The sequence below is a fragment of the Anolis sagrei genome, chromosome 2 (genome assembly GCF_037176765.1).
Source record: "Anolis sagrei isolate rAnoSag1 chromosome 2, rAnoSag1.mat, whole genome shotgun sequence".
NCBI lineage: Eukaryota > Metazoa > Chordata > Lepidosauria > Squamata > Dactyloidae > Anolis > Anolis sagrei.
In genome coordinates this window covers 135379512-135451600 of record NC_090022.1, presented here as the reverse complement: position 1 = coordinate 135451600, position 72089 = coordinate 135379512, and the positions used below count along the sequence as shown (strand labels likewise).

The 72089-nt window shown below is 39.2% G+C and overlaps 1 long non-coding RNA gene across 1 annotated transcript; it reads right to left on the bottom strand.

Moving 5' to 3' along the window:
* Nucleotides 1-12694: 12694 nt before the first annotated feature.
* LOC132766608 (uncharacterized) lies at nucleotides 12695-58482 on the bottom strand. The gene is made up of 4 exons (XR_009630512.2): nucleotides 58386-58482; nucleotides 47605-47666; nucleotides 38994-39072; nucleotides 12695-13023 (listed from the first exon to the last, which is right to left on the bottom strand). It is a non-coding gene; the product is annotated as an uncharacterized lncRNA (long non-coding RNA).
* Nucleotides 58483-72089: the final 13607 nt, after the last annotated feature.

Below are 72089 nucleotides of genomic sequence, written 5' to 3'. Positions count from 1 at the left end.
CTCTATTTAATGCTTGAACCATTACAATATTCTTTTATTACTATCACATTTTTTTTAAAAAAAATAATTTATGAAGTACAGCTTTCACATTTCTCAGCCTGATTGTAGCCTCAGAATATTTTTTAAAATTTCTGATAATTACAATATCTTTCTGACCTCAGTATTCAATGTTGTCAGATTTTGATTTATGTTTTGATGGCAGATACTTTAAGACTAGACGCAACTTCACCCTCATTCTCATTCTATGCCTAATTAGATTTAGAAGTAGTATATTTGCATTGTACTCATACAATTTGCTTTTGCTATTGTATGACCATGTGTGATTAAAAAAACCTTCCATCTCTAACATCAAAGCAGACTTGCATGAAGATATAAGCTAGGCAGATACCTCATTTTCAATTCAAAAGCAAGTTCTTCAGTTTTAGTCATAGCTAGGGAGTGGCATGAGAAGCAATTGGAAAAACTCAGATGTATTCATTCTTGGGCTCTACTAATGGCTGTGGTTCTTAAAATGGCACATGTATTTATATTGATAGTGTGTGGAGTGTTTATTCATAGATTTGTTTACTGTATATTGAATAAAATGATTTAACATAAAAAACAGCACACCAGTACAATGTTTCCTCATTTCAGTAGTTATTGTGCCAGAACAAGGCTTTGAAGGGTAAGAAAAAAAAAGATAAAGATGAAATGCTTAACAATGAAATAACTTTGCCATAGTAGAAGCTTCATTTTTCAAGTTCCCATTCTCCATATACCAGTACTTCCCATTTCTGAATCCTCCAACCTTAGGGAATTTATTTGTGTACTACAATGACAAAAACAGTGCATCTTTTAGATTTCTTCTATGGATAATTTGCTTAGAATGATGAAAATCACAGACTACAAGAATAGATGAGGTAAGACCAGACAAGAGGGGGCCGTTATGCTCAAGGCCAAGTCCTGAGGTGTTAGAACAGAAATATCAGTTGCAGCAAGTAGCTGCAATTGAAATGCTGATAGTATGATGAAATCACAAGTCCAAGTTTAACTTTGTACCCATTTATAATGGCCTTATCAAATATACACATAACTGATTATAATAGGGAAACATCTTCCAAGCTACTGGAAGGACAAATAAATTCACATAATATTTACACCATCAACTTAGATACATCTTCTCAAGAGAAGAAGAAGAAGAAGAAGAAGAAGAAGAAGAAGAAGAAGAAAAAGAAGAAATATTTTTTATTTATATTACACTTGATCTCCCTGAGGGACTTGGAGTGGCTTACAACAAGCATCAATATACCTCTAAGAAGAAAAGGAGGAGGAAGAAGAAAGGTCACACATTGTTACCATCCTTTATTAGGCCTCATGCATTTTGATCTTATGACATCCAGGAAATGTGGGGGTTTCTAATGCAATGGCAAATGGGATAAGCAGTTTACAATGTGCTTTCACCTATTGAGTTTCCTTCCTAGGATCTAAGTAAAATGCAAGTAAAAGGACTTCATACATATTTAATAAAACAAATTGAAAAACAAGTGCAACAGTGACGTAGCTTGCACAATTAAGTGTGTTTTATAAGTGGCATCTAAATGGCAGTTGACTCTCTGAGTTCTACAGCATATCACCCAGGACATCCTGACATGAGATGTAGAAAGCAGGGTGGAGCAAATATGATTTTTTTTAAAAAAATCGCATACGTGATTTGCATGGAAAACAGCCATTTCTGTACAGAAGACAGAATTTTCTGCACATGAAGTAATATTTTGACACTGTAATAGTATACCTGGCACCTGTGCTGAAAATACTGTTTTCTATGAAAACAAGCTGTATGCAAATAGCATGAAGTCCCCAATTGAGACCTTTTTGCTCAGAAAACATGGGATTTTTTTTTCTGTGCAGAAAATATTGTTTTCTACTGTGAAACCCTAAACAAACCTGCTTACACACATTATGTCCCAAATTATGATTTTTTAAACAAAATTCTGATTTTCTGCACTAATAATCTATTGCTTGCCCACAGAAGGAACTAAGTGAAGAATTGTATCACATATTGGTAGACAAGAGGAGCAAGATTTGAAATGGCACATAGCAGCAAATAAAATTAAGAGCAATTTTACTGTGCCACATTAGCACTGACTCACACTGAAACAAACATTTTCATCAATTCCAAATGTGAAGAGCAATGCATAAGTGCAAATAATAGGAGCATTTGTAATTATAGTCAGTAACAGAATTTGAATTATCACCTTGCTATTCAGAAGTTTCAACATGGTGACATTATCATGAGAATGAAATTTTAATGAAATCATTTGACTAGTAAAGTGCATACTATTAGTTTGCTTCTTTAAAAAACCTGATATAAATTGAGCCAGCATTTAGTATATAATGAGACTTCATTATAGCATTGTCAACAAACATTTCAAAAGCAGTATATTTTATGATGGCATTGATAACATATTTGCAGATACACAAAAAGTTACAAACGGTTTGATGAGTTCCCATGTTCTTATGTTTTAACACCCATTTTGAGCCAGATACAAATCTAAAAAAATAACTCTGAAATGGAGACCATCTCATTAGCCTTATGTTGAAGGGTCACAATTTTGAAAATGACTGAGTCTAGGAGCTTTGTGTGCTGGAGAGAGATCTAGTAGTAATTATTTGAAACTCCATGCCCACCATTTCAAGGGGTTAAGGTAAATTCATGGGTGGTTTGTGTTTGCAGAGATAAAGTGATTTCAGATTGGATTCATCATTTTGAAACAACCTGTATTTCTTCAGTGTTATTTATAGCCCAGTCCAGTGAGCTGTCACTTATGCATATGGACTGATGTTAAAGATCTGTCTCTGAAGCCTAATCTCAGATTTAGGAAGCATTTGGTTCAGGAATAGCCATTCACACTAGTGTACTACTGTTTACCTTCCTCTTTATTGTTTCTCAGAAGAAAAAATGGAGAGAAGGACTTAGTGTGGTGATGAGGTGGAGCAAACATGGTTGATACAACATGCAAAATATGCTTTTAGCTGTATAGAAGAAATGCACAAAATATGGGGGGATATTGAATGGAAGGGGGCCATAAATATAAAAAATCCAACAACCTTGGTTTTAATTTATTATTATTATTTATTTACTTACTGTATTTGTATACCACCTTTCTCAGCCAATCGGTGACTCAAGGTGGTTTCCAACAAATCAGTACATATAAAAACATAATACAGATTAAAACATTAAACAATATAAAACACCACAAAACAACATCATTAGCGCCTCATTATTATCAAGCATTGTCCAGTTCCATTGTCAAATCGTTCGATTTCCTATATTAGCTACTCTGCATTTGTAAACGCTTGCTTGAACAGCCATGTTTTAACTTGCCTCCAAAACGTTAGGAGGGAGGGAGCAGATCTAATCTCCCTAGGTAGGGTGTTCCATAGCCAAGGGGCCACCACTGAGAAGGTCCTGTCTCTCGTCCTCGCCAAACGTACTTGAGACGAAGGTGGGACTGAGACTTTTAAAAAGTACTTGTATCATGTTATCCTCCGCCTGCTCCGCCATTGATGTATTTGGGTCTTCAGACTGTGCTTGGTCTGGAACCTCCCCCATGGCTACTCCTGGGAGTGCATGACTCCAGTCGTTGTGCCTGCAGGTTCATTGGAACACGCAATCCCTCTCACCACGACAAGGTGACAGTCCATCGAGGGAGGGGGGTCTATTATATGCGTTTTCTAATTATTCCTTTCCCTTTTGTAATGGTGAATCAATTACAGCAAATGCCAATGTTTCTTTCATTTGCTAGCTTTCCCCCATATTTTCAGTCATCAGTACAAACATGACAAACTACAAACTACTTTATCTAAAAATAGCATTCTGATGTTACAAACCATGTCTGTTTTTTTTTATTTAAACAAGTAAAGGATGATACAGCTGAAATGATACTTTGATGACATAACAAAGAACATTAGAGGTCAGCCTAGATTAATTTGCTGTAGGATCAGCTGGAGAATATTAAACCTCTTAGCTGTAATCCTTTGATAACCAGTCCTATAATGTAATCATCAGCGTGCATCCAATAACATCCATGTTAATTACTTTGGAATTATACGTTTGCTATTTAATCAGAGGGGCAGTTTCAAGAAACAAACAAATAATATTATACTAGAAACAAAAGGTGTCAGGGGAAAATCAAGATATGATCATAAAGTTCTGGAGAAATTAAGATAAAAATGACTTAAAATAAGCAGTGTTCAAGGAATAACTGAAATCAATTTTGAAACATATTATAATCTAATTAAAATTTTTAATTTACTTAATATTCTAGTGGAACTAACATGAAAATAAACCTTAATTGAAATAATAGAAGTAGAAATAATGTAAAACTTCAGAGTTAAAGATCACCCCTTATTTTTTTATAGAAATGTTTACTTTATGTGTGTGTATGTATATGTATACGTATATCTATATCTATATATGTCATAGTGTAAATGTCTAGAAACATGATTTTAGAAATCGCTGATGGGATTTAAAAGTAAGTTTCCACAACTTGGAAAATTACTTTTAAAAAGAAAATCATGCTTGTTTCTTGCTTTGATGTTGGAAAGTCATGATCACATCACTGATATGATGCTGGAAGTAATAAGTTGCATTGATCCTTTTTCATTACTTTGCATTGCCTTTTAAAGAGAAAACCCTTTGTTCCATTTCCACCTAGATATATTTCATTAGGTAGTCAAACCATTAGCCCTTTATGTACTCAAAACTCATACTTGTTTACTTGTAACATAATGATAACAAATACTTGTTTTCTGTGCTCACTGCTCCGGGTTACTGAAATAAGGAAACAAGATGTTTTGAGTATTTGAACTATATTGTATCTACTTAAAAAAACAACAACAGGTGGTTTTGAAGAACGGAGGATGCTCAATTAGTGATTCAGACTAATTGGCAATCAATGCAAATAATTGTTGAAGGAGTTTTGTGCCATTGGAAGAAATTTTATACAGATTTAGATATTCTCTTTATGAAGGTTTTTTTTTTTAAAAAAAAAATCTAAATTGACCCATATCTAAGGCCCCATCTACATTGCCATATAATCCAGTTTCTGCATACAGATTAATTGCATTGAACTGGATTATATAGTAGTGCAGACTCATATAATCCAGTTCAAAGAAGTCAACCTGCATTCTGAAACTGGATTATACGGCAATGTAGATCCAACCTAAGTGTCAGCACCACAGATTGAGTGAGGATGACTGGCTTCTCCCTTGGAGATCCATTTGATACCATCTGCCATCTTCTACTCCTTTCCATATCTTTTGACATCCAGTTTATAAATCTCTCAAAGTCAGTTTAATTTTGAGCTCAAGGAAGTAAAGAAAAGCAAAGCAAAGCCAAAAAAATACCATTAGGAGTGGGAAACAACAGGGAAAAAGCAAAATTCAGTGGGAAAGAAAACACAGAAGTCTAGGAAATATAGTTTGGGAAAGCAAGCAGCCCTATACCAGAGAATTCAAAAGGCCCTGCACTAAACTACCTTTCCCAGAATTCAGCCAGCCAGAATAGAAGTATGGATATTTTTGAAAGTTGAGGGGAATCATTCCCTGTTATCTTGTGTCAAGGAAATAGCACTTGTAGTTTCTTTAAAAAAATACTGTTTATAAAAACTTTGAAAATTCCCCAAAAATCTGTGCATAAGTGAAATGTTCTGAAACTTGATGGGCTAACAGTGGTAAATAAATGTGTTCTACCATTGTAGTAAGTTCTAGGCTTCTGCAATTCATCCAAAAGACATGCCGTTTTGTGGTCTGTTTTCAACTAACTTCTCATTCTGTTTACCGGGAAGTTACTCAAATTGGGTGTTGCCAGTTTCATTCATCAAAGATTTGGCCCATTGGCTACAAGAGGAAACTTTAAAGGCTCAATCCTCAGCCATTTTAAGGCCTATCTGCATGAAACCCACCTCAGGTTTAGACCCCATTTACAACTGCAGGCTAGCTAAGTTTCAGAACAATTCACCAATCTACTTATTATTGAACATTATTTTAAGTTTTTACCATAACATTTTTTAAAATAAGACTAACCATAAGAGGAGGTTCTGGGAATTGTAGTTGCCGGTTGTGTCCGTTCTCAGCCAGTCAGAGCATGAACACATCTAGGCTTTCTATTGGCTCAGAAACAGAGAGAGAGAGAAAAAACTTCAACTCCCATCATGCTCTCAGAGGAACTCAATGTCCACACCATGCAAGTGTTGAAGGGAAAGTGAGTTGCCAGCAAAGTCCTCTCTGAATAACAGCCAGACCTCCACATTTACTGGTTTCCAAGGCCACAGGACTCCTGTGAAAGTGAAAAACTGCAAATAGAGAAAAATTGTTTTACCTGAAAGAAGCCCTCTCTAGGAATTTCTGGGTCTTCCAGCATGATTCTATGATCAGTTTCTGCTAAAAACTGACCCCAAAATTGTATTGGAAGACCAAGAGATTGCAAAAGAGGTCTTTCTAGAAATCTCTGGGTTTTCCAGCATGACCAAAAGAGGTTAATTATTGAGTCATGCTAGAGGACCTAGACATTTCTAGACAAAACATTTAAATCAAATATTTGAATAATCAAATCTGCAAAAGTCAGAACTGCAAATGTAGATGGGAGACTATATATATTTCAGAGTGCTTCACAGAACCCTCAGCTATCAAACAAGTTCAGGTGAAAAGTATGTCCTTCAATGTACAAGGTGGGAAAACAGTGTGAGCTAAAGAGGCGTAGATTTTAGCATAATAAACAAACACTTTGAGGACCGTATGACCTTGGGACTTTTAAAAATATAGTAACATTCATTAGCCAACCAGTAATTTCCTGCACTAAGTGAAAACATTTAATAGACTACTACATCTGTGTATTTAGCTATGGCTACACAAATAGCATACTGCTATCAACACTCTTTGCATAATTTTCCATCCCACGGTGTTGATTTTCATCTCACTTATCCATCAGTCACTGTGTCTATATCAATATTTCTTTTTTATCATGCTTACTGGAAAATTTGCACCAGGTTTTTGAAAAAGCAACCTCATTCAAGGGCAAAGGTTTTATTTGAAATAAAGTATTGCCAGGATTTGGAAAGCTGAGGTAAATAAGTTCTTAAGTGATTAGGGCTCTTTCTTTCTAACAACAATATATAGGCTCTTGTTTATCTTATTACGGAAAATGAGAGTTAAGATATGCACAGGCATTGCTAGGAATTTGCCATCTCTTTTTCAATCAGCGAGAAAGTTATGAATTTCAAGGCCAAGGTGAGCAAAATGGCATACCAACAGAGTGAGGGCACTTCCACACAGTCATATAACCCAGTCTATCAAGGCAGATCATCCACAATATCTGCTTTTAACCGGGTAATCTGAATCCACACTGCAATATAATCCAGTTCAATGTGGATTATATACAGTTGTATGGAAGGGGGCAGAGTGTCATTTCATAACTGCAATAGCTTTTAACTATTGCTTGATTTTGTGAGTGTTAAGTCATACATATAGGAGCGAGGGTGGGGGAGAGAAAGTCTGAATTTGATCCATTTGACAAGTCTTTGGAAAATGTTAGAAATTGAAAATTAGGCTATAAATACAGATAGCACTTTGCATTTACTGGAATTAGGGATACAGAAACACCATAAAAGTGAATATTTTGAATAAAACAATTCCTTTTTTAACCTGAGAGAATATATTTCTAGGAATTTCTAGACCCTCCAGCATGACTATATGCTCAACATCTGCTGTGGCAAGGCACAATGAGGGAAGCAGTTGTGGCTGGATCCCAAAGGGTCTCTTAGCTTCCTCAACATGCCCCACAAGAGAAATGGTGCTACAGTTGGAGGTTGACCATAGAATCTTGTGAGTGGCTCCCCAAGTCAGTGGATAATAGATTAAAGCTTCCAAACAATGCAATTTGAATTGCATTATATGGTCAGCGTAGACCAATATAATGCAGTTAGAACTGCATTGAACTGCATTGTATAGGTCTACACTGGTCATATAATGCAGTTCAAACTGCATTATTTGAAAGTGTAGATCCAGTGCAATTCTAAGTTTTACTCTAAGCTGTAAAGGTGCTTGATCCTAAGTTGTGTTCAATATGCTGAAAATTATTTCACAGAAATGTGGAAAAAGTGAAGTGAATAGAATTCAAAAGATGAACATATGTGTGTAAATCCACTGATGGCTGCCAAGTAACATAGCCAATATATTCTGAGTGGAGGAGTATGGGATTCTATTAACAGGGATCAAAAGTATAACCAGAGATTTCTTATCATATTTGGTCCCTTTTGATTGGAGTTATTTTATCCGGATTTATTTTGTTTCATTGTTTCTTGTGCTCAGTCCTCTTTCAAACAATTGCAAGCAGCTTTGGTTGTGATACTAAGAATGACAACACTTTAAAGAACAAGCTCAGGGGGAATGGAAGTGAACAGTGAGGAAATAAAATTCATGGATTGTGTAGAGCCATCTTATTGGGAAACATATGAAGGTGCCTTGCAGCATTTGTCTACCCAAACCATAGTTGCTTACTCCAATCCCTCATAGATGAAAATAATGAAATGTCTGGCTGAACAACATTAGGGAGTGATCAAGATGGCAAGAGTTATTAATTAAGGAGACTTCAGAAACTAAAAGCAGATGCAACAGTTTGCTTTTGTCTAAACCGATTGGGAAGTCCACAATTATATCCCTCCTCTCTCTCTTCCTACATTTCTACTTTGAACACTGTTAGTCACAGTTGAATTAAACTGAGGCCAGAAGGAAAAAATGGAGAGAAAAGCTAGGGTATTTTTAAAAAATCAGCTGGAAAAAAATGAGGCAATAAAGAGAGTATGTTATTCTCAGAGAGTATGTTATTCTAAGATTATGTTATTCTGGCAATGATTTTTTAGGATGTCTTTCATGCAACCTGACAGAAAATGCAACAGTGACAGAAAATCAGCCTGATCCATTCGAGCCATGTCCCCTTGGAATGTAATGATCATGGCGACTCAAAGAAGGCCAGTCTTAAATATCAATAGAAGGGAATGTAGACTCCCTTTCACACTGATGAGAGGGCACTTCTGCTCAAAGGACTTCATTAGAATTCTCATTTAATCATACCTTCCACGTTTGGAATAAAGTGTTAGATTGATCAGCTGATTTGCAGATGGTGGAAAACATTTATTCTGTTCTTCATCATAGGATCCTTCCAATAACTCACAAACTGTCCAAATGATGCCTCAGGTAGACCCGAATTAATCCAGAGTAAACTGGGATTTCCTGAGCCTGTAGCCAGCCCCCCCCCCCCAGGTAGGTTTAGGGGATAAATGGAAGGCTGGGAGCTAGCCCCATTCCCTCCTGAGTCCACCTCTGGTTGACCTTGAAGGGCATGGAGACACCCCACCCTCAAGGAAAGCCCAGAGTTTGAGGTGGGTGCAGAGACTGAATCCCGGGAGAAATCAAGATTTAATATCCCAGTTACTCCCAAGATTTGGTAATATCTGGAAAGGCCCATTCAGGCCCCTTCCATACAGCTCTATAAATTCCACATTGAATTGGATTATATGGCATGTGGACTCAGATAATCCAGGTCAAAGCAGATCTTGATATTCTGGGTTATATGGCTTTATGGAAGGGCCCAGAGAACTTGCAATCCAGACTTTGAAAATGACCAAAATTCCTTTTGATTTCTATGAATCCTTTTTGAGAGGAATGAGGGGAAGGAGGACTGCAAACACCAGAATGTGATTTTCCAAATAATCATGTTCCCCAGTCGCATTGAACCAGGCCTTTCTGTTTCAGTGCATTGAAGCAGCCTTTAAAGCTTGAAAGAAAAGGTCAGAAGTATCCCATGAGTTTTGCTGATCTCAACTTAATTGTTATTTGCCAACATGAAGCATTTACAATCTGGAAATTCTGCAGGCATAGTAAGGCAAGGGGCTTCCATCTGCAGACACAGTAAAGGTTATGTCAAAGTATAGCACAAGACGAATGTATGCCCAGATGTGGGTCTGATTCTAGCAATCCTTTCAACTTAAATTAAGGGTGCAAAGAGACTCCCTTCCTCACATATTTAGTTTTTATAAAATATAAAAGATTCAACAAATAAACAGTCTACACAATTTCATTAATAATAATTGTGATAGTTGAACTTCTTTTAAGAATAGTAGGGAAGTATTCTCTAATCCTGGGCTTCAACTTTTTACACTCACAACCCCTTTCTGCCTGAGAATTTTTTAAGTGGAAAGAGGTATATAAAATAGGTTTAAAATCAAATATATACTACTTATAATCAGCAATTGTGAGGCTTGCTAAACTGGATGATTTCACTGATTTGCTTTTTTTTTTGGGGGGGGGGGGAGTACAGCTGAAACATTTCTGCAGCAGAGTCCACTGTAAACATGCCATGTTGTTGCTCCCAGATGCATGTAAATGCCTAAAACAGCCACTAGGTGGAGTTCAGAAACCTTATACTTTTGCCAGATTTTTTGCAACCCCAACATTGAGCTGTTTTGCATTGGGACCCACTGTTTAAGAAGCAATGCTCTACTTTGTGCATGGGCAAATATGGAGTTAATGCCAGTTTTTATGTCCATGCAATCCATGCCCATGGATTGCATGGATCCATGCCCATTTTTTTTTTCAATTTTCACCTCAGAATTGGTCAAATGTGTGATCTGAAAGTCCTCTCTTTTTGAGATACACACACACCCCTAGATAGAGAGACAGTTCTTTAACATTTAAGTTTCATCTTACCTTGGGTCCTGTACAACTATCTTGGGTCCCCAGACAAAATCAAGGAGTTAAGCTAATTCAATGAATAATTGCTTGAGCTATGGTAACATGGATGACAGTACAAACATGTTTTAAATAAAAACATTGTTAAGCATTCCATATCTTTGTAGCCTCAGGGTCTAAGTAGTTGAAGGCACCACATTCTACTTGCTTTTGGACACAAGTCAACCATAGTTATTACAACTTGGATGGGAGATCGCCAGGGAATCCCAGAAACTGGAGGCTAAATTTCAGAGGAAGGTAATACCACAGCATCCCATTCCTTGCCTAAGAAAACCATATGAAATTCATTTGGCTGTTATAAGTCAACAATATCACAACAAAACCGTAAATCACAGGGGAAGTGGTCTCAGAAAAGACACTAGTACAAAGCAAAACCATTTATAATCCTTCCCTATCATGTCCCAGAGTGGAGCCTTTGCTAAAAGTATGTAGCAACCTTCTGTCTTGGTGAAACCTGGTTCAGATGAGTTCTAATCAGTCCCTTGCCTGTGAAATTCTGTCCTACTTTGACTAGAAAGATAAGCAAGTGTTTTCCTGAAGCTGCTGTTCCAGCATTGGGTTCTAGTGTGCCAACGCATCTCTTGCGGTCAAATAAGGATCAGAACCCTGTTAGCCATTTGCTGACACTTCCTGCTGAATATTTTAAGGTTGGATTTATAAAAGGCAATTTCTTGCTGATGATTGTATTCTTCTCCTATACACCACCTCCTCTTTTCAAAATGTGGATCTCCACCCCCTCAGACAGATTATCCCCAACTCCCTTTTCTCCTGAGAGCTAGTATTACATAACTGCAAACTCACACCCCCATACCCCCACACTTAGCTCACACACAGACTAAGATGTCATAATAATTAAAGCCGCAGATGCTAACGATCTTACAGCAAACTCCACATCAATCCTGCCTGCCCTTGTTTTATTTACATCTTTCTCAATCTGTAACTCTGTCCTGCTTGCAAATGCTTCCAGCAGCCTTTCGAACATCGTGTCATCATTAAGCATTTAGAGCAATTAAAGATTTATAAACCCTATTGGATTAAGCAGCAAGGCACAAAAACAATTTTAAAAAAACTAAGTCACAACCCCTTCCACCACCACAATAGTCAACATTCATTTTAGCTCAGAACTGTAGCAAGACAGATATCACTAGGAAGAAAACTTTGTTTAGTGACTCTGCTTGCTTGATTTGGCCTTGTAATGAAATGTATGACCAGGTCAAAGCATTCTTGAGAACTACTACTTATCGGCAATCAACTCTCTTCTTTGACTTTGGGTCCTTACAAAATTTCTGTGAACACACTTTATGTATGTACATAAACATAGTAGAAAGATAGGGGTTGAGGGAATAGTTATGAAAACATAAAACAATTAAATAATAAAAAGTATAATAATTTAAACATTTTTGCCATAAGAAATCAATAGCGATAGAATAGCTTTAATTTTAAAAACAGATGGAAAGAACTTTAAAGATGAAATTGGGCTTCAGTGCTAACACTTCATCCCATGGGCTCACATGTGCATCTTTCAGCAAAATTAGTACTCATATGAACCAGAACATTAGTGTTACTATATGAGTAACACTGTAGAATTAATGCAGTTCAATGCCACTTTATTTGTCATGATTCAACACTATGGGATCATGAGATTTACAGTTTGGTGAGGCACCATTATTCTTTGACAGAAAATGCCAAAGACTTTTTAAACTGCAACTATAATTCAATAGCATTGAGCCATGGGAGTTAAAGCGGACTCACTGCATTACTTCTACAGAGTAGATGCACACTATGATCGTTGCCTGTTTTATATACATCAAAATGGGATTCTAAGATACTTGGGCATAGACGGGGTTTAGACTCAATAACCAACTTTTTTTTTTTAAAAAAAAGCAACAAGTGTAACTACAATTAATTACATTGACTGAACACTTTATTTGCTATCTGTCCATACTTCATGAAAATGCAAGTCATACATTCATTCTGGGGATTTTGTTAGATCCAGAATAAAGCTTTCCACAACAAAACTTAGGTTTGTACAATTCTGCATTGGTTGCACCATAGACAAAAGAAAGGTTAACAAAGAAATGAGCTATTGGTGGCCCAGCTGCTCCACTTTTGTCAAAAGAGAACATCTCTTTGAAGGCAAGGAAGGATCAGATAGGATGGATTCAGATGTGGCAGGAAGGCCAGGCATTAGTTCAGAGATGGCCAGAGAAGGCTGGGCATTCGCTCACAGAATACCTGAAAGAAAACACAAGAACAAAATGGGAGAGGCAGAAGATTAAATACTGTTAGATTACCCCCCCCCCCCCCCGTGGCGCAGTGGGTTAAAGCACTGAGCTGCTGAGCTTGTTGATCGAAAGGTCGCAGGTTCGATTCCGGGGAGCGGCGTGAGCTTCCGCTGTCAGCCCTAGCTTCTGCCAACCTAGCAGTTCGAAAACATGCAAATGTGAGTAGATCAATAGGTACCGCTCCGGCGGGAAGGTAACGGCGCTCCATGCAGTCATGCCGGTCACATGACCTTGGAGGTGTCTATGGACAACGCTGGCTCTTCGGCTTAGAAATGGAGATGAGCACCACACCCCAGAGTCGGACATGACTGGACTTAATGTCAGGGGACTACCTTTACCTTTACCTTTAGATTACCAGAGGAGAATATACTGAAGTTAGTAGAATGCAATTTGAGTGTTATATCTTGAATGTTTTGAAATTCAAAAGCAGAACTGATAGATTTGTCCACCCTAATAGTGGTGATAATGGAAAGATTGTTCCACCTCTGAAATTTGATCTCAAATCACTCATAGTTAAGATAGTAGCATGTGCCACAGTGCCTTTTCTTTGCTACTTACTTCCCTGCAATGTCTCTGGAAGAAATAAAAAGACACTTGGGAAGTATTTGTTCTTCCTTCTTATCTTTTAAGCACTGGAGCTGGCATCCTCACATGTAATCCACAGTGCTGTGTTTAAGCTTGCCTGGATTATTAAATCCTTGTGGCAAAAAGCTTGTTTCCTGGACTCTGTTCAGCTTTTTTCTGTTCTTTTTAAAAGGGGAAAATAGCAGTGCTCATCTTATGTCATCAGTGAAGAGGCAGGGCAAGCAGAAGGGTCTCAGACGTACAGCTGGTACTACCCATGTGCCTCCCTTGCACTATTTCCACGGACAAATCCAATTTGGGAGGAGGGTTCATTACTTTGCTTCCCTATTTACTCAGAGAGATTAAGTCCTATTAGGCTCTAGCAGATTCTTTTCGTAATTGTAATCAGGAATAAAAAGAATCAACACTCAACCACACGCAGCTTTGAATTCCACCCATGGGAGAATAATAATAATAAATCGAAAATCAGAAGGATGTAATGCTATTAGCAGAGGCAAGACAATATTTTTTGTTTGGTGGTAACATCTGACCTTATCAGACACAGAGAATGAGTGTCTTCTCCCCGTTTCTCTCCTCTGTCAGCATGGAGTCCCACAGATCCCATCACATGACACAGAGCTACTTCGGGTGGGTCTCCATGCGACTCTGTACAGCAGCATTGTGTAAGTGGAGCTCTTACTTACTTACTTAGGCAATCCCTCGTAGTCCGAAGATGATGGTCCTCCAAGTGTAGTATCCTGGCGGGAGGTCCGTAGGTGACTGTGGAGCTCTATTCTTGATCTGCATCTTCTCCCACACTGAGGGCATCGGTTTCCAGGTGGAAGGTGGTCCCGGTCAGGGTTGGCTTGACGCACCTTCCTCTTGGCACATTTCTCTCTTTCACCCTCCATTCATGCCTCTTCAAATTCTGCAGCACTGCTGGTCACAGCTGACCCTCAACTGGTGTGTTCAAGGGCCAGGGCTTCCCACTTCTCAGTGTCTATGCCAGAGTTTTTAAGGTTGGCTTTGAGACCATCTTTAAATCTCTTTTTCTGTCCTCCAACATTCCGTTTTCCATTCTTGAGTTTGGAGTAGAGCAACTGCATTGGGAGACGGTGGTCAGGCATCCGGACAACATGGCCAGTCCAGCGGAGTTGATGGCGGAGGACCATCGCTTCAGTGGGGGTGGTCTTTGTTTCTTCCAGCACACCGACATTTGTCCGCTTCTCTTCCCAAGAGATTTGCAGGATTTTTCGGAGGCAGCGCTGATGGAATCATTTCAGGGGTTGCATGAGATGTCTGTAGACTGTCCATGCCTCGCAGACATATAGCAGGTTTGGGAGGACAATAGCTTTATAAACAAGCACCTTGGTATCCCTACAGATGTCCCGGTCTTCACTCTCTGATTCATTTGGAAAAATACTGCACTCTCAGAGCTCAGGCGGTGTTGAATTTCAGTGTCAATGTTGACTTTTGTGGAGAGGTGGCTGCCAAGGGAATGGAAATGGTCAACATTTTCTAATGTTACACCATTAAGCTGTATTTCTGGCATTGGAGAGGGATTGGCCAGTGACTGCTGGAAGAGCACTTTTGTTTTCTTGATGTTTAATGACAGGCCGAGCTTCTCGTATGCTTCTACAAAGGTGTTTAGAGTGGCTTGTAGGTCTTCTTCTGAATGCACACAGACGACATTGTCATCAGCATACTGGAGTTCTATAACAGATGTTGTTGTAACCTTGGTTTTGGCTTTCAGTCTGCTGAAGATAAATTGTGGAGCTCAGCAGTGTCAGGTACACACCCAACTCCTCACTGAAGAACAGAAGAGGAGCCAAAGAGAAAATGGAAACAGACAGGAAAATGTCATGTGATGGGAGACTACAGGCTCCAATGGGAGATAACAGAGTCTGATGGCTTCCTCTGCTGCCCCACAATTGACCCACGATTTCCTGTGCTGTCCCCTGCTTTACTCCTGCCCATCTAATAATGTCCATTATTTCAGTGGCAGATTCCTTGAAAACTAAAGGCTACTACTTAACTCAGTAGATTCATTGTGGATGGTAAAATTAGTTAAGCTCCAACTAAAGCCAAGATGTGCATACAAATGTTAATATGATGCATCTGTGCACATCCATTCACACACGATTATTTCTCCTCTCAAACTCCACCCACCTATCCATTTGTGGTGTTTTGTAATGAACTCATTAATTTATTTACTTATTTATTTCTATCCTGTTTTTCTCCCAGTGGGACTCCAAGTGGCATACAACATATCAAAAGACAGATTACATAACATAAAATACAATTGTAAACCCCAACATTTGTGAAATTAGCAATATGACACATTTAAAAAGCTTACATCAATCTCTACATAGAAATGGGATACATAGAAATGAGATTGTATGGCATGAGCTCCATATATGGCCAAAAACAGACTCTATAATGTTTGGAGCCAAAAAGAAAGAAAGAAAGAAAGAAAGAGATCAAAAATGGATCTGTAGTGAATTTTGGTTGAAGAAAATGTCAGTTACAGAAACCACTGATATATTATGTGAATAACTCTTGGCAAACACTCAATTCTACTTTACACAGGAAATATTCCCTTGTGATTTGGTTGGAGAAAGTTAATATACAACTCTGAAAACTCCCCAGTCAGCTTGACCATGGGAGAAATGGTGCAGAGGGGTAGGACAGATACAACGCAAAAAGTAAATCCCAAAAATTAGTCTATCTGCTACTATGTTGTATCATCTTTAATTGACAAGCATTCAGTAATTTACCATGGACAAATCAATGTGCGACTCCACATAACGGGTATTAAACCAATCTGTGCAGGTTCTGATGTTCATCATTATGTTCTTATCTGGTCCATTGGGATGGAAGGTTTCTTGGGGGCTACATTAAGGGCTAATGGTTTGCAGCTATGTGGCAAGGAATCCTAGCATTCTTATTCACCCATGGAACCAACAGGGTATACATAAGGAAAAACCTTTCTGATTTTTCAAATATTGAAGGTAATCCTGTTGGTGTACCTGCTGATCTGGTATTACAAACCTAATGAGTCAAGACAAGGTGAAGCCTAAACAGCAACATCAATGTGGGATTGCCTAGTAAAGCAGAGGCCATTTGAAAAACATACCCTTCGTTTTCACAAGAAAAAAAAAACTCTGTGTAGCTTAGCAAATAATGTGTGGCCTTATTACATAACCTGTTTTCATTGGAATTAAAGCTTAATCACAACTGCACAAATAATGAAGACTTCCTCATGGCAATAGGAATGCCAAGCAGAAAGGCAGTTCCTTATAGCACTATTATGGCAAGCCTAACCAATGGACTGTTGATTAATTGATTTATTTTAACTTAAGCTTCCACATAAAATTGTTCAGGCTTCCAGTTTCAACTCTCCTGCAAAGCTGATAACTGATGTCCCGAATAAATTATGTTTCATGCCTGACCTTTCATAAATACATAGAGATTTATGTAGTAAATAGGTAGACTTACAGAGGATTTGATTTTAAATAGGCACACACAGCCGCATCACTAATGAACTTACATCAAAGTTTTCTGAGAGGAAAGTGATATAAAAGTGGGACACGAATTTTGCAAGGCTTCCAAAGACAATCGGATGAACAGTCAAATGCATATTGCTTGAACACAATGTAGCAGTAGAAATCGTAGTGGAATATTTTAGTAAAAGGACAAACAGTGAGATTGCATGTATTTTAACTTTAATTTTAGGCATATATATAGAAACAAGCATGGACAGATTAATTTTTTAAGATAAGTAAATGCATTATTTATTTTTATCATAGGGAATGGGTCATTTAATGTTTTTGCCACTTGTAGCAGCTGCATTATAAGATGAGTTGAAAAGGTACGGCTATCGCAGGGATGGGAAACTGCCAGGGGTGGGCAGTCACATAGGCCACAGTGGGACCAAAGAGGACTGCAGCTCTTGCCACATCCCACATTTGTAACTTTTTTTTACCAACCTCCTAATGGTTCTGATCTTCCATAAGGGTCACAAGAAGTCATCTCTGGTAAGTATTTTCCAGAGAAAGAAAGAAGAAAGAATACTTGAAAAAATAGGTTAATGGAAGACTCTTGAGAGTTCACAGTCAGCCATTCACATTCACTGGGGGTAAGGATACAAGACTCCCATGGACGTAGAAAAAAATGAATTAAAAATGAATTACAAATTGATATTTGTTTTTTTATATATATAAATCTTTATTGATTTTCAAAATATACAAATTGATATTTGTAAAGTAAAAGGAGAATTTAGAAATCTCTAGGTCATCCAGTTTGACTTGATAGTCAACTTGTTATGGGTGTCAATCAAAAAGTTGCACTGGAAGACTAGAGATTCCTAAATATAACATTTTAATCAAAACTGCAAATAATCAAATTTGCAAAAGCTTAACCCACAAATACGGAGCATCAACTGAATCAACTGTTATTTAGCTGAGTTGGGCTTCAGAAATGTGGTATTACAGTGGCTTGAGAGGCAACTCCGATAGGTGTTGTAGACATTTATTACTTTTTAGGGACTTTGACATATGGGATGGTTCAGGATTCCTTCTTCTGTCCCCATATTATTTAATGTCTACCATACATTTGATGGAATGTATCTCAAAACATGTGTTCTCATACTCTGGGTAGAGAGAGAGAAAAACTTCAGCCTTTTGTTTTGATGGAGAACTTATGATTTGTAGCATCAAAGCTACCCCAACTTTTCTCTGAAGAAATTTCTCTTCTTTTATTTCCAGTACAAATGGTACTACCAGTATAACGATCACACCGCTGTACCACCAAATTATAAAGAATTGCACCACTGCTCAGCCAAATTATAAAGACCCATGGGGAAAAGTAGGGAACTCTATTCGATAATAAAAGTCCCAGCGCTGCTTCCCTAAAATTATAAAGACCACACAGCAGGCTACCAAATTATAACAATGACACCACTACAGATTAGCTCACCAAAGTATAGAGGGAGTAATGGTTGTTGAAACCAACTGTATATAGGAACTGGGAACCACTGGAACTGTGAGACTTAAAATAATTCTTTAAAAGGTTTTTGCTGCCACCATATTACTAATGAACAGGCTGAGCTACTATTGAGAGGTTGTTCAGTAACACACTCTGTTACTCTAGTTTTCTTAGAGGCTGGTAAAAAGCTGGCTTGAATAGCACTTTCCCCACAAAGGTATTCACACTGAGGCTGGTAAAAGTTGGTAAAATAACAAGAACTTTATTTGAACAAACTTGGATATTTCAGGTACAAATGTTTGATGGTTTCAGTAAAAATCTGGCATACAAAGCTTGTGGTTATGTTTGAGAAGAGATCTTAAAAACTTCTGGGTTACAAGTCTTAAAGTTTCCACACAGAAAATTACTTCAGGAAATGAATCTCTGAAAGTAACTTCCACAAAACCCCCCTTAGGAAACTAGCTAAAACCTGAACTAGCCTTCCTTAAGGAAAAGAATAGACCACTGACTGGGTTCTGCTCCCCACAGTATTCTAGCTATACTTCTCTATAGCTACCCTGAATGCTAAACAAAAGACTGCCCCAAAGTCCTACTTCAAATCCCCAAACTGCTCTCACTAACATCCTTTCCAAGCTCCAACTTGCAACTCTCAACTGGCAATCTCAGAACTCAAGCCTCAGGTTAAAAGTCACCTTTTTCCTTCAGATCACTTAGGCTCCGCCCCCATCATTCTAACCAATCCTAGTGGTCTAACTTTCCCTCCAAGACTAGAACACGCCCCCTTAAGGCAAACCTAACCTAAGATGGCATCTCCCTGTCTCACTTCTCTAAAATGGATGCCGTGGCTTCGCCAGGCCCACTTTCCTAGGCCTAAGTTAGCTTGCCAAAGTAAGGGATTCATTACAACCAGCAACAGCTTTATAGCACAAAATTAAGACCAATACTGTTTTTTTCTCAGTGAAATCAGTTGAGGTGTAGTGCAAGATGAGACATATCAAGAGAAAGAGTTCAATTCTCTATTATTTTTTTTTTGTCCCTTGACCTTATAAACAGTGTTTCATTTGTACATGGCACAACCTTCAGTAATTATGCTGGCTCACAGATATAAAATACTAGACTGCACAGATAGAACTAGGTTGCTCACAAAGGCATTCTGTGCTTCATGGGAGATCAAGACATTGCACTGACTCATGACTTGTGCTTTCCCACAGAAAACAAACAAAGCAATACCAATCTCATTCCCCAATGGACAATGGGGAAAAGAATCAAGGTAGAGGTGTGGGAGGAATCACTTTGCTGTTCCCTCCTGACTCCCTTTCTCCTAGGTGTCCTCTATCTGTATCTCATTCTCTGAAACTTCCTCACACGTGCTCTGCATTTTTTTTATTGCTACAAAACCACTCTTGCCTATGTGTAATGTATAATGTAGGATAACATTCATTTTGAAAAAAAATCCTCAAATGACAAAGTTAAAGTTACTGAAGAACCAATTAGTTACACCAAGCAAAAATGGTAATAAGGAAAGGGAACATATCAGAATACACATTTGATGTAGGCAGATTTCTTATTACATAACAGTAAGAAAGAGAGAGACAGAGACAGAAAATCCTGTTATGGCCTGAAGGCTAAGTGGAAGAGATGAAGAGAATGATGAGGAGAAGAGGTGAATGGTCGCAAGGGAGATTTCCAATGAACTCCCTAAAGTATGATTATATTCATGTATAAGTTGACCTCATGGACAGGGACATTATTCTGTGTGTGTGTGTGTGGGGGGGGTCATACTATTGTAGTGTTATGTCCCATTGCATTAGGAAGCAAATTGGTTCATGTCTCAGATCCCAGCACACCTTGTTCTATCTTGTCTTTTCTCCCCAAATCACCCATTTTCAGATTTATAATATGGGTGAGGGCAGTTCCCTCCCACTCAATTCTTTTAAAATAAAACACCTTGGAAAAACTTTTGGGATATAGACCTTTTCTTCTAATCCCACTACTCTCAAGTAGATTTGAGGCAATATTCTTATAAGACAGGAGGCATAGATCTGCACTTCTCCCCCTTCTCTGGGCTTCTCTCCTTCCTCCTAATTTCATTGCTCTCAATCACAGAAGTCCAAAACAAAAGTTAAAAAGCTAGCCATAGTGCAATTCTGAAAACCAAGATTATTATGAAGGAGAAATGGCAGGAAAAACCAAGTGGTGATATTTTGAAATTTCAGTATTTATAATTATTAAATTAATTTAAAAAGTTGTCGTGCTAGCCTCATGAAGAAGGATTTTGGGAGAGAAATGTCAATGCTTAGTAGGAGACTGGACATAGTAATGTCCCTTAGTTCATGCCACTGAAGAGTTTCAACATAGGCAAAGTTGACAGATCCCATCCCACATTTCTTCCCTGTTTTCTCCAGTTTCAAAGCAATTTATGAGTTTAGAAGATGATTTCTATCTGTCTTCTCTACCCCCCCCCCCCACACACACAAATTTCTGAACACCAGAGAAGAGCTAATTGTGGAAATAGCAAAATAAAATGGTGGAAGACTGAAAATAAAGTTTTGTTTTACATGGGTTTGTTCTAATCAAGTTCTAATCAACATTTTAAATAAATGGATAAATCAAACTACTCCAAATATTGATCAAAACCAAAAGAAATAAAATTACTTGTTTGGTTGATGCTATCATGGCACAGGACAAACTTTCAGACAACATGATCCTCCAGGAAATGAGTAAAGGTAGAGGAGATAAATGAAAGCCAGAGAAAATAGTCCAATGCAAAACGTTATGCTAGGAATGTTGTTCCTCTGCCCACCACAATCTTGCCCCCAAGAATTATCACTGGTCTCCAATGCTTTTTAGCATTGTTCAGAATTCATCATATGTTTCATCTGAGGAAGAATTGCTGAATCTCCTTCAAATTTGATATTATTTAGGTAAACAATCTGGGATACACATATCCTTATTAAAACTCTTTTCATTTCATTCAAAATTCCTCAGCTGTTTTACCTGAGGAAGAATTCTGAATTCACCTAAAAGGAATTTTTGTATGCCACTGCAATATTAGCAAAGGCTTAGAAAATGAAAAAAAAAGATTCATGATCAGCTGACAAATACATTCTTTCAAACATTCATTGACATGAACAGACAGATGTACTGAACTCAAAGGAATGTGATCATCAGTACACCACAATTTTCTGTTTTGATTGCTTTGAATCAGGCTCCTTTCAGACATAGCCAGTTCAGGACAATATAAAAATAAAAGCTTTCACAATTATATTTATTATGAATAGTTATACAGTATTCTCATAGGCAATAGGCATAGCGCTAGAATAAATTAATTTCATTACCTTTAAATCAATGTGACTATTTCACAGTAATCATCTAATTCATTTTGTCTGAAAATAAATTCTGGTCAAGCAGTTTGTAAATATCCCTCTGCTTTCTAATATTTTACAAGCATTCTGATTTGTATGTCATAGCTTAGCTATTCTATGGAAACGTGTATTTCAATTGTTACAGCAAAGGTGCTTTATGGAGGATCAAATTAGATGTGTAAGGATGGTATATTTAACCATTTCCATCTGGATTTTCTGCAAATATGAAGAAGGCAGTTGTATAGACTGATTTGAGAGCAGAATCCCCCCACCCCTTTCCTTATCTCCTTGAACTTTCCCTTCAGGCACCAATTTTCTCCCATCCCGGCCATGTCAGCGTAAACATTTTGCAACTTACCCTTGGTGCCCTAGTTCCCATGCTGATTGACCTACTCCTTGGCCACTGGCAAGTAGCTCCAGTACAGTGAAATAACTGTTTTCCTGCTCATGCTCATCCACAAACTGGGTATTTCAAGGAAACAATACCATTGCATTAGGAGCATTATCTAAGTTTCTGGACTCTTGGTTCATTACACAGCCTCTTCCAGGTCTGTGAGTGGAAGGGTAGCTTAAAGAGCATGACTGGAGCCTAGATACTAGTAATCGCTTGGAAAGTACTCTTGCCATGATCCAACTGAATGTTCTAGCATGCCCAGTGATATTGTTTTTCCTCCTAAAATCTGACTCTTCTGCACTCTTTCATTGGCAGAATGAAATGGCAGCCTTGTCACCACACTATCTTTATGATCCTGACGAGAGACAGGATAAGGAAAGAACATTCTCATGATTTTACTTCTCTTAGTGTATATCTACACTGTTGAATTGTTGCACCATGACACAAGTTTAACTGTCTTGGCTCAGTGCTCTTGAAACCTGGGAGTGGTAGTTTTACAAGGTTTTTAGCTTTTTCTGCAAATGAGTGCTGGTGCCCTGCCAACCTATAAAACCCAGGATCCCATAACATTGAGCCACAACAGTGTCAACCTGTATAAATTCTATTGTGTGGAGCACTCTCAGAGTTATGTTTGGTGGGTATACAAGACAAACAATCCTTGCTGGTTGCTCCAAGACTTCCTGGAATGTCAACGGTGGTTCTATCCTTGTTGTTCTTTTGTCAGCAGTAAAAGACCTGCTGGCACACTTTGGGCACCTGACAGGCTGCTGAGGACAGGCCTTTTAATGGATATACTTATCCATTTATTGATATTCTTTTGAATTCAATATTGGTTTTTATATTGTTATCTGTCTGACTTTCCCTTGTCAATATATGTTTACATGGCTTTGTGTGCATCTTTTTTTTAAAAGTAAAATTTTGTGAATTGTTTTTAATTCCAGATTTTTTGGGGTTTTTTTTTGGGGGGGGGGGGTTAGAGAAACACATACATGTATTTGCATCCTATTCCATGTCCTAAATGTAGCATTTTTAAATTTGTTTCCTACCAATAGCAAAACATAAGAAAAGATTGCACATAATTGTTTTGAAGAGAACCAGGGCAGAATGATCTTCACTGTTGCTGTATTCAATAGGTTTGTGCACAGATTCAGAGTGGTCGGTTCCCTTCAGCCAGTCCCGTTTGTTTGGCTTGGTCGGATGGCCGTAACAGCAAGAGCCCAGCTGTCACATTTTCCCATCCAAAATGGGACCATGTGGCAGCTGATCATGGTTCCTTCTCCCCTATTTGGCATCACAGTTGAGTCCTGGCTTCAGTATATTTTTTGGCTTAACTTCTGGCTTAGGCTCTCTCTTGAATCTTTTTGATTTTTTTAATTTTCTTTATTATTTTATTTAGTGGTACTGACTGGGAGTTGGGAACATGTGGGACTGGTGGGTGGGGTGCACACACACATTTGGGGGCTTAGGAGAGTCACCCTTTTATCTTATTTTTCTCCTCCTCTCTTTCAGAAAACACTTCTAAAATATAATAATTATTATTACTAATAATAGTGATTCCAGCAAACAAACAGAAAAGCCTCATTCTCAGAAAACTACTACCACCTAGTTACCGCTCCTCTAGAATTGAAAGTAGAAACAGCTTTAAGGAAGCATTAAACCCAAAGCAGAAAGCTGTGAGTGGGGAAAAGGCACCAGTCCAGGCAGAGCCTGCAGTGCAAATCAAGAGAAAAGAGAGGGCTTTTTAATGGAAGTCCAGGGCAGGATAACTCCAGGTCATTACTTTTTCTTCCCTGGGAAGTGGGAAGCCTCCTTAAAATGCCTTGAAAAGCTGTGTACAGGCAGAGAATGTGTGCAGTGTCTGTAGTGCCTGTTTCCTCTAGAGTAGAAACAGCTTTAATGAAGCATTAAACCCAATTCTCCTCTACAGACCAAAGGGAAAAGATCACAGAAAGAGTGTTATTTTAAGCCTTTTCTTTAAACCCGGGTATCCTCTACAGACTGAAGGGGAAAGAGTCGCAGAAAGAGTGGTATCTTAACTCTGATGCTTTTTAATCCAGGTCTTAGTGAAGGATATAAGAACAAATGACACAATTGCCTCAATTGGTGGAAAGGGGAGCCCAGGGCAAGCCCCCCCCTCCCCCATTGCCACCAATGGGCTGGATCTAGCTGTATTTTCCAGCTGCGATATGAAAATGGCTATCAAGCTACCTGCCCTTTCCTCACAACATCTGACCTTTTTACAATAACTAAAGCTGTAATCAAACAACCAAGATAAAACCTGTTTTCTATGTAAATACGGCAATATTTTTAATGTGAAAACTTATTGGAAATTGCTTAAATGGTTCATTACTATCCCCAAGAATGAAATTAGTGAGGAACAACATTCCAAGTTTCTATTTCCAAGAGCAATCTCTGGATTTTCTGAGTAAAGGTAAAGGTCTCCCCTTGACATTAAGTCTAGTCATGTCCAACTCTGCGGGATGGTGCTCATCTCCATTTCTAAGCCAAAGAGCCAGCATTGTGTATAGATCCCTCCAAGGTCATGTGGCTAGCATGGCTGCATAGAGTGCCATTTCTGGTTAGTAGCTCTCAAATAAGAAGAGAAGATAGAGAAGCCCAGTTAACAAATAAATTGAAAACGCAATGAAAAACCCACAGAAAAGATGTAGTCAACCCCAAACTGGTACACACTAAACAATATTACATTTCCAAGTCCTGCCTGAATAATAGAGAAGAAAGAAAGAAAGAAAGAAAGAAAGAAAGAAAGTTGGAGGAATCATCTTTGCACTATGGCAGAAGACCAAAAGAGAGGGAAAAACCTACCCTCCCTCAGCAAGAAAAGTGCGAACCTGGAGTAGGACATTAAAAAGGTTATCTTTTGCACCTCCAATAACCAAATATGCTTTCAAGGGCAGTAGGACTGAGAGAAAAGGCTGGAGATAATTTTTGACTTACCATAGTAGGCCATGAGAAAAGCTAGCTGCTGACTTACAACAGCATCTTTCTCATGTCATTTCCTTAGAATGTGGATCTGGACTTGCTCACATAGGAGTACCTTGCTCTTTGAGTTACATCTTTCCCATGATAGCTTCATTGCTATCATTCATGAAAAGGGACATTCCTTTTGCTTTTGCTTGCATTGTTCTTGAACATTACAGTACCATATGCAAGGTGGGATTCAGCATGAGTCAAAAGAGCACAGGATTAGAGGAAGCGTGTGATGCAAGGCATGCTGCACATGCCTTACAACAGAACTGTTTTTTAAAGCCCACAGATGGTGACATCAGAAATGGATACTGACAGTGCTGAAATGTGATTAGAAGGCTATTTTTAGCTACTTGAATGAGCGTGTCTATAAAAACAAAACAAGAAAAGTTAAAATCCAAGTTTATGTCATGTCTAAAATGCAGGATTTTCCCTGCTCCATTCTGTATCTGCAATATATCACTGTTCTTTTCCTTACACTTATTCTAAGGCTTTGCTATGGTCTGTATTTTCTCCATTTAGAAGACCCATATGTTAAGATACATGTCAGACTCAAAGCCCATGGGTCGAACCTGGCTCACCACATCATTTTATGTGGCTCACAAGGTCCAGATGCTTTTCAGAGCTTTTAGCATTTTGAATGATTGTGTTTGCATTTTGTTTTTTATGTTTGATGTTATTTTCAGAACATGATCAATGGATGAAGGTGTGTGCTATGTTGTCTCGGGTTATTTAACAATATGATGAAGAGTAGTTACATATACAGTCTTACAATTACAAACAGCCATTTGAAGACAACCATATGGCTGATATGGCCCTTGGTCAAAACGAATTTGACAATCCTGCCTTAAGATACACAACAGTAATGGCTAGTCTCCTGTATCTACATAAGTCTAAACTGTAAGTCTAAACTAGGGGTGAGGAGCATTTAATCTTCTAAGAAGGTTTACCTCTGTGTAGAATCTAGTGTACTTTCTAACACATTTGTAATCTAATTTCAAGTACTAGCAATGTTAACTAGGTTTTGACTCTTGAACTGACTAAGAAATCAGTTGGTTTCAGTGACCTTAAAGCTCACCATTGTCTCTCACTCTTGACTTTCTGAAATATGATTTTTTGCATTCTTCTTCAAATCAAGCCTAGTGATTCACCTCTCTTGTGTGTGCAGATGGCACTTTTTAGATTACATAAAGATTGGCATGTGGAGAAATGAGAACATTGTATATTGGGGGAAAGTGTGCAGCCTTCCAGATATTATTGGATCAAAACTTCCAGCATTACTCATCACTGATAATGATGGCTAGAATGGCTGAGAGTTGCAATCTAACAATATGTGGATGATCACACTTTACCAACTGGGAGATCTAATCTTCAGAGCAAAGTGGTGAATATCTATTATTTACTTATTTACTTTCTTTTTATCTTGCCTTTATTCCAACATTGAAGCTCCATGAGGCTAACATTGCACACACAGGTGAAATGTTACACATTTAGGTATGTCAGATAAGAATTCCACTGCTGAGTTGACATTATAAATATCTGAAATTCCATATGAGAGTGAATATTATGATGAATACTAGGCCTGGGTAACAACGGAAAAATTTGTTTCTAAAATCGATTTGTATTTGGGGGGTTTTTTTGTTTCGATATTTAAAATAATTACAAAATTTTCCTTTTAAAAAGTTCGATATTTACGAAATTTCGTAAATGGTAAAAATTAACGAATCGATTTCCAAAACAATAACGAATCGATTCGTTAATGGCGGACGCGACCGCGAAATACGCTAAAAAACCTCCAAAACCTTCTGAAGCTTCCCTCTCCCTCTGTTGTTGACTGTTGGTGTGATATTATAATTTTTTTTTCACTAATTAAACCATAAAACTGGCCCAGACATGCGGAAATAATAATGAAACGACCTCAAAACAATAACGAAACAAATACAATATCGAAATACGAAGCATTTACAAAACGTTTTTGAAAATTCGTTTTTTTTAATAATTGCTCCAGAATGGTTCGTTATCGTTTTGTAATTGGAAAAATTAACGAATTATTAACGAATTACGAATTAACGAAATGAAACCGCCCAGCCCTAATGAATATCTGTACAATAATTGGCTATCCAGTCTGACCAGGTGGCACAAATGAATGGCAAACTTGATGGCAACTGCCTGGTTTTTGTTGTTGTTTATTCGTTCAGTTGCTTCCGACTCTTTGTGACTTCATGGACCAGTTCACACCAGAGCTCTCTGTCAGCTGTCACCACCCTCGGCTCCTTCAAGGTCAAGCTAGTCTCTTCAAGGATACCATCCATCTATTTTGCCCTTGGTTAGCCCCTCTTCCCTTTTCCTTCCATTTTCCCCAGCATCATTGTCTTCTCCAAGCTTTCCTGTCTTCTCATTACGTGGCCAAAGTACTTTGTTACTTCAGTAATTAAAAACGTGGATGTTTTGTCGTGCTTTCGATTTATGACTTCTATAACAAATGGCTTGTATCATGACTTGAATTGTCATTCAATCTGATGTCCTGTATTATATTAACTGATTCTGTTAATTTGCTCTGTTTCCATGATATTTCCTATGCCGTTATACATTGTTATCCACCTTACTAAACCACTTTATCCTTTAACTAGTTCACATAGTGGTTTTCCTCCTCCCCCCCCCCCTCCAAAATTAGTCTGCTGTTATTGTTGTTACTAGCTATTTTTGTTATGTTGTTTTATGCTGTTTTATGCTGTTTTAATTGTTATTGCTTTATTTTAATTGTATTCTGCCTGGGCTTGGGCCTCATGTAAGCCGCCCCGAGTCCCTTCGAGGAGATGGAGGCAGGGTAGAAAAATAAAGTTCTTCTTCTTCTTCTTCATCATCATCATCATCATCATCTTTGCCTCTAATATTCTTCCCTCCAGTGAGCAGCTGGGCATTATTTCCTGGAGTATGAACTCGTTTGATCTTCTTGCGATCCAAGGCAATCTCGGAATTTTCCTCCAACACCACAGTTCAAAAGCACCTATCTTCCTTCACTCAGCCTTCCTTATGGTCCAGCTCTCACATTCATAGGTTACTATGTGGAATACCACTGCTTTAACTATGTGGACCTTCATTTCCAGTATAATGTCTCTACTCTTTGCTATTTTCTTAATTTTAGGGGACACAGGTAGAAAAAAGGAATCTGTCTGGAGACATAACATGGTGTTTCAGCTTTTGTCTTCCCTTCTTGTGACTAAAATAGATATCCTGACCTGTACATTTTGGCCTTTAAAGTATGATTAGCTATACAGAAGTTTAAGATAGAGAATCTTCTTTTCTTGAAAAAATGCAGATAAGGCAAATGTCAATGATCAATATTGATAGTAGCATGTTTTAGGCCAATAATGTCCATTGGCATGTTCTAAATTATACTTGTAATTCACTTCATGCAAATAATATTTGATTTCATTCATTATTAGAACAGAGGGCAATCTAGGGAGCCTGGTGTCTATTTGTTTGGAAACTCTTTTTTCTTGTAAAGAGTGTCATAGAAGGATTATTCCTTAGCCATGTGTGCTCAGTCCCTCTGGGATTTTGTCTTTGAAATGACAGTTGGGGTGGAAAGCACTGAATATGAGATTGAAATAACAGATGCTGATTCAAAGGGAAGAGTGCCCTCTGCTGAATTTGTCAGTGTCACATCCTTGCTGTTGTGGGATCAGGCTCCAGTGGATGTGAGCCCAGCATTGCTGTGTACAGCTAAAACAGAAGATGCTTCCGAAAGGGTTAAAAAAACAGTGTGGGAGATTAAGTACATTTCAAAAGGCTATTCAAAATAAGCTCCCTTCTCAACAGATCAGCTTTCATTCCAGGTTCCTGTGTCACCAGCTGCTCTGAAATTACTGAAGACACCATTGCTCTCAGAGTGAGCAAGCAAGAAGACAAGAGTCCAGCTAGCAACACTTTCTTCCCAAACCAAGTTACTGTTTCAGTGTTTCCTTTCCAGAATTTACAGTAGTGGTCCATTGCTAGATTGAAATAATGAAATCAGCATCTAGTGGTGAAAATAATGAATTGCTAATTATTCCTCTTTGCATTAACACGGGTGTAACTAAATTACAGTGTGATTTGTAATGGAAAGGAATAATAACTTTTATTTTATGGCACATGTCGCTCTTATTTGATGCCAGTTCTGTCATTGCAGGATGCATGAAGCATCCATTACTTAGATGCACTTTGTCCCCTAAGTCAGTGTCTTGTAAAATTGAATTCTAGAAGTAGAGAACCTGTGTGGCATAGTTTGACTGCTAGACTATTGGTGCCTCTATTTATTATTTATTTATTTACTGCATTTGTATACTGCCTTTCTCAGCCAGAGGTGACTCAAGGCGGTAGAATTAATGTAGAATTTATGCAGTTTGGCAGCACTTTAACTATCAAAGCTCAACAGTATGGAATCATTGTAGTAGTAGTTTTACAAGATCACTACCATACTTTGTCAAATAGTACTGGTTGCCTCATTAAACTGCAACTCACATGATTCCATAGCATTGAGCCATGACATTAAATGTAAGTGACATTAATTTTACAGTGTAGATGCATCCTATGATTTTGAGAGATCCAGAGTTGACATTTTGCTCATCCATGTAAACCCACTGGGAGGCATTAGGCAAGTCACACTCTCTTCACCTTGAAGGAAGGCTATGGCAAACATCCTCTGAATACAATTTTTAAGAAAACCCCAGAATAGCCGCAACAAAGTTAAAAGTAACCCATTATTTTCTAATAAAGAGGACGTGGGGAGTCCCATAAAACGGAACTATATTATTAGGTAGTTCTTTTCAGGGGTCATACAATGATACTTCATTATCATTAATCCAACTAATTTTCTTTTTCCAATACATTTCCAAGTTCTGCTTGATGCATACAAACCTACATTATTTGCAAACTGGTTTGTTTGGTAAGTTCCAAAGCAGGTGCTGCAGTCTCTACTGTTAGATGCAAGCCACTATATAAACGATGTGAGCACATGTAGCTGACCAATCACAGAACCGCAAAGCTGGGCAGACATGCTGTCTCAGTTATTTAAGATCAGAATGTTCTCTGTGACTTTGTTGACTGCTACCACAGCTCTCACTATGCTGGACTGAGAATTAGTAGAGATGGGAGGATGTCTACTCTTTCAGTTTTGAATGGCTGTCAGCTGAAATCAAGACTCTGTCTTTAATGTCAATTCAGTTTAAGATTTATTTAGATCTGCTTTCTGCTAGGTGTTGCAAAAGTAGGCATGCACTGGGGATAGTCCTGATACACATTTTCAAATAGAGGAATGCAATAGAAATGAGATGGGGGCTGAATCACGGGATGCATTTACATTGCAGAATTAATGCAGTGTGACACCACTTTAATTGCCATGGCTCAATGCTAGGGAATCCTGGGAGTTGTGATTTTCTGGGCACCAGCACTCTTGTGCAGAGAAGGCTTGTTTCCATAGCATTGAGCCATGGCAGCTAAAGGTGGTGTCAAATTACATTCAATCTATATTATAGATCAGGGGTCCTCAAACTTTTAAACAGAGGGCCAGGTAACAGTCCCTCAAAGTATTGGAGGGACAGATTATAATTTGAAAAAAAAAACATGAATGAATTCCTATGCACACTACACATATCTTATCTGTAGTGCAAATTTTAAAAAAAAACAATACAATAATTAAAATGAAGAACAATTTTAACAAATATAAACGTATTAGTATTTCAATGGGAAGTGTGGGCCTGCTTTTGGCTGATGAGATAAGGTTGTTGTTGTTGTTTATTTATTTATTTATTTATTTAGCGTATTTCTACCCCGCCCTTCTCAACCCCCAAGGGGGGACTCAGGGCGGCTTACAAAAGGACACAATTAGTTGCCTACACAATAGTACAGATAAACATATATAAACAGCAATTAAAACAGTTATAACAGTTAAAACAATTGTTGTTGTTGTCTGCTTTCAAGTCAGTACAGACTTGACACTGAGCGAGGGCTGGATAAATGACCTTGGAGGGCCAGATCTGACCCTCAGTCCTAAGTTTGAGGACCCCTATTATAGATGCACTCTAGGGTTTCTCTGAATTAATTAATTGCCTGAGATCTTTTCTACACTGCTGTATATCCAGGGATCTGCTTCCAGATTTTCTGTTTATCCCAGATTATATGGTAGTGGAGACTCATATAATCCAGTTCAAAGCAGACAATCTGAGATTGGATCCTGGGATATAGGGTAGTATAGATTCATCTTGAGTTTTTAATAGGAATAGCAAGCAAAGATGTTAAAAGCTATTAATTCTGGAGTAATGTCAAGATTTCATCTTGGCTCTTTTTCACTTGTACTGATTAGTTTTTTACACCATCCTATGCCTTAGTTATGATTTCTTTTTTTGCTGTAATCTGGCTCTACTTTAAAAGAGAGAGGTTTCAACTCCTTGGAACTTGCTTAGCATGGTAAGTCACTGTCAAATCCCACAATAAGCAAAAGGCAAACTTTATCTGTATGTTAATCTAATAGAATTACTATGGGAAACTGAGCAATGACAACACACACAGCATCCAAACTGGAAAAGATGAAAGCACAACTAAATGGCCCACAGCAATAAATCATTCAATTGCTTCTCAACCCTTTTCTTTGCAGGCAAAAAGAAAACTGAGCTGTTCTCCTAGGGAGAAAAGAATAAACATAATTCATTCTCCCAGGCAACTAGTGATGTCACTTCCTGGTTGCTGTGATTACAAGCCATAAAATCTACTGGGGCTTCATTAAAATAGCAACTTAATGCATCTGTCAACCCTTTTAATTAGGAAATGCAGACAAAAGTGCATGTATGCCTCATGTTGGTTAATGAAAGCAATAAATTCTGTACACAATTGAAGCTGCCACCAAAAACAATGTTCTCAGAGAAGCAGATAATATTTGTTTCGGGTTGAGCAGAGAAGTGAGCATATAAAAGATATCAATTTAAGAATATTTTGAAAGGCAGTGGAATCTTGCTTTTGGAGCAGTGCAAGGGGATCTATGATACACCATTGTAATTCAGGGCCCTTCCACATAGCCATGTAACCCAGAATATCAAGGTAGAAAATCCCACAATATCTTCTTTGAACTGAGTTATCTTAGTCCACCCTGCCATATATTCCAGTTCAAAGCAGATAATGTGGGGTTTTCTGCCTTGATACTCTGGGTTACATGGCTATGTGGAAGGGCCCTGAATTACAATGGTGTATCATAGATACTCCCCCTGAAATCACAGGTCCGCAGTTTGGCCTGGGGCGGAGGGGGGGGGGCTTCGCACAATTAAAACTCGTGCGACAACTGCAACCTTACCTCGTGAGGTCTGACTTGACCATGGTGGTCCATGCCTTAGTTACCTCTAGACTGGACTACTACAATGCACTACGTAGGGCTACCCTTGAATACGGCCTGGAAACTACAACTTGTCCAACGTTCGGCAGCCAGATTAATAACTGGGGCTAGTTACAGGGAACAGTAATTTAAGGAGCTCCACTGGCTGCCGTTTATCTTCTGGGCCCAATTCAAGGTGCAGGTTATCACCTACAAGGTCCTAAATGGTTTTTGACCCATCTACCTTCGTGACCATATCTCCCTCCATGAACCAGTCCGGGCCCTCTGATCTTCGGGGGGAGGCCCTCCTTTCGCCCCTGCCAGTTTCACAAGCTCATCTTGTGGGCACAAGGGAGAGAACCTTCTCCTCTGTGGCCCCCCGACTCTGGAACTCATTACCTGGAGAGATTAGGAAAGCCCCTACCCTACTAACGTTTAAAAAGAACCTTAAAACCTGGCACTTCCACTGTGCCTTTGGTGAGTAGGTACACAACCTCACATTATTACTCACCCTCAATGTTTCTGTCCCCCCCCCCTCATAGGAAAGCTTGGTCCCACAACCCCATTTTTTTAATGAGCTCCCCTTCTCAAATAACCTGCTCCTCCTTTTATCTCACCCGAGTTTTTTAATCATTTTATTATGCAAATGTGGCCCACCCATTGTCACTGTGATGGTGTTACTGTAATTTTATATTGCTAATGTATTCATATGTTTTTATGTAATTATGATGTTGTTGTTTGTTGCTTGTGTTTTTGGTTTTTATTTTGCTGTAATTTGTTGCTTGGGCTTGACCTCATGTAAGCCGCCCCAAGTCCCCATTGGGGGAGATGGTGGCAGGGTATAAATAAAGTTGTTTATTATTATTATTATTATTATTATTATTATTATTATTTGGTAGATTTTATATATCTTTTAACTTCTGCATGTTTTAAAAAACATTTTAAAAAAGTATTCTATGATTTTGATTGTTCTCACTTTGTATGGGTAATTGTTTTTAACTTTTTAATTTTGGAAGCAGCCTTGGGTCTCACTCTGGGAGAAAGAAGGCATGTAAATTAAATAATTTAATGAATAAATTATTGGGAGCCCCCAGTGGCGCAGTGGGTTAAAGCACTGAGTTGCTGAGCTTGTTGACCAAATCCGGGTAGCAGTGTAAGCTCCCAGTGTCAGCCCCAGTTTCTGCCAACTTAGCAGTTCAAAAACATGCAAATGTGAGTAGATCAATTGGTACTGCTCCGGTGAGAAGGTAACAGCTCGCCATGCAGTCATGCCGGCCACATGACCTTGGAGGTGTTTACGGACAATGCTGGTTCTTCAGCTTAGAAATGGAGATGAGCACCGCACCCCGGAGTCAGACACAACTGGTCTTAATGTCAGGGGAAACCTTTACCTAATGAATAAAAACTCCCTTCCATTCCATTCTCACTCTCATCCTTTCTTTGATCTTTTTTCTCCCATCATCCATTCTGCATGCCACATGCACTGAGCACATGCACTGAACCCTAACAGCTGGTAAACTGACTGAAATTTCTGGCAGTTGTAGGCCAAAACACCTGGGGATCCACAGGTTGGGAACCACCGCCTTAGGGTCTTTTCCATTAGGAATCATCCCCAGTAGTAATAATAATAATAAGAAGAAGAAGAAGAAGAAGAAGAAGAAGCTTTATTTATACCCCGTCTCCTTCTCCCATAGGGACTTAATCAATACACTTAATCAATACACAATAGATAAAACCAACCTATAAAATTAATAAAAGCAACCTCTATTAAATAGAGACAGTAAACGGTTCAACATCTCAACTGTATTACCTTAAAAGATGCAAAGTGCTAACATAGTAAATAGGTTGACAATTATCTAAACAGTGTGGAAAACCTGCTGAAACAAACACACTTTTAATTATTTTCTAATGTGTTTTAGTGTGGGGATAAATATCCTTTACTTCTGCAAATTTTAATGTTTTTCTGAGTTTCCTGTTATCATGCCAGTGGTCCTCCTGCTGTGGATACTTCCTCCCACTTACCCTCCCTCCAGATTTTCCAGTTCTGCTTCTATATAGCCTATCAGCATTACATATATGTGATTATCATTGGACTCTCTTTAAGCTCTCCCCCATTAAAATTTGTGGGGTTTCTTTTCCATAATTTTATTTATACTTCTGCAAGCTTCAGCATTCCTACAAGTGTGCAGATACTTCATTTTCATGCATGGCTATCCTGGCTACATAAGTGCATTCATGTTTAGACTTGGATCCCATCTCCATGATTTCTTATTAAATATAATCAAGTATTTCAAAATGCAAAAAGATTCACAAATGCAAATCACTTCTGGTCCCAAGTATTTTGGACAAGGGACACTCAGCCTGTATTGTAATAACTACCATTACATACAGCCAATAAATGAGGACTTCATTTAAAGAAAAAACATTATTGCTTAGATATATTTGTATTCATGTTAATAACGTTTCAAGATAGCACCAGTGATGCCGCATTTTGTCTACATAGTTATTTGCAGAAATCCTTTGTTGAACATGTCAACTTTTCTCTATCCATAATTCCTTTAAGAACACTCACTGACATTTTTTTGGAAGCTGTTATTGACATGACTTGTAGCTTGTCATGAAAGTAGATGAAGCATTCAGTGCATTTTTCATTTAAGGAACACAGTGGAAATAGCAGATGACTGAAGGTCACAGAAGGCAAGAGGGAGAATTCAACTCAAAGAAGGCAAGAAGGAGAATGTACTCTTGAGCAAAATTGCTAGGGATGTTCACTGGCTCCAGAGATAAGACAGATGCTGGGCAATGCAGCCTATGTGAGCAAAATCCAGATCACTTAAAAATCAAGACAGTTCTGGTCTGAGTCGAAATTGGTTGGGCATCAGACTTCAGAACATTCAAACTTTGACCGTCTCTTCTGTGAATAATCTTTGCAGGTTCTCTACAAGTGGAAAATCCCAGCACAGAAGAGCAAGGCAGAGGTGGGGGTGAGGCTGAAAGGGCTGTGACTGATAACTCTGCTTTCAAACCAGAGGATAATTTAGCCACACAGCAGAACAAAGCAGAAAAATGAATCTCTGACACTGTTTCAAACATTTCATTGCAATGTGTTCATAGTCTGCCTGCTTATGAGGAGTAATTATCCCCCAGTTCATAGTCATTTTTTCTTTGTGACCTCTTTTATTCTTTTCCTTTATTTTTTTCTAATATCCAATCCAAGTGATTTGATACTTTGAATGTGATAAGAAAAATCATCATTATTCAACACTCTTATTATTCAACAAAGTGTTAAACTTCTGACATAAAAAATAGCAATTAATAAAAATAGTTCAGAATTCCAGGATACTCTGACACTGAGCTTAAAGTAGTTATTGCAATGCAAAGAAACTTCCAAAGGGAGACTGGAGCAACATGACAAATGGATACTAAAGGAAAATAAAGTTTAAACAAGATACTAGAGGTGTGCATTTTTGTCTGCCTCATAATTGAGATCAAATTTGTTATTTTTTTTTACTTATGAGGCAATAACCAATACATCGGCATGCCCCGCACCAAAAATTTAAGAATTAAAACGTACCCCATGCTTTTTTGTTTTAGTTTTGTAAATCTCAGAAGGTTCCCAAAGTCAGTTTTCTTTTCAGTGTGAGAAAGCAAAGAAAAGCCAAAAAGGCTGTCTTTATGTCTTGCCTTACCTTTTTTCTAAATTAATGGAGTGTCAGCATTAGGAGCAGGAAAAAGAGGGAGCAGTGTTTGCTGGTAACACCACAGAACTCTGGGAAATGTAGTTTGGGAAGGGAGGAGGTCTATGCCAGAGAATTCAAAAGGCCCTGCCTTAAACTACATTTCTCAGAATGCATCAGCATCATAAAGCACCAACCAGGGTAGTGGAGATAGATATTTGTCCCTCCCTAACAGCAACCAGTGGGAATTCCAATGAATGATTAAATCTGCAAAGAAGAGGACTGACAGACACTTTAAGTAAGTAAATCTCTGTGCTGGTCTGGAAAAAATATCCCATATGATAGGGAAAGCACATTAATTAGTTTAGAGGCTGGATGGCCATCTGTCAGTAGAGTTTTTATGGTGCCCTTCTGCGTGGAAAAAGGGTTTTGGACTAGATGGCTCTTGGGGATCCTCTCCAAATTTAGGATTCTATGAAAATGTCAAATTGCTTAATATTAGTTTTTACTGGTTAATGTGAGAGACAGTCAATGAGATGGATGTTGTGACTTTTTTAAAAAGTCCATGAAATCAGTAAAAGTATAAATATTTCTGAAAGTTGGGGGGAATGATCCCGTTATCTCCTGTCATTGTATAGAAAATTCAAGGAGATAGCTCTTGTAGTTTTTTTTAAAAAAACATTGTTTATAAAAAAAATTAAAATTCCTTCCAAAAACATGGATAAGTGAAATGTTCTGATATTGAGGGATAAAGAAGCCCCTGTATTTTCTGCAATTATAGAAAATTATGTGCAATTACTGCAACGAAATAGTATAAACATTTCATTACTCTCATTATAGTAACAAGTTTTCACTAACTATAGAAACACTTTAGAAACAAAATGCCAGACCCCCCCCCCCCTTTTGTAATAATTTTGAAACATTTTTAATGGGTTGCACATCCCTACAAGATACAATTGGTTCTAATTAAATATTGAATTTCTCCTAGATCCAGTAAAAGATGTTGAAATACCACCATGATTCTGTAACCTTGATATTTGGGGTGGGTGGGTGCAAGATTGGGAGGAAATTCTATTCCAACCTCAAAAAACCTGCTCTTGTAGCTTTATTTCTCATGTAATAGAATGAACAGCAGCACACAGTATCTTGGAGTGCTCAGAACATACCTCAACTTGTAATCATTACAATAACCCTAAAAGTTAGGTTGGAATTATTATCTCTGCTGTTAATACGAAGATTGTGTTGAATCAATAAGAGAATGAGATACTGTACATATGATTGCAAATACGTAACTATGCAGAGCATTGGAAGAATAATTCAAAAAATCTCCCTTTCACCTTTAAGCGTTTTGAGAACAATTCAGTCAAGACTTGCAAATAAATTTGCTTCTAATCCTCTGAGGAATGCCTCTTGGAAAATTGCAGAAGTTTTGCTTTCATGTAATACCAATAGTCTGAGGGTAATAAACATTGGGTAAATTCTTGTTTTCAATGCCAAAGGCAGATAAGAAGCAAATCCCCCTCCAAGCTTCATTCCATGAGGTTCTGAGATTTGAGAGATGGCAAGGAAGATTGATGGCTTTTTGAGCAATTCCTGCCCATTCTTTATTTGCTATGTGGTTGAAAAACAGGCATTTAGTCTATGCATATTTTGGCGCCTTCTATGAAAACCTCACAGACTTGAGTTTATCTTGTAACCATGCTTCCATATTACTATAATAATCATACAATTCAAACTGTACTTCTAATAGCATCAATGTGGCTCCTATTCTTTCTATGGGCTTGCTTATATATCAAGGTTGTTGTTGACCAGCTGATGGAATAATGAGGCCATACACAGAAGATGGGTTAAAATATGGGTGACTTCATTTAATCTGGTGCCCGTGGTGGCGTATTGGGTTAAACCCTTGTGCCGGCAGGACTGCCGAACAAAAGGTCAGCAGTTTGAGTCTGGGGAACAGTGTGAGCTCCCAACTGTCAACTCCAGCTCCTCATGTGGGGACATGAGAGAAGCCTCTCACAAGATGGTAAAACATCCGAGCACCCCCTGGGCAATGTCTACAGACAGCCAACTCTCTCACACCAGAAGTGACTTGCAGTTTCTCAAGTTGTTATTGACATGAAAAAAAATCTGTTACTTATTTTAACTTTTTATTTAAGATATGCTATTGGGGGGGGGGGAGCAGTTTGGGAAATTGCTATTTTTGAGCTGCTCTTTCCCATCTTCCCCTGAGGGAAAACATCTGAGCCCCTGAGAGGATAACTCCAAACTCTGGATTGCTCCCCGGCTAGCCATCCACTGGAAAAACCAAGCCAAGGGTTCCAATCTTCAAGTTGCATGACTTGTGGTGAGGACAAAATCCCAAGACCAGCCCCAAGGATAATATCTTTCTCCACCTCTCTGGTCATATGACTCACAGGCTCTATTCCAGAGTTCTGTCCCTCACCAAATATATGCCATAAGTGCTAAATTAATTACTCTTTTCTCCCTCCAGTACCTGCCAAATGGTAACCTATTTAGGAATCCACACCAGCCAATTATCCATTCTTCTGTGATAGGTACTCCCCTCCAAACACACACACACTGCAAAGGGGTTAAAAAACTTACGTAGCCCTGAAGCAACAAGTGAACGTACACTGTGTCAGAGGTAGGAGTGTGCCCTTTCCAGCTGGCTCAGGTGAACCACCTGTAGGAGGTAAGGCAAGTGTCAATCAAGGAAAGACAATTTTCACTGAGAGATTATTGGTTGTAGGAATCTCAACATATTTAAAACACTAATCATAACTAAAACTGGAAAACAAAGCAAACAAAACAATAACAGCACTTTGTGCATTCACCGTGGCACTCTTTTTCATATTCCTGTTTCTCTTATTCTTGCAAGATGAAGGAGAGTTCAGGCTTGCTGCTACACAGTGGTCCTATCTACACAAGCATTAAAATCTGGTTTGAAGCTGGCTTGAGGTAGGGATGTACACAAAACATACACTCCCAATGGCACTGCCACATGCATCCAGTAGGAAACAGGCTATTAAAAAACTCACAAGAGTTTTTCGGAGCAAGACATAAAATCTACTGAGGCTGATCACTGTATATCCCATGCAGAATAGGAAGCAAAGACCAAAATGTGGAGCACTTGTGAGGACAGGGCTACTGATGAAGCATTTGGGCCAGACAGCTTGGGCCAGAAGTGAAACAAACACACCCTAGCAGAAAACACAGCTTTCCCATGGAAAAACTTACTTAAACTTTCTTGTTTTGGCCTGATTTTGTCCAATACTGATTCTCATTGGACAGACTGTAGTGCATATTTCCAGAGAAGAAAAGGAAAAGAATATCATTTGAAAGGATTATGGGGCTTCATAGCAAGACTTGGGATGAAATTAAGCTCTGAATGTAGTAGTGCATTATGTAACATTATTTTTAATCCAGGCTTTGTGTTAGGCAAAAAAGCAGAAAACACTTCTTAATGTGTAAGATACCCAAAGTACACCATAGCAACCTCCTTTATTTCAAATAAATTGAATAAAACTGGTTTGATATCTCTCTAATTGTAGGGACATTTATTTCTAAATGAATGCTAAAAGCAGCTATATCTGGACCTGTCATACAGTTATATTTTAATGCAGAATATAAGATAATATATTTATTTGTCAACTGTGCTTTAAAGTTATTATATACTGTTTCTTCAGCATGTTCCATGATACAAGATGCTTTATAAACTTTTGATCAGGATGGAAGAAAGGCCCAATTTATTACAGCATCACTTCCTATTATTATCTTTGTTGTTATTCTTATTTTAAAAATACAATAAAATTACACACACAGACAAGGTTAACTCTAAATTATAGACGATGAATTGGATCACGATTCTAGTTACAAGATGTTAATGTGTTGTTATTGATGTGCCATTACTTTGTATATTATGCTCTTATTGTTTTTTAAATTGTTTATTGTTATATTGTTATGATTGTCTTTTTGCTCTTGTTGTGAACCGCGTTGAGTCGCCTACGGGCTGAGAGTAAATAAATAAATAAACAAACTGCAGAATTACTACAGGAATTCTTGAAGCTCGTTCATACACATTAGAGAAAATAAAAGTTTTGATCCTTGTTCCCTGCAATAGCTAATCAATGTGCCCTGACTCCATTTTGTGGTAAGAAAAATGTGCTATACATCATGATTTCCAGAAATTGAATTATGCCAGTCTTTCTGGTAGAAGCCAGTGCTAACATTATTAAGAGTGACAAAAAAAATAGCTGATGTATATATATGTGTTAATGGATGGATGGGATAATGGCAGCTCTCAGGCTGTTTCTATTGAGTTCTTCAGGTGCTCTTTTCTATCTATGCACAGAGCAGTATGTGCCATGTAGCCTTTTTTAGAATCTCCCAAGCTAGCCAGATATCATCACATTAACTAACACACTGATCTTCAGTCAGTTGTGTACCAAGTGTATTGGTTTCCAGAGTCACAGTCCAATGCTCAAACTGCTTATAATTTGAATGGAACAATAGTAGCATTTTCAATGCTTAACATCCACACCATGTTGGATACAATAGTGACCAAAACAGAAATGTCCAGTTTGTTTGTTTTTAATCAAGAAACTAAACAAATTGGAAACAACCAGAAATCTAACATGCCTGTTCTAAAGATATCCAAAATAACTGATGGATCAGTTTCAGAAACATATACACTTTGATTCCTTTACATAGAATGCACCAGGTCTGGTGACTAAACAGTCCTTCTCCTGCCCAGGATCTGGGAGATAGTGATTATAATGGCAGTGGTGTGTTCAATCTGTTCTGAGTTTTAGTGTGAACTTTACATGAGTTATCCAAGTTGTTGAGACTTTTCCCCACAATAGGTTCAGTACCTTGGATAGCTCTTTTAAATATTAGATGGAAACTGCAGAGCAGATGCAATGCCTCCTTGATATTGGAACAGAGTAGTAGGATAATTTTTTCAGATACCATTTTCTTTCTTTTCATAGGCAATGCCATTGAACATAGTATCTGAATGTGTTATTTGGAAGGACAGATAACACACTCAGATTCAACAAAAAAACCCCTTAAAATCATTGTAGCTACTGCTCAAAAGTAGAAAAGAGGGAGGTTAATGGGAAAGAGTTGACAATTACTTCCCAAAAACGTTGTCTTGAAAGCTCAGGACATAGTTTCACCTAAAAAGTACTTTGTGACTAATAACTTCCCAGAAAATAGCAGTTTCCCTAAATGTACTGTCATTCCTAGCCAAGGTGTGCTAAGGTGAGCCAGTACTTATTTTAGGATTTTTTAAAGGGCATCATGTCTGTATTCTTTCTTACAGGTTTCCGGTGCTTAAAAAGCAGAGGGGAAAATTTTGTACTTCACAGTCTGAAAATAGACCATCAGACATTAGATGATCATAAACATGTCATTATATATAAAACTATGCTTTTAAGATTTTAAAAATGTAGAAGAAACAAATGCCACACTGATAAAATCTCTTTAACACATTTTGTAACTATAATTGTTCAGCGATTATTGGCACTCAGGGAGACTTTAATATGTGAAAGTAGCCAATAACTGATTTCCTGTTTCCTTTCTACAACTATCTAGTAGGGCTGTGTACAGTTCTGTTTTTGAAAACGGGCTCCGGATGGTTCAGAGGATTCAGCTGCTGAATCCATGAAAACGGGCCAGTCAGGAGTCAGCCAAAGCCTTAGCTGGAAAAGATCACAGCAACCAGATCTTTTTAGATAATGGGGGCTAATAGGGACCAATGGGGTGGAGCAAGCGGCACTGACTCTACCTGAAGTGAACATGGCAGTTTGTGGTCAGAGCAGCCTCACTAATTAAGAAAGCTGCTATTTCTCCTTTACTTTCTTCCTCAGCAGCTTCCTCCATTCCTTCCCGAAGGCCCTTCCCCCTCACACCCACTTGAGGCAAATGGGAACTCACTTTCCCAACAGCACTTCCTGCTACACAAGCATTGAAGGAGCCTTGTGCTACCTTCTGAGTCATGACGAGAGTTGTATGTGCTTCTCACTTTCTTTCTCAGCCAGAGGCCTGGCTGACTGTACCCATTCTTCACCCCTCTTGTGGTGTACACTTGGGACTTCAATTCCCAGAACCCCCTTTTGTGGATTTTTTTTAAGTTATGGTAAAAACTTTAAAAAAAATGGTGGTTTGTTGAAATTTTCCCAAACTTAGCACACTTGCAGAAGTAAATGTGAGATAAGTTTCATGCTGATAGGCTTAAAATGATAGAGAAATGAGCCTCTAAAATATCTCCATTGTTGGCAATGGACTGAATCCTTTCAACATGAAAACAGACTCGCCTCTCCCCCAAGTTCGGGAAGCTCCCTAAAAATGGAACAAAGGCCAGCCTAAACCAGTCACCAAAAATGGTGAATTTAACACTCCTTCTATCTAGTCAGTAGTCACTTACTATATCCTTTGGAACAGGTTAGCAGTATTTCCCAGAATAAAACAGTGATGGTGATGTATGTTGACAGAGTGGCCCCTCCTCATTGTTATGCACTTTCAAATCATTTCTTATATACGTGAACCTACCCTGTTTTGTTTTTTTTTTTTTTTGTCTTGGCAGTATTTGTTCAGAAGAGGTTTACTTTTCATTCCCTCCAAGATTGAGAGTGTGTGATATGGCCAAGGGGTTTCTAATGGGTTTTCCGTGGCCAAGAGGGGTTTCTGCACTTAATTGGCTCCATATATACATATATACACCATGCAATAAATTACACTTTAGTTAATGAGTCCTTAGGCATGTTTTCTATTCACCTCTTGAATTCTTCTGTAGACCTTGAGTACCTGCCTAGATTTTTGTTGACATTGCTTCTGCAGAAGACATTCATTTGTTTTGATGACCACAAAACAATCACAGTTTTGATAATCACAAAATCATCATACTGTCTAAACAATTTGCAGGCTCTCTGCACTTTAATTAAGCAATTGATTACAATTAACATTCCATAAAAAGTACTTTTGTTTTAGTTTAGATTACAATTTAAAAAGGTGTTGGTTTCCTATTTTCTAAAATAATGAAAAAGTTACCTTTTAGAATGGTCACTGTCAGTCTACTATATGCTGGGGAATACAGGAAGAAGGGCATTTTTCTGTTCCAGTGCTTCAGGTCCCATCTACACTGCTATTTAATGTAGTTTTATAATGCAGCTTAACTACATTGATCTGCCTTATACGATAGTGTGGACTCTTACAATGAAGTTCAGTGCAGTTAAACTGCATTTTGAACCTTCATTACAATATGGTAGTTTAGATAGTGTGACAATTGTGGAGTTCCCTTTTAAGGATGTATGGTAAACACATTCTTTCTCTACTTTCAATCCAATTTTTTTTTAAATTGTCACTTAAAACAGCTTTACTTGATTTTTAAATTAATATTTTTAAAATCTCATTTATTATAACCAACCTAGAGGTGACCTCTTGAGCCAAAAGTAATTATGAAATACTCTTAGCAATAAATTATATATATATACACACATATAATCTGATGCTATCTTGTATCATGCTTTGGGGAATGAAAAGCATTCCCTTCCTGTTTACATAATTGTGTTAACATTTGGGAATTTTCCTTGAAATTTCCTCCCAAGGCAGCATTGCCATTCCCTTGAGGTTTGGCCACATCTACCCAGTTGCCCAGAGCTGCTCCAACACTGCACCTGGGCTAGGCAGGGTTAGAATGGTGGAGATTGCTGTGGCAGCAGAAGCAGGGCCATTCAACCAATGATAACACAGTAGTAATTCATCATCATGCACAGAACAACCAGGTTCACAACCCTGGACCAATTATTATTTTTAGGCTGTGATGTTGGTCTAATTTATTACCTAAAACAGCAAGAGAAAAAACAACAAAATGAATTTGTTGAAATTTTCCGAAATTTCTGGGTCTCTGGTTCAATATTGTCTAAAGGGGAGGGGGTGGATAGAAGATGGAGCTCTTGGGTTTACAGATTACCTCTGAAAGTCTTAATAACTCCTAAGCATATTAGTGCTAGGGAAGAAGAATAAGGCACTCTCTAAAAAAACATGATTTACAAAAGCAGCAGAATAGTAGGAAGGGGCTGGCGCCACTGGACAACCACCCTTACTGTACCCTGTCATGTTCCTTATTGTTGTAGCCATCAGGGGTCATGTGGCTAATTATGATTAGCGATCACTCGAAATGTTGTTGGCAGGAGCACAGTATGATAGAGGAGAAGGAGGAGAAGATAAAGAATCACCCCGTGCTCTCACCTTTCCTTTTCCATTCACCTTGTCATTCTGGCCACTGTCACTCCAGGCAATAAACAACTGGCATGACCCATGTCACAACCAACGGCTGCCATAACAAGAACAATAGGAGGGGATCAAGAGCGAAAGGTCTGCAAAATTCCAGTTTGTGCAATAAGAGGACACTTTATATATGTTATATTGTCTCAATGTATGTGTTTGTATGTCACTGTGTGGAAGCAGTTCTGCTCCATTGTTTTAAACTATAAACTAATAAAAATTAAAAAAAAGAACAATAGGAGGGGATGGTGCATGCCATCCTGTGTCGCCAAGCCACCCAAGCATGTAAACAGTTGCAGCCGGTTTAATCTCAAAACTGGTTCAACTGTTTACATGGCCCCAAAGTTGCCGTTTCCTCCAGATTCTGGGGGAGAAAATGAAGCAACTTGTGACCTTGGTTAATATGATTCAAGGCTATGGCCAACAGCTTTGGCCTTGTTAACCTGGATTAGTTCCATGCATCATTTAGTCACCATGGAGCTGATCCACTGTCCCTACATACCACATGGTCAGTATATATCTGTCCATGTTTTAGAAAATCATTAAGAATTATCACTGTTTTGAAATACATTTTATACATTTGTATAAAATGCTATGAAATAAAAGATAAAATGTTTAGATGAACATATTATCATTGGCAACCATCATTCTAATGGCTGGTCTAAACAAATGGGAATGTAAGTGTGTGCATATGTGTGTGTGTCGGGGGGGGGGGGGGGAGAAGCCACCTCCTCTTATTCATAACTAGAAATGTTGATAGGTCAAATGTGATATACCATAGATTTCCTATTAGCTAAAGCTAATAAATGCTGTGAGATTAGCAGAGATAATTGTGATGATGAATGGAATGATTAACTTCTTCCACTGAAGTATCTATTTCTGGCTCACTTGGGAGTGAAGCAGCAGCAGAACTTACCACCCACCTGACTGCTACTTGAATTTGCTGAGGAATAGTGCTCCCATTCAGTTTGCTGAGGGGGAGGAAGATACAGCATTTGCTCCCCCACCACTGAAATAATGAAGCAGACAACCATATTGGAATAGCTATGGGCAACTTTATTAATTGTTACCTATTTAAACTTTCTGTGTGAGGGATGAACTTGATGTGGAATAAGCTTAATCAGTAGGCACTCTCCAACCAATTCCTCAGCTAACTTGAGCGAGATGCCAACTCTGCTTAACCCAGGTTGTTGCAGGGCAACCCCTTGGGAAGCCTGCCTTGGGTATTCCAACCTGAAGCCATGAGACTTCAGTGAGGTTAGAATTCTCATGAAACTCAAAAGCCATTTCCATTCACCCCCACCTTGGTTGCCCGAACACACAGGTGGAGGTTCCCGTTCCTGGTTTACAACAACAGGGTGCCATAGATGCACATGAGATGTAACTCCATTCCAGATTCCTGCCACATATTAGGGACTTTGTCTCTATCCCCAAGCAAGACTGCCAAAACAGCCCCTATGCCCCCTTGCAGGCCATGAAGAAACTGTTGGTTGCCCTCCTTGGAGAGATGGATGCTATCTGAAATAAGTCATGTCTGGGACCTTCCTCACAGCCCTATATCCTAGATGATCAAGCAAGAAAATCCCACATTCTCTGAGTGTGGAAAATTCAAAGCAGATATTGTGGGATTTTCTGCCTCAATATTCTGGGATATAGGGCTGTGTGGAAGGGCCCTCTGTGTAAGTGATATACTTGAGGTGTATATAAAATCCTAACTATCCACCGCTTTGAAAATTTCTCAGCTTACCCTTTTCTGAGCTATATCCAATTTCCACAGGTCACCGTCCCTGGCCACTCTTGGTGTGGGATGTGCTGACCAAACCAATTGTATCTTAGGCCAAATCTCTCAAATAACCTGCATATCAGCTAGTGCCTTCAGGATTAATACCTTGCCCTTAAGAAGGCCCAAATCATTTTATCCCAAATGTTTAACCAAAACATTCAGTGGAGGAGCTTCCCCAACCTTAAACAATAAAGGATATAGACCATTGCAGTGCATGTCATGATGGTAACATCAGCAAGTCTTAGTGGTAACATCAGCAAGTCCCAGATGCAGACCCAATAGGCCATTTCAGGCATGACACTCCACTCAACAGATGAAACTGTGGCAACATATCATTGCCCAGTGTCTGAACAACTGCCACCCACCATCTTGAACAAACAGAAAAATATCAGTACCATTGAAAAGGTAGGAAAATACACCTAGTCAGAAGGTTTATGCATTTCAGCTGAATCTCGATCCATTTCTCCTGGCCAAATTTCGCTAGACCACCAGATCCATTTTTGCATGCCTCCTGAAAATGGGCAGGTAGGCGAATAGCTATTTTCACTCTGCAGCTGAAAAATCTGGCTAAAACGAGTCTGTTTTATTGTTTTAATGATTGTTTTATTGCTCATGGATGTATTTTTTAATTTGATTTATATCTAATTGTAGTGTATAATTGTAATTGTTTGTACAGGCATTGAATTTTTGCCATTACTTATGTGTAAACCGCTTTGAGTCCCCCTCGGGGTGAGAAAAGTGGTATACAAATACTGTAAATAAATAATAATAAATAAACCCCAAGGTTTCAGAAACATTGAATTCCAGCTGTAAGGCATCCCATGCTAAGACCTCCTGCCTCCAGAAGGAAACCCCATTGAAATCCTTCAAGAACTCAAGCCAAACTACTAATTTAGACCTGACCTCTTGGGTTACCCAAATATTATGAAGAGGTAGGGAGGCTGCACGAATGGCAGAGCAAGATCTTGCTCAGTGCGACTACTTGCTATAACCAATAATTTCCTGGAATTTCCTTCCTATGAGGAATGAAGTTCTATATCCTTAAAATCAAGTCCTCAAACTTGGATTGTGGTAGACTGATACTTTCTGCACATAAGATTTGTATTCTACCCAAGATTGCATTAACTTGCCCTTGTTTATTCTTACCTTTGCCAATTGTGGTGACCATATTCTAAGAGGAGCAGCTTAAAGACCTGGATCTGTTTAGCCTGCAAAAGAGAAGGTTGAGAGGAGACATTATCACCATGTTTAAGTATCTGAAAGGGTGGCATAAGGAAGAGAGCGCAGGATTGTCTTCTGCTGTTCTGGAGACTAGGACTCAGAGCGATGGGTTCAAATTACAGGAAAGGAGATTCCCCCTGAGCATTAGGAATAACTTCCTGACTGTAACAGCTGTTCAATGGTGGAACTCATTGTCTTGGAGTGTGATGAAAGCACCTTTCTTGGAAGATTTAAAACAGAGCCTGGATGGCTATCTGTCAGGGGAATTTTCATTGTGCTTATCTTGCATGGCAGGGGGTTGGACTGGATGGTCCATGTACTCTCTTCCGACTCTATTATTCTATGATTATATAATGCCTTCAATTTTCTGTTCCAGAAAGGAGCTGAATCAGTGAGTATACCACATGGATATGTCTAAAACAGTAACTGTGCAAAAAATTATATTGGCAGCGATATACTTTTATGCATATTTGTAAATATATACACATGCTTCTTTACTTATAAAACATGTCTTTCTTTGATACAACTTGACCTCTCTTTTCCCTTAAAGGGAAGTGTAGTGTGAAGTGAATGACAGACTTTTGTTTGGTTGATTTGTTAACAGATTCATGTTTGAATTAAGATCAAGGATGTCTGGGATGATGGCCCTTCATTTCAAGTGGTGTCTTGTGACTTGGCCAAAAGGCTGCTTGTGAAGGACTAAAAGTGTTTTTGTTTATGCACACACTTTTTTTTTCAGGAAAGGTTTGGGCATAATGAATTGTTGGAATTGCATGTATCCACAAGGCAAAACTAGCACTTTCCCAGAACATTTTTTTTCTTTTAAGCAGAATTAAAAATGGGTTCCTAAACTCAAAAACCAAATGAACCCATCACTTTCAGCACAATAAATGGATTTCTGGGTACTGTTGCTGTTGTTTTTGGTCTCATATTTTTCAGTATTTTTGGCATCTTGTTATCACCTCAGTACTCATGGGACAAAGAGCTTTCTTTTTCATTTCTGAGCTCTCAAGCTTTCACTTTAGCTTAACACACTTTTCTCCCCCACCCTTGCAACACCATCTGTATGTAAATAAATGTGTCTACACAGGAGGTCATCTTTTTATATTCTTTCTTTTTTGCATCCTTTCCCCACTCCACAGCAATGACTCTAATATAAGCATCTCCTCCCAGTTAAGTCCCAAATTTTAGTGATGTGTATGTGCATCTAAAGATGATACAATAGATTTTGTATGTATAAATCAGAAGTGTGTGTGTGACATCTCAATAAAGTGGGAAGTCTATTTTGTTAAAAAGATTCCAGCAATGGCCTATATCATTCATAAAACTGCTTACGTTACTTGTGCCTGAGCATTCATTTCATAGATACTGTATTGTAGATTTTAGCTTTAGGGAACTCTGGAACAAAATTCTTTTTTGAATTCTGTGTATTATTAATATGGAAAGTCTGTAACTTAAATTTGCTAAAAATCAACCTTAGAAAGTCCTTTCATGAGAATGAGATGATATCACAAGATATAAATTATTTGCATTGTTGTTGGCAACATGAAAGGCTCTGGAGCAAAGCATCCAGTTCATTCTCTGTGTTAGTTATTTGATAACAGGGACAAAATATGCCAATTAATTCATTACTTAAAATGGATAAACTCTTTCATCTCAGGGTGATTCTCGTGACAATTCACGACATTTCAAGAAATTCAACAAAGGAACTTTAGTATTTATTTATTTATTTACTTTATTTGTATACCGCTCTTCTCAGCCCTTAGGTGACTCAGAGCAGTTTACAACAGTTTAGATATACAGAATACAAAATCATTATGCATTTAAAAACAATTACTAGTATTATATTGCATTACATTACAATATTATAAATATTATATGTATATACAATATATTATATTATAACATATTATTAGAATAGCACAGGAGACAAGGTGGAACTGTCCCCTGGCCCCTCTTTCTTCGCTCTGGCCCAGAGCGGCAGTTGGTGCTGGGGGGAGGGGTCCCCAACGGATGGCAAATGCAGGATAATTTTTTATTTTATTTTATTTTATTTTTAAAGAATAAAAATGTAAATATAAGTCTAAGTGCCTCCTCACACTAGGAAAAAAACCCCACTTAAAATCCAGTTTCTGTCTCCTGCAGAATTCTGAGGTTTGTAGTTTATGAAGGAACTTTTAACAACCTCACCAAAGCACAAACCCCAGAATTCTGCAGGAGGCACAAACCGGATTTTATGTGGATTGTTCCTCTAGTGTGATGAAAAAAATACCTGGGTAAGGAGGGCCATTTTAATTTGGCACTTAAAAAACAACAGATCATGACATGACTATGTAAATTCAGGGCACCACAATGGATAAAACCTTTTTTCTTCTAATGCATAATGCATCTTATCATAAGTATTGTGACTATCAAGAAGAAAGGACATGGGGAATTTTGTAGGTACTTTTGCTGGCTTTACATAAAAGGACCCAAACTGGACAACAGAAGACCAGAAGCAGAAAGCTAAAGACTTGTCTCCCCTCCCCCCAAAGAAATGACATGGGGATCTTTTTATGGACGCCAAAGTCACTGCTGCAAAATAATCAAATCCACAGCCATATATGGCAGTAGTCATAGCAATGACCATGGTGTCTAAATATATATATATAGCAGCAACCTCCTATTTTATAGACAAACTTCACTTGGAAGCCTTCCCACTTAGTTTGGCCCACTGTTGCTTCATCAGAGAACTTTGATGGACTACACTGTTAGCAAATGACCATAATTGGGTAATCTGTAAGGATTGCTCAAAGTGCAGAAATACTGTCAAAAGCAGACACAACCTTGATGTGTGGTGTTAAACCAAAGTGCTCTATCAGCAGGTACAAATCAATCCATCTGCGATGCCAGAAATACAGCTTAATGACATAACATTAGAAAATGTTGATCATTTTTGCTACCTTGGCAGCCACCTCTTCACAAAAGTCACCATTGACACCAAAATACAACACTGTCTGAGCTCTGTGAGTGCAGCATTTTTCTGAATGAAGCAAAGAGTGTTTGGAGATCAGGACATTCATAGGGATACTAAGATGCTTGCTTAAAGCTATTGCCTTTTGAGGTGGACCGTCTACAAATATCACTCTCAGCTTCTTGAATGATTCCATCATCATTGCCTCTCAAAAATTCTGCAAATCCTTTGGGAAGACACAGCAGATAAATGTTAGTATTCTGGAAGAAGCAAAGACCACCAACATTAAAGCAATGATCCTCTGTCATCAACTTCGCTGGACTGGCCACATTGTCCGAATTCCCGATCACCATCTCCCAAAGCAGTTACTATACTCTCAACTCAAGAACGGAAAACAGAATGTTGGTGTGCAGCGAAAGAGATTTAAAGATGGGCTTAAAGCTAACCAAACCTAACCTTAAAAAACTGCGGGATAGACACTGAGACCTGGGGAGCCCTGGCCCTTGAGCATTCTAATGGGAGGTCAGCTGTGACCAACAGTGCTATGGAATTTGAAGAGGCATGAATGGAGGGGGAAAGGGAGAACCATGTCAAGAGGAAGGCACATCAAGCCAAACCTTGCTGGGATTACCTTCCATCTGAAAAATCGATATCCTCACTGCGAAAGAACATGCAGATCCAGAATAGGTCTCTAAAGCCACCTACAGACCCATCACCAAGACTCTACACTTGGATAGCAATCATACTCGTCCACAAGTGAACTGATGATGGTGGTAACAGGGTCATTGGAGAAACAGTTAAAACTGGAAAATATAATGACAAACAGATTTCTTTTTGTTAGTTAGTTCCCATTACTGATGTCACCATACCATAGTGGAAAAGGTACCTATGATGTCTCATCACTTCTGTTTTTTAGGTACTACCAGTTGATGTACAGTTTTAGGACCACTACTCACATTTTTATGGTTCATGATCTTTATTTGGACCTGGATTGAACATCTTTTCAAACATGGGGCAGTTTAGAGTAGAGGGGATTGTTCACTGGAAGCTCTACATTCCTCTACAGTTAGGATACATGGCCACACTAGCCCAGTGCAGTGCATAATGCTATCACTCTTCTCCTTTCATGGACACATTTAAGGGCCAGTTTGCTCTCAATTTTTAAAGAGAAGCTGCACATGTTGTTGTAATGAGGTCTTTAAATGTATTTATTTAATGTAATGTGTTTTACATAATACTTACAAATTCATTTGTCCATCTGGTTTCTGTGGTGGCAGAATAAATATGGGTTGAAGTGTTACTGAAACTGTCAACGGCTTGACAGTGTGGAAACAACTACAACCAGGATCTATTCTTAATCTCAACCCAAATTTCAATCTGTCATCTAATCATGTGTAGGTAGGTTCCTTTCTTCTTCTGCCAAGTATTGATGGCTGTAATGATACTCTCTTACAGAAAATGACTACATTGAATACTCTTCCAAGCATGTTTACAGAAGCTTTGCTGTGCTCAGCCTAGACACATCCCTGTATTTGATGAGAGGTATTATGTACTTTTCTGTACGTTTGCCTGTCCTTTGCCAGAATAAGGGTCATAAATAAGTCATTCAAACAAATGTGTCTGAGATATAATATAGAACCAAATTACCATACACAGATTCTTCCTTGGTAAACATTTTTTTTTGTTTACTATGTGATGTATAATCTGCAGAACACCAGGGAAGTGACCGTTGTTCAAATCAATAATGAAACAGACAGACAATAACAATTACAGTATCCCAATATATTTAGAGCAGTCAAGGAATGGCCAAGGCTATGGACAGTAGGATATCAAACATTGGGTAGCTAGTGTGTACACTGCCAGGAATGCTGCGTTGGGGTGCTCCTGTGTAATGGTCCAGATTCTCTCCACCTTCACTGCATAGTAGTAATCAATAGAAAATAGACTTCTAGATGAGTTGATCTAGAAGTCTAGAAATCATGAGGGCCTAAACCCTATTAGAAGAGTACTTTTTGCCCCAAATGAAAGTATTGTTACATCCAACTTGGGGAGGAGGGGAGGACACTAGCCTGTGTTACAACTGGGTCTGACAACTCAAAGTGTAATTAAAGTGGGTTTTGCTATTCTGAACATTTGCGAAGGAGTTTAGAAAAACCAGCTAGCATCTGCAAGAAACTCCGTAATAGGGCAGGGGATTGAAAGGTGAGAGTTAGCAGGACAGAGAAAGAGAGGATGAGAAAGGGTGAAGCTGGATATGTGAAAAAAACAATGGAAATCAGTGCACATGTATATGAGGAATCAGGAAAAGAGGGTTCAAAGAGAAGAACTGATGAGTTTTAAGGCTAATCCAAGGACAAAGAAAGGACCTCAAAATACAGTGTTAGAAGCTGCAGAGAAAAACACAAAGCATATGAAGCACAAAGATTTGTGTATAGTGTGGAGGGACAGGAAGTGATTAAGATGATTCTATAAAGTTGTGTTGGTGGTGGGGATCCTCCCCATTTGAGAGAAGAGGAGAGAAGTGGCAGGAGTGTGGTCTTCCTTTGGACAGCAAGCCTGATGGGGGGCACATAACTGAGAAAGGCAGGCTCATGTCCTTGCCTCTCATGCAGTTAGCTCACATTTCTATGTTTGCATGGAGCAAGTGAAGGAAAATGGGAGAGAAGGAGGCAAGTATCAGAAACAGTTTGGAGTCAAGAGAGAGGCAAGAGAGCCCAGGCTGCAATCACTCTCCAGCCTTCCTTTCCCTATTGCACCCACCCTATGCTTACTTCCTCCATCTTCCCTGCTTACCTCCTTGTCCAGTACCATTGTGACAGGGATAGACTCAGTGGCATCAATAAGGTTGGTGTCATAAACTGTGATGACATGCCTTGGTGCCTCTTGCATTCCCCCCCCCATCTTGCATCCCCCCCCCATCCCCATAATAATGCACTGTTTATAAATAACAAAAACATGTTGTTATTGTGACAATTATGGCAACTTTGAAATAAAGACTAAATTCAACTAGGGTATATGTTTTTACAATTGTGTTGGAATCTTTTTCATCAGAAGCTCAGTTTGTTTCAAATTTGTCTTCCTTTACCTCAGCTTTTGTCATTCTTGAAAGATAAAACTTTTTTTTTCAGCCAGTGCAATAAACCATATTTTGTTAAACCAATAAAAAAGCAAGAGATCATGAATATTTTCCTAACACTGAGAGCCATCACCAATCTGGCAACATTAAATACCATGGAAATTAGAGTTGTGTGTATTCATTGCATAGTTTATCTATCAGGGACAGAGTATCATAAAAGAGTATTTTTAAAATGCATGGTGTGCTTACTCACATGTGGAGTTTGATCCAGAACTTCTTCCCCAAAGATAGTCTTCTAGAGAGCCAAATTTTCTACCCTGAAATAGATTTCTAATTGTCCTACTAGAATAATTTTAAGTATAAATCTAATTCAAATAGTGCAAACCAATAACATACTTCTGATTAGTGAACACAGCTTGGAAATGACATGATAGAAATAATGATATTGCCTTTAACACATTATTTCTAGCAAGTATGGGTTTTCCATGTTTCATTTGCAAATAATACTCTTAATGGTAACATTGTTACATTTTTAATTTTAAGAGTGATGGTCACTTCTTTTTTTAAAAAAAACACCTATTTAATTTTTTTTTGTTCCATAAATTAATAAACGTGAACTAAAATAATATATCAGTAATGTGTTAGCCACCCTTAAAGATAGTTAGTAATGGTTAACAATACACATAATTTTTAAAAAGCTTATTTATTTATCGTGTCAGAGGCAGACCAAACAGTTGTATTGCATTTTTAAACAAACAAACAAACAAACAAACAAAACACAAAGTTTGCAAGCTTGGTAGTTGATTACATGTCCTTTGACCAGTATCTGGCCACTTGGAGTGCCTCTGGGGTTGCTGCAAGAAGGTCCTCCATTGTACATGTGGCAGGGCTCAGGTTGCATTGCAGTACGTGTTCTGTAGTTTGCTCTTCTCCACACTCGCATGTTGTGGATTTCACTTTGTAGCCCCATTTCTTAAGGTTGGCTCTGCATCTTGTGGTGCCAGAGTGCAGTCTGTTCAGTGCCTTCCAAGTCGCCCAGTTTTCTGTGTGCTCAGGGGGGAGTCTCTCATTTGGTATCAGCCATTGGTTGAGGTTCTGGGTTTGAGCCTGCCACTTTTGGACTCTCACTTGCTGCAAGTGTCTCTGTAGATCTTAGAAAACTATTTCTTCATTTAGGTCATTGATGTGCTGGCTGATATCCAAACAGGGGATGAGCTGGAGATGTCACTGCCTTGATCCTTTCACTTTTGGCTGCTACTTCCCAGCGGATGTCAGGTGGTGCAATACCGGCTAAACAGTGTAATTTCTCCAGTGGTATAGGGCGCAGACACCCCGTGATAATGTGGCATGTTTCATGAAGAGCCACATCTACTGTTTTAGCATGCTAAGATGTGTTCCACACTGGGTATGTATACTCAGCAGCAGAGTGCAAGGGCAGATATCTTCACTGTGTCTGGTTGTGATCCCCAGGTTGTGCTAGTCAGCTTTCGTATATTATTTCTAGTGCCCATTTTTTGCTTGATATTCAGACAGTGCTTCTTGTAGGTCAGGGCATGGTCCAGAGTGACTCCCAGGTATTTGGGTGTGCTGCAATGCTCCAGTGGGATTCCTTCCCAGGTAATCCTCAGATGCTTGTCTGTTCTTGAGGTGAAAAGCACATGTCTGTGTTTTAGATGGATGAGGGATCAGCTGGTTTTCCCTGTAATAGGCAGTAAGAGCACCTAGAGCTTTAAAAAGCTTGAAGGTCTGTAACACTTTCTCATTGAATGCAGGTTGGTGGAATCACTTTCTATCAAAAACCAAGTTACTTAGACTTGTGATATCAATCATTTCCAATTTGTTTTTAAACCCTTTACAGAAATGGTTAACCAACCAGATGGTGCTTGAATCAGGAAAAAGAATAAAGAGCAGGCAGGAAATGTGCAGCAACCAAGATGTATAAACCTCCAGCTGCTTGAGAACATGGGACTTATAGGGGGGCAGAATCATGCTTCATGTGGTATAACAAGTTAAATAATATATAACCAATATATAATTTAATGTTTCAAATAACAGATGCCATATTACATCTGTTCACAATGAGCAATGCTCTCCCTTGTTGCACAGTGATTTGAGTGACAGGTTATTACTGTGTGTGCAGTACCAAGTTGCTAGTGTGTCTATGAATCTATATGTTTTGGAAAAAAGAGAATTTACTGCTTTTGTTTCACAAAAAATATGCGTTCATGTCTTTCTTGTTAATTTTCCATTTAGTTTCAAGAATGTAAAATGGGAGATCACTGATCAGGAAAGCATGACTAGCAATGTCAAATGTCTGTCACCTGGAGGAGACATGGAGACAAATGACTGGGGATGCTTGCTGAATTCCAGTTACAACCTCCCACTGCAAGGCCCCTGTAACTTGTACAGTAGGATGAACTTACATGACTCAGAGTGCTTCCAGACAGTGCTAAAACCTGCTGTGAAACAGGTTAAAGTAACCCACTTTGGTTTGGGTTCTAGTCCCCATCTCCTCCCACTAACCCGGGATTTCCCTCCCAGAGTGGTTCCATGATATCCTGATTGAAATTGAGATAGATTGAATCCACTCAAAGCCCCCAATTAATCCCCTGAGGAGACGGAAGGGAGGGAAAATCCCCGTCCTCCAGGGTCTGTTCAGGGATCATTTTTTTGCTCCATGAGGATGCGAGGAGAGGCTCTATAGTGGCCAGGAACCCTTTCAGTAAGTTTTATGTGGTAAGTTGGGAGCTGTGAGTGAGAGGTGGGAACCATCTCGCACCTTTTGCCTCCAGAAGCTCGTAGGTGTAGAACGGTTGTGGAGATTGACCCCCAGGAAATGTGTACCACGTCCTGGGAGTCAGTCCCCAAGTTTGGACATCACTGGGCTAAGGCAACATGGGAAGCTTTCTGTATTGCCATGGCGGTCACGTACGCTGCTTGCCCTTCTCTTTCGGCATGGAGCCTAGCCAGAATGCGCATGGTATAATGAGCTCCATGTCATAGAATCATAGAATCAAAGAGTTGGAAGAGACCTCATGGGCCATCCAGTCCAACCCCCTGCCAAGAAGCAGGAATATTGCATTCAAATCACCCCTGATAAATGGCCATCCAGCCTCTGCTTAAAAGCTTCCAAAGAAGGAGCCTCCACCACACTCCGGGGCAGAGAGTTCCACTGCTGAACAGCTCTCACAGTCAGGAAGTTCTTCCTAATGTTCAGATGGAATCTCCTCTCTAAAGGGAACGATACCGCAGCGCCGAGGAGCCTCGGTGGGTCCCGGATAGCCGGGCCGGCCGCCCGGCTATGTCAAAAGTGTTGAGATCGTAGAACTCCAAGAGTTGTTGCCACATGTCCTATAAGTTTCATATTCTATTCAGCCCTATAAACCTACTAGATGACCTGAGGCAAATTTCACTCTCCTTGCTTTCCCAGAAAGCAATGATAAACCTTCTCAGAGTAAACCTTGTTAAGAAAATCATATGACTGGGCTATTATAAATGAGAGTAAAAGCAAATATATTTTTATTTATACATCTCAGGAATACTTTAGTCATTATTGCATGTATTGTCGAAGGCTTTCATGGCCGGAATCACTCAGTTCTTGTGGGTTTTTTCGGGCTATATGGCCATGTTCTAGAGGCATTTCTCCTGACGTTTCGCCTGCATCTATGGCAGGCATCCTCAGAGGTCTGCTGGAGCTGGGAAAAAGGGGTTTATATATCTGTGGAATGACCAGGGTGAGACAAAAGGCTTTTGTAAGTTGGGCTAGGTGTGAATCTTTTCAACTGACCACCTTGATTAGCATACAATGGGCTGACAGTGCCTGGAGCAAACTCTTCTTGAAAGGTGATTAGATGTCCCTGCCTGTTTTTCTCTCTGCTGTTTTAATTTTAGAATTTTTTAATACTGGTAGCCAGATTTTGTTCATTTTCATGGTTTCTTCCTTTCTGTTGAAATTGTCCACATGTTTGTGGATTTCAGTGGCTTCTCTGTGTAGTCTGACATGGTGGTTGTGAGAGTGGTCCAGCATTTTTGTGTTCTCAAATAAAATGCTGTGTCCAGGTTGGTTCATCAGGTGCTCTGCTATGGCTGACTTCTCTGGTTGAAGTAGTCTGCAGTGCCTTTCATGTTCCTGGATTCTTGTTTGGGCGCTGCGTTTGGTGGTCCCTATGTAGACTTGTCCATTGAAATCCACAAACATGTGGACAATTTCAACAGAAAGGAAGAAACCATGAAAATGAACAAAATCTGGCTACCAGTATTAAAAAATTCTAAAATTAAAACAGCAGAGAGAAAAACAGGCAGGGACATCTAATTACCTTTCAAGAAGAGTTTGCTCCAGGCACTGTCAGCCCATTGTATGCTAATCAAGGTGGTCAGTTGAAAAGATTCACACCTAGCCCAACTTACAAAAGCCTTTTGTCTCACCCTGGTCATTCCACAGATATATAAACCCCTTTTTCCCAGCTCCAGCAGACCTCTGAGGATGCCTGCCATAGATGCAGGCGAAACGTCAGGAGAAATGCCTCTAGAACATGGCCATATAGCCCGAAAAAACCCACAAGAACTGAGACATTATTGCATGCTTTACAGTTTTATGTGCCTTTAGATTCTTGGCTTTCCGACAGAGATCTGTGCTGTATTTTACTGTATTCAATAGAGAAAGAAGTAACTTCTTACTTGTAATGATTTGCTTTGAAAACTGGTTACTTTTCTTCTTTCTTTCTTTCCTTTATTCTTTGCAATAGCAAGCTGGGATGTTAGTGCTTGTTTGCTTGTAATGACCATGGATGTAATTCTGCTACCTGCAGAGTAACAAATTATGTAATATAGTAAACCTGCTTATTATGCAACCTCACTGAATGTAGTTTTAGTTTTATGCAAAGAGGTTCGAATATGATAGACTTGTGCAGGAGGAACTAATAAAGTCAGAGAAGTATTCTATCTAGACTTCTAGCACAATTTTGTGGCCAACTTCTCTGTTATGCTGGACAATTTGCACAGGTTGACCACAGAATTGTGCTGGTGGCCCAAAGAGATCACTTCCCTAGGAATAGCTACGTCCTCCTTCATGATTCTCTGACATGCTTCAGCTGGAAGGCCAAGACATCATTTATTTCAGAGATGAAAAAATAGGGTTCCAGATTAAATGTGAAAATTGTATTATACAAAAAAGCCTGGAATGAATCTCTCATATAATATGTGTGCCTATTGTATAACCAATGTGTACTGTCTGTTCTGTACTACTCCACATAGCTTTGTGTATATGTTGAAAATGTGGTCTAGTTTCATGTTGCTGTTGCACTGTCACTAAATTCATTGGAGCACCAAGAAAAATGTGTTTCTTTGTGACAACGTGTGGGAGTGTTATTCTCCTTAGTAACAAGCTCTGTGACCCCCTACGCACCTGATCTTGCCACAGCAAATTCAGCAACAAAGGTGTTGGGAACCTGAGGGAAGTTTGGCTCAGTTCCAGCTGTCATTCTTCAGCTCTTCCTAGAGTTTCCTAAACGTTACATTTCTGAAGGGTATCATATCTGGTCTGTAGTTGCATTTACTTTATTTTATTTTATTACAATATTGCTTCCTACCTCCAAGGAGTCCACAGCTGTAGAAATGCAAGCATTAAAACAATGACAGATTGTAAACAATAGTTTTAAATGTTTTTTCACCAACTTAAGAACTACACAAGCTTTGGTCTTCCCAGTTCTGCTTACAATATTTGTATAGGTGGCATAATGTCTGAAAGAGAAACATGTTGAAAGATATATTATTCCCACCAGGAAGCGCTTCACATTTGGCTTCACAGATGGAATTGTACATGTGTGTTACTCTTTTTCTTCTTGTATCCTTCAGGTTGTTTCTGATTTATGGCAACACTAAGGTAACCCTGTCATGGAGTTTTCTGAAGCTGAGATCATATGATTTGTCCAAGGACATCCGGTGGGTTTTCATGGACATCAAAACCCTGTTTCCAGAGTTAGAGGTATCATCTACACTGTCAGAAAATGCAATATGTTTTGTGTCACATTAGCCTGGGGCATTCAAACAATGCACCCAGACTAATGTGGTTCAACCCAGGGTATGCCTTTTAATTAGCTTTACACCAAGATTTTAAAAATTCGGCAAGGCAAAATTATGAATCTTCCATGAAGATCAAAATATTTGCACGGATCAAGGCAGTGTAGACTGTCAGCTGGGGTTGCTGTGTGTTATCCCGGGTGGTACTACCACAGTCATCCCATGTTCCCTGGGCCCAGGTAGCCTGAGTAGATGGGATGGCAGTGCCTCTCTCCTCTCCCAGTCCTCTGTTCTCCCCCCCCCCCAAAAAAAAGTTCACAGAAAGTCTCCTTACTATTCCTGCAGGCTGTTCAGTGAAAAAATATTAAAATTATAGAGAAACTGACAAAAGAGAAGTTGGAAATCAACTTTTAAAACTTATTTATGTATAAGTATTGTTACCTTTGGTGTGTTTTAATTCTAAAATAATAATTAAAATATGGGGGGGGGGTTGATGCATCTGCACTATGGAATTAATGCAGTTTGACATGGCTTCAATTTCCTTGATCAATGCTATGGAATCTTGGAATTTGTAGTTTGATGGGGCACCAGCCCTTTTTGGCAGAGAAAGCTAAAGACTTTTAAAACTACAAATCCTATGACTCCATAGCATTGAGGCAACTATATTAATTTTACAGTGTAGATGCACCCTAAAAGGAATATACTTCTCAATGCCAGTAAGTGCAGCACTATTTAAAGCACATTATATGGACAGAGAAGTGGGGAGCAAGAGAGGGAGTGAGAATGGAACATAATAGAACTTTCCATACCAGCAGATGAATAGGTGTTCCAAAACTATCTTACCTCTACTCTGCTAATCATTTCGAGTAATCTCCCATAGATGTTGTTTATAAAAGTATGTCCGTGTATGGGATTAGGGTGATGGGAAATTTGGGAAGCAGTAAAACAAGCTGTTGCCCTCCTGTTTAAAACTAAAGAGGTAATAATAGCTCAGTTCTCAAAATATAAGTTGCATCTTGTGTAAAAAGCTCTTGAGCAAACAAAACAGATGTCAATGGAAATCACACCCAGTCACTTCCTCCACCAGGCCTGCAGCTGCTCCTACATGCATGCCTATTTTTTTCTCCTAATAAATTTGTTTAGAGTTCACCTGTTGGGGACAAGCTAACTTCAGAACGTGCGTGTTCCCTTTTCCTCCCTCTCCTGTCTTTATAAAGAAAAGTTGTCTCAGATATTTGGAGGGAAGTGCGGGGGGGGGGGGGGGGGATAGCCCAAGTTGTGGAAACATTGCTGACGTTTTCTCAAAGGTGGCAAATTTCCATCACTTGCAGTTTCTTGAATTCTCAAAGTGTCAGGATGTGCTGGAAAGAAAATACTTTTCATTTGCACCCATTTAGCGATCAATTTTATTGTGCAAGTAATTCCAGCCTGGAGTTTGGCCAAAGGTTTAGGGAAATACCAGGCATGGACAAAAATAGTGTGGTGGTGGCTACAGCAAAAGCAAAAGCTATGGGTGAATCAGATCCAAACTTGAAAGGGCAGGCATGTGCAGATAAAAACAAGGATTAATAGCCAGAAGACCTACATTTGCTCTGGACAGTGACCAAATTTCTCCACCCAGTCCTCACCTTTGTCCCAGGATTCTTCCTGATAAATTAAGACTGTCTGCTCTGTTAGAAAATCCCGGCCATGCCATGTTCTTTAGCTGTGACTCCAAAGCAGGAGTGTCCACATGTGTCTCATGCTCTATACGCCCTATAACCATTTGTGGCACACTCATTGTAAAAACCAACAAAGTCAGAATTTCTGTACCATTTCCCAAACTCTGGGGTTTGCTCCCAGCATGCTGGCTCCAGTGTTCTCAATCAAGACACACAGAGATGCAGATAGATGTCGATTTTATGGCTTTGTTGATCAAAGAAGAACACCAGGGAAAAGAATCCCAGATCTGACATGCCTCCAATTCATGGTTATTCGTATTTTAGGTTTTCCTAAAAAAATGGACTTCGTTCTGATTGGCTCAAAGTTACAATATGTTTTCTCACATTTTATGTATATTCATTGTAATGTTTTACAGCTGTGATTGGTGGGTTGTGTGTGACGGGAACTTCAATAAAGCTTTAATGGAGAAAACCTGAATCTGTTGCTTTGCTGTTGTTGTCTGCCTTATGCTGGCAGGGGGCTTTGCACATAAGGAAATGGGTATTGGTTTGTGACAATGGTCACTAATTGGTTATCTGGATGCAAGAGCTCTTAGGTCAATGGTTCTCAACCTGTGGGTCCCCAGGTGTTTTGTCCTACAACTCCCAGAAATCCTAGCCAGTTTACCAGCTGTTAGGATTTCTGGGAGTTGAAGGCCAAAACATCTGGGGACCCACAGGTTGAGAACCACTGCCTTAGGTGATAGGATTTCTTGGTCCCCCTGAATGGGTCAAAGGAGAGCTGGACTGTGGTGATAAGTTTTTGGGTCAGCTTAGATGAGATTTAATGTGACCTTCAATTAGCTGCTGGCTGACATTCCAATCTATTGTGCAAAGCCTGGTGGAGTAAATTTGTATGACCTGTGCCCATTGTAGTGATAGTGGAAGGGAGAAAAACCAGCTGAGGCTTCCTAGCAAGTGGGGAGGGGGTTCCTGTTTCTGATATCAGGTGGCTTCATCCATCTAAGTTTTGGGGCTTTTTGGTCTGGATTTTCAGACAATACCACCATTGCAAAACACCCAATAACTCTGCTAGGAAACCTAAAACCAACATGTTTTTGTAACATTGGGATTTAGACACCCTTCTGCTCTGTAGGTCACAGCAGACACAAATATTTGCACCAAAATATTTCCCAGTCTTCAGATCAGGCCTGTAGGTGTCTTTGCATGAGAAATAGGATTTCTGCATAAAATGTATTTTTGTTTTCTGCACAAACATACATGTGCAAGTTTTGTGCAACTTCTGATAAGTCCAAGATTCTTCTTAACAGAGAGTTTCCTAAAACTTAAGGACACAATTTGATTTTAAAACTATTTTTGAATATTCTTTCTTTCCCTACTCAAAATTGAACTGTCCAACCCTAGAAATCTCTTTGATGACATAGAAGATAGTTGTAGGATGAGAGAATGAAAGACAAGTAGAGGTAGAAAAAAGGGGGGAAAGGTTTCCTCATGTACATGTGGCTTCTCACATGACCTAAGCAAAAGTTTTCTTGAACTAAACCTTCCAATCCCCCTCTTGATTCTGGAAGGTATTAATCAAAAATATATTTTCCAAGGACTGTTTTCCAAATTCCCACAATGTGTGGCCCATCACATCACATCACTTCTGAAGATATGAGGCACTTGAAATGAGAAAAGTTATTCACTTTCACTGCAAAGGTTATTTATTTTCATGTAATTTAAAGTAGGCTAAGAAATATTCTCTTTAAAGACCTTTAATAAATATGAATTTTCTGCAGTAAACCCATATCTGTTCCAGACTAATGCTAAAGCCACATGATCTGGAAAAATGTTGAAACAATGTTTCTACTTAGGAGATGAACCCAAATTTAGAATTAATGGTGCAGTCCTTGGCACACTGACTTCAGGGTGAGCCTTCCCAAGCAAAGTGGTACCTACTAGTATGAATCATGATCTCTTAATTAAGGAAAACATATGAAGTGTGGGAGTAGATGCAGAATAAAAGAATCTGCTGAAAACAGTTGTGTTAATCTGGGATGTACCAAATGCTCTAAATTTACCAGCCTCACTGGGAAAGCAATTGGTTTAACTGTTTCAATTTAGTTCTTAAACTGAAGTTTTCATGTTCTATTTTGAATAAATGAATTAGAAATTGACCATAATTAGTGAAGAAATTTGGTAAATTATCTTAAAATTAGTAATGTTGGATTTATTTATCATGTCAACAGCAAACTGAGAATACAGCTAAAATGTATTAAAAACCAAAAACAAAGTTAAAAACTTGGTATTATACTAAATTTCATTTGACCAGAAGCTGGCCACGAGTGTCTCTACTGCCGCTGTAAGAAGGTCCGCCATGGTGCATGTGCCGGGGCTCAGACCTCATTGTAGTGTTCTGTGGTTTGCTCTTCTCCACACTCGCATGTCATGGACTCCACTTTGTAGCTCTATTTCTCAAGTTTAGCAGTAATGCTGAATGAACTGACACCATTGTTGTGTAAAATCTCAAAATTAAACTTAAACCCTGGGGTACATGTTTGGATGAGTGTTCCTCTGTATTCATAACTTCCCCTGTATTCTTAGTTTTCTTGTTCATAGTCTTATTTTAGTGTGCTACGTTACTGAACTTCACTATACATGTGCATGTGTGTCATATATTTTGAGCTGTGACTCATTAGCATTCATTATATCTGTTTTGTTTGCAAATTTATTAGATCTACATACATGAGAGCAGAAAAATAAAAACAACACAGCCACAATTCCTATTACTCTAAACAGCAACAGCAAACCAATATGCAAGCTGATAAAAAAAAAAACTAGGCTTGCAGCAAACTTTCAGAAGATCAGTTGTATTTCCAGTACCACAATTAGCCAAATCACTTCTAGCTGCCAAAAACATCTTTGTCTCATAGAAAAATTATGTGAATGTTCAATTCACAACAGTAATTAGAGGAGGGGAATAAAAGCTATTATAATAAAGAAGAAACTCTGTGGACTTATTCCTTCTACCTTATAGGTGGGGAACCGATACTCTTCCAGATGATGTTGAACTGTAGAAACTATTCACAATAGCTAAACGCCCTTCTACACATGGCTAAAACCCCAGAAGTAACCAGGAAAAAAAAAGGGGGGGGGGGAGGTACTAAACAATGTTTAGCCAAAGTGTGGGTGGAATTTGGTTAACAGCTGAAAAGCATGTGTTAAAAAGGTGCACTTAAAACCCTGAAAAATGTACACCTTTGCAGGACTGTTTTATCTCTGCAGTCATGCAAAACATGTGCTTCCCTTCTCTCCCCCTGTATGGACTGCTCCAGTGCATGTTCACTTTTTTAAAAGCCCAAAACAGCTGATCAGCTGATTAGGCTGTCAAAAAAAGGAGACACGGGTGACTCAAGGGTAGCACAAGTGGAAAGCAATTAAAACTCTCTGATACTTTTTCTTTTAAACTTTGTATTATTAAATAAAGCTTGAAGTAACAACTGGGTAAAGAGAGAGATCCGACAGATATGCTTAGTTTACATTAAGATATTTGCATGTTTTCTGCTTCCCTGGAGACTAGGACGCAGAACAATGGCTTCAAACTACAAGAGAGGAGATTCCATCTGAACATGAGGAAGAACTTCCTGACTGTGAGTGCCGTTCAGCAGTGGAACTCTCTGCCCCGGAGTGTGGTGGAGGCTCCTTCTTTGGAAGCTTTTATGCAGAGGCTGGATGGCCATCTGTCAGGGGTGATTTGAATGCAATATTCCTGCTTCTTGGCAGGGGGTTGGACTGGATGGCCCATGAGGTCTCTTCCAACTCTTTGATTCTTTGATTCTATGATTCTATGTATGCATATGAGGTCCACCTCATAACAGAGTGAATTAAAAAAGGTTTCACTTTATGTCCCCCCATCCACCCTCCATCTTGATCCGCCTCAAAGATGTGAGGATGGTGGAGAAACATTTCCTGGGACTGACAGGTCTCTGTGTGGACCTGCTATCAGGTCCCAGGATTTTTTTGCCCCAAAATTAAAACACACATATTGGCACTGTCTGGAAGCACCCTATTAGTTTCAGAATCTACCAAAGAATATCTGGATGCATGAACAAAAGGTTGCAATTGCACTTATGCCCTACTTGTGTGCTTTTCACTAAGACATCTGGTTGCCTATTGTAAAAACAGAATGCTGGATTATACACACCTTTGTGTTCTTATATACTTAAGATAAAAATGAAGCAATCTGTCTATAAGTAATAGAAGCTGTGATGTGGTGGCAAAAAAGCCAATGGGATTTTGGCCTGCATCAATAGGAGCATAGTGTCTAGATCTAGGGAAGTAATGCTACCCCTCTATTCTGCTTTGGTTAGACCACACCTGGAATATTGTGTCCAATTCTGGGCACCACAATTCAAGAGAGATATTGACAAGCTGAAATGTGTCCAGAGGAGGGCAACTAAAATGATCAAGGGTCTGGAGAACAAGCCCTATGAGGAGTGGCTTAAGGAGCTGGACATGTTTAGCCTGAAGAAGAGAAGGCTGAGAGGAGATATGATAGCCATGTATAAATATGTGAGAGGAAGCCACAGGGAGGAGGGAGCAAGCTTGTTTTCTGCTTCCCTGGAGACTAGGATGTGGAACAATGGCTTCAAACTACAAGAAAGGAGATTCCATCTGAACATGAGGAAGAACTTCCTGACTGTGAGAGCCGTTCAGCAGTGGAACTCTCTGCCCTGGAGTGTGGTGGAGGCTCCTTCTTTGGAGACTTTTAAACAGAGGCTGGATGGCCATCTGTCAGGGTTGATTTAAATGCAATATTCCTGCTTCTTGGCAGGGGGTTGGACTGGATGGCCCATGAGGTCTCTTCCAACTCTTTGATTCTATGATTCTAACCAAGGTGAAAGAAGAAAGTGCAAAAGCTGGGTTGCAGTTAAACATAAAAAACCCCAAGATTATGGCAACTATACTGATCGATAACTGGCAAATAGCGGGAGAAAATGTGGAGGCAGTGACAGACTTTGGATTTCTAGCCATGAAGATTACTCAGATGCAGACTGCAGCCAGGAAATCAGAAGACGCTTACTTCTTGGGAGGAAAGCAATATCAACAAAATAGTGAAGTGTAGAGACATCACATTGCCAATGAAGATCCGCATAGTTAAAGCAATAGTATTCCCTGTAGTAACCTATGGATGTGAGAGCTGAACCATAAGGAAGGCTGAGCAAAGGAAGATAGATGCTTTTGAAATGTGGTGGTGGAGGAAAATTCTGAGAGTGCCTTGGACTGCGAGAAGATCCAACCAGTCCATACTTCAGGAAATAAAGCCCGAATGTTCACTTGAGGGAAGGATATTAGAGGCAAAGATGAAGTACTTTGGCCACATAATGAGAAGACAGGAAAGCTTGGAGAAGACAATGATGCTGGGCGAAAATGGAAGGAAAAAGAAAGCAGGGCCGACCAAGGGCAAGATGGATGGATTATATTCATGAAGTTATTGGCTTGACTCTGAAGGAGCTGGGGGTGGTGACAACCAATAGAGAGTTCTGACGTGGGCTGGTCCACGAGATCACGAAGAGTCGGAAGCAAGTGAATGAATAAACAACAACAAAATTCTGAGATTACCTTGGACTGCGAGAAGATCCAACCAGTCCATACTTCAGGAAATAAAGCCCGAATGTTCACTTGAGAGAAGGATATTAGAGGCAAAGATGAAGTACTTTGGCCACATAATGAGAAGACAGGAAAGCCTGGAGAAAATTCTGAGACTGCCTTGGACTGCGAGAAGATCCAACCAGTCCATACTTCAGGAAATAATGCCCGAATGTTCACTTGAGGGAAGGATATTAGAGGCAAAGATGAAGTACTTTGGCCACATAATGAGAAGACAGGAAAGCCTGGAGAAGACAATGATGCTGGGCGAAAATGGAAGGAAAAAGAAAGCAGACCAAGGGCAAGATGGATGGATTGTATTCATGAAGTTATTGGCTTGACTCTGAAGGAGCTGGGGGTGGTGACAACCAATAGGGAACTCTGACGTGGGCTGGTCCTCGAGATCACGAAGAGTCGGAAGCAAGTGAATGAATAAACAACAACAAAATCTATAAATGATCCCTTGTGGCCAAATATGTTTGTCTTCCAAGGCTAGAATCTTGGTGGTTGGTCCATAAGTGACTGTGGAGATCTATTCTGGATGCACATGGTCTTTCATGATGGTGGCATACATTTTCAGATGGAAGACAGTCACAAAAATGGCCAGGTTTTCATGAGAGCAAATATCTGTTTGTGTATGTGCCTTCATGTCTCCTATCAACCTATGGCAACCATGTGGATTTCTTAGGAGTTTCTTAAACCACTCAGAAGTGGTTTAACAAAGACAAGAAAGTTGGATTTGAAGAAAGTGAAAAAATGTGGGGCAAGGTTCTGATTTCCAAAAATAAACTAAACTCCAAAATTTATAAAACACTTCTAGCGTGGTCAATAGAGAAAGAACAAATAAAATAGTGCATTGTGAAGTGGGCAAAAAACATCGACCACAATATAGAAACAATAGATTGGGAAAATATATGGAATATTAAATTAAAATACACAGACTTCCTTGGCCTACATGAAAATTGGTACAAGATGATGTACCATTGGTACATAACCCCAAGTAAATTAGCAAAAGGCTACAAGAACGTATCGGACAAATGCTGGAAATGCTGCTCACAGGTGGGATCTTTCTTCCAGCTTTGGTGGACATGTGAAAAAGCAACCAAATTCTGGAAAATGATCCTTACCGCAATGCAAAAGACTATGTATCTATCTAACCATAGAATTGAAACCTGAGTACTTCCTACTAGGAATCGTTGACTTTGCTATGGAAAAAAAGTAAGGAAAAGCTACCTGACCACAGCCACAAGAATTGTGTATGCAAAGAATTGGAAAGGACAGGACCCACCAAGTATAGAGGACAGGCTAATTAAAATAACAGACATTATGAACGTGGATAGTCTTACCCAACAACTGAGAAATAAGCAACTGAAGACCCAAGAAAAGACTGATTGGACTACTCTTAAAAATTTTATAAATTAAAGATTCTGGAAGGCAGAGTGAAGGGCAAAGAGCTGGTGATTGCAAAAAGACTGATAAGGGAAAAACTTCACTAGAGTGATGGACTAGAGTAAGGAGGTCACAAATGTGTGTCATCTTACCACCTATCAGGCCCGTAGCCAGGATTTTGATTTGGCGCGGGGGGGGTGTGAGTTTGATTCGGGGGGGGGGGCTGTGTCTGAGTGAAAGAGGGTCAACCCTAGCAAACCTTTTGTATCGTTACCCCAATACCCCCACGCATATGAGATATATTGAGCATGGTGATCAGATCATGATATGAATAAACATAACAGTTTAAATGATCTCACCTCCATAGGAAGGGCGTTCTACAGCCGGGGGGCCACCACAGAAAAGGCCCTGTCTCTCGTCCCAGCCAGCCGCACCTGTGAAGCAGGCGGAATAGAGAGCAGGGCCTCCCCAGAAGATCTTAGGGTCCTGGCGGGCTGATAGGCAGAGATACGTTCGGATAGGTAACTTGGGCCAGAACCGTTTAGGGCTTTATAGGCCAACGCCAGCACTTTGAATTGAGCCCGGTAGCAAATCGGCAGCCAGTGGAGCTGGTGCAGCAGAGCGGAGCTCCCTGTGCTCCGCTCCTGTTAGTATCATGGCTGCCGAGCGTTGGACTAGCTGGAGCTTCCGAGCCGTCTTCAAAGGCAACCCCATGTAGAGAGCGTTGCAGTAGTCTAGATGGGATGTAACCAGAGCGTGGACTACCGTGGCCAAGTCAGACTTCCCAAGGTACGGGCGCAGTTGGCGCACAAGTTTTAACTGTGCAAATGCTCCCCTGGTCACCGCCAAAACCTGATGTTCCAGGCTCAGCGATGAGTCCAGGATCACACCCAAACTGCGAACCTGCGTCTTCAGGGGGAGTGCGACCCCATCCAACACAGGCTGTAACCCTATACCCTGTTCGGCCTTACGACTAACCAGGAGTACCTCTGTCTTGTCTGGATTCAATTTCAATTTGTTCGCCCTCATCCAGACCGTCACAGCAGCCAAGCACCGGTTCAGGACCTCGACAGCCTCCTTAGTAACAGGTGGAAAGGAGTGACAGAGTTGGACATCATCCGCATACAGATGACATCGCACTCCGAAACTCCGGATGATCTCTCCCAGCGGCTTCATGTATATGTTAAACAACATGGGAGACAGTATTGAACCCTGAGGAACCCCACAAGACAAAGGTTGTGGGGTTGAACAGGAGTCTCCCAGTAACACCTTCTGAGACCGACCCTCAAGGAATAAGCGGAGCCACTGTAAAACAGTACCTCCAAGACCCAATATGTCCTTAAATGCACTTTAATAATGATTTAAGATTGTCTGCACATTTCTTCCCTCTCCAAAACCTTTATCCCAATTATATGTCACCTGTCCATGTCCAGCATTATTCTTAAATTTTTAATTATTACATTTGGCCCAGCCATAGGTTTTTAAATGCGTTGTGTTATTGTTAATGTTTTTTTGCTTATTTTGTTTATGAGTTTATGTATTGTTTTTGTATTATTGCTGTTATTGTTTATTGTTGTATTGCGGGCTCGGCCTCATGTAAGCCGCACCGAGTCCATTGGGAGATGGTAGCGGGGTACAAATAAAGTTATTATTATTATTATTATTATTATTATTATTATTATTTGTGGCCTATAGAATATTTAGTCCAACAAATGAGGGTATTAAAAGGTTGAGGTTGTTTGTTTGCATAGGAGAAAGGAATCAACATGATTTTGTTCCTTCTCTCTCTCTCTCTCTCTCTCTCTCTCTCACACACACACACACACACACACACACGTGGACAGTTTAACAGATATTTTAAACATAAAATTGACTTCTGTCTCTCTTTTGAGGAAAAAGCTGAATCATCAGTACGTGTAAAACTACTGCATTTTGTTTTTAAATAAAACAATGCAGCTTGTCAAAGCTAGTTCCTTGATTAATTTATTGATTTTGTGTATATCCTGTACTTCCTTTTAGGAATTTTGAACAACATTTTGATCATATATCCACATGACTATATGACTAAGTAAATACTGGCCTAAATAGGCTTAGCTTCGGAGAAGGTGTGTTATGTGTTCTTAGATCTAGTGCAAAACTGGTTCATATGGAAGAAGACTAGATTGGACCCAGCATGTACATAAGGCCAAATCTTTGAGTGATTTGTAGTAGATTGGTATTGATTTTTGACTCCAAATTCTTCTGTTCGAAATATTGTGCAGCTATAGAGAGAGCCTGGGATAAAAAGAAATAGATTGTTGCATGTGAGAATGTTAAGCGTTGCTCAGCCTTTAATCAATTCTCCAATTTCATGTGTATGTTACTTAATAAAGGTGTGTAAAGTTTCGGATTTGAACTTTCTGAAACTTTGCACGATTGATGCCCTTGTTATGTTGTCTCAGAAATTTTAAAATATGTATTTGTAAAACCTTTTTAAATGCCTAAAAATCAGTGGATGACTGAAACGTTCTGAAACTTGGCAGGCTTAAAGTCATAAATTTTTGCCTATAAGTGTGTCAAGTTCCATCCTGGTAGCCATGAAAATGACAGCGAAACAGCCCTCACAATTTCTCCCATTGTTACCAATAGAACAAACCTTCACAAAGCAATTACAAAGCTTCAGAACGGGACTCCTCCAAATCTTTCCTAAGTGAAGTGAGGGCGATCTGAATCTCCAAAACAAGTTACTAATAGGATTTCAGCTGTTTCACACACCTCTATTACTTAAAGTGGTCTCTGATGACTAGGTGTTGAGATGCTAGTGAGAGAAAACACACACACACACACACAGATACTTTTGTGTGTGTGAGAGAGAGTGAGCATTCAACTCTTCAGGCGCATTTCCCAAAACAAAATAACATATTTACTCTTGAAGATGCTTTTCACAGAACTCAAACCAGGAAATTCAATCAAATCCTCCTTAAACCATCTCATTCCTCCCTGGCACTTAGATGCACTTTATTCCATTCAGAAGTTTATTAATTTCTTTTGACAATACTGCAGGTGTTGCCCTTCCAAGTGGTGAGCTGCCTTGTTCCCTGAAAACACAATTCTTTGTTCCTGTCGAGTTGTGAGTTTGCTTGCTTGTTTTTTGTCTGACACTAAAGTTTCATTTAGTAGGAAAGAGCAGTCAGCCACACAATGCCATTCATGAATCATTCTGAAAACAGCCTTGTATTCTTGTTTGTTCCCTTCTCCTCCTCCCCTCCTTCTCTTTCAAGGTTATCCCACAGCTACTAACCCCTTGCCCTGTCATACCCTATTCTTTGTGTTCATCAGTAGGAATGAAGAATTTTGTTTGTGCTGCCTTCATTATAAGCCCTTCTTAACCTTTCTTGATATCTTGTTAGCTTGTTTGCTTATTTATTTATTCAAAATTGGCAACAATGAAGTGCTACCCTCCTCCCCTCTTCCTGGCTGCCACAGGTTGTTTTGGTCTCCTTCACATTGGAGTGCCATTTCCTGCTGTTGTTGAGAGCACCAGATACTTTCCTGAGCATTGTGCAAAAGTTTGCTGGCAGTTGTCCCATGTGTTCGCAAAGCTAAGTGGCAGCAATTCAGTTGCAGTTAGATGGTAAAAGGAAGTTACATTTGCATATGAGTGTAGAGGACAAATAGTTACAGGGAAAGGGGCATGGCGGGG